Source organism: Marmota marmota, unplaced genomic scaffold (assembly GCF_001458135.2).
Source record: "Marmota marmota marmota unplaced genomic scaffold, marMar, whole genome shotgun sequence".
Classification (NCBI taxonomy): domain Eukaryota; kingdom Metazoa; phylum Chordata; class Mammalia; order Rodentia; family Sciuridae; genus Marmota; species Marmota marmota.
The window spans coordinates 8,285,612-8,357,700 of NW_025999998.1; the positions used below are offsets into that span (position 1 = coordinate 8,285,612).

Consider the following 72,089-nt stretch of genomic DNA (forward strand, 5'->3'; position numbering starts at 1 on the left):
TTTCTCACTTTGCTGAAAGTGCGCCTGTCAGTAAAAGCAAATCCCACTGTTTATTCCACTAACACTGCCAGCCTGGCCTTATACTGAGGACTTATGTATAAGATCTCACTTTGAATTTTCATGATTACAATTAGAACTTGCACAGTATTCTGTACTTTAAAAAGCATTTCCTCATATGACCTTTGCCATATCTCTTTGAGAGAGTAGTTTATTTTCATTTTGTGGGTGGAGCAGTGACTTGCTTGATGGCCCCCTCGTATGTGCTATAGGCACTTTTTAGTAGGTTCACAGAAGTAGCTGGGTTTCCATGTGGGAGCCGCTCAAGGCCCTCCTCCAGAGAAGCTGTCTTATTCCCACCTGTTGTTGGGGATCTTTGGAACTTTCCTCCCTCTAAGGTGCATGTAGAAGGCAGAGGTGACCTAGGATCTCACCGCTCCTGAAATTCATGTACACACTCATCTCTGCAGAGACACATAAGCCTTGTGATCTCACTTTTGGAAAGAAACCATGAATATACTTTGATAAGCTCTTCTGAGGGTTCTACATCCTCTTTCTCAGTGTGTGTCACCCTCTGTCTCCCAAGGGAAAAGCCCAAGAAAAGCCTAGAAAACTCAAATGAAGCCCAATGCAGGCATAATTCCTAGCTGGAGATGCTACATAAGTCTTTGCTACCTATTCTTCCATTATCACATTACACATTACACAGAGTGATGATGGTCTATCTTTAGATATTAGCAATATATTGCTATACAACAAATTACCCCAAACTTAGCAGCTTAAAATAATGCACATGTGTTATCTCATAGTTCCTGTGAGGCAAGAATTCAGATCAGATTTAACTAGGTGGTTCTAGTTTCCCATGAGGCTGCTATCAGCTGGTCCCTGAGGTTCTCTGGGGTTGGAGGGTCTTCTTCCAGGCACACTCATGGCGTGGGGTAGTGGGTAGGGCTCAGTTCTTAACTGATTGTTGACTGGATACCTCAGGACATAGACCTCTCATAGCATTCTAGCTGACTTCCATGTGTGTAGTTTTTATTACCTAACCTCAGACCATGGCTTTTGCTATCTTCTATTGGTCACATAGACCACCCCTGGTCCAGGGTGGGAGGAGACCATACAAAGGCATTGTTTTAGTCAGCTTCTTTGCTTCTGTGAGTAAAAAGACCTGACAAGAACAATTTTAGAGGCAGAAAAGTTTATTTGGGGCTCACAGTTGCAGAGGTCTCAGTCCATAGGCAGATGGCTCCATTCCTTGGGGCTCAAAGTGAGGCAGAACAACATGTCTTAAGAGTGTAGTGGAGGGAAGCAGCTCACATGGTGATCCAGAAGCAGAGGGAGACTCCACTCGCCATATACAAAATATATACCCCAAAGGCACACTTCCAATGACCCGCCTCCTCCAGCCATACCCTACTTGCTTTCAGTTACTACTCAGTTAATCCCCATCAGGGGGATAATTTACTGATTGGGTTAAGGCTCTCATAACCCAATCATTTCACCTCTGAATGTTCTTGCATTGTCTCACATACAAGTTTTTGAGGGACACCTAATATCTAAACTATAACAGGTATAAATGTCAAAAGATGGGGTTCCTGGGGCCATCTAGTAGGCTGGCCACCATCATTTGACTATATAAATATTTTACCTTTTTTTGAGAACTTCTCAAACATTTTCTACTTAAAAATATATATGTACTTTTGGCACAGATTTATTTAATTTTCCCAATATCACGAGCCTCTCAAGGGAAGAGAACACCACATTTCTGGAATTCGTATACATACCCTGCAATCTTCCTAATCTATACTAGTAAACCAAAAAAAAAGAACATTCCACAAATAAACATAAAAACCAAGTTTTCATAGATTTGGAATGAGTATTCATTACACTGTGGATTTAAAAAATCTTAGGTAGGCTACTTTTACATTCTTGGCCTCCATGGTTTCTCTTTAAAATGGGATGCAGAGGAGAAAGGGTTGGGCTGGATGTTCTTGAAGAGAGAACATCTTTCCAACTGCAAGATTTTTCCCTAAACTGAATGGGACCATTCTCACTTGAAAATACAGAAACTAGGGCTGGGGATGTGGCTCAAGCTGTAGCGCGCTCGCCTGGCATGCGTGTGGCCCGGGTTTGATCCTCAGCACCACATACAAACAAAGATGTTGTGTCCGCCGAAAACTAAAAAATAAATATTAAAAAAAAAAGAAAGAAAGAAAATACAGAAACTAAGGCAGTGAGTTAGAGGACTAACCAACTCAATGTTGCCAGGGAAGTCTTTGCAAAACAACAGAACTGTGGTTTTGAGACTGTTGGGCCAATGTGCTTTCTCTTGTAGTTGTTCCTCCCAGGGTCTGATTGAAATTGGGCCAGCCTCTGGGCACACTCTCTGTTGTCTGGAGTATATTACCATTACTGCTGCTGGTTCTATCACAACTACCTTCTCCCTTTATTTGGCACCTACTAATTGTCACAACCATTTCAAGGGTTTAAATCATCTATATGAGTCACAAAAATCCCATGACCTTTAATAAAGGAAAGAAAATCCTGGCAAGTTTTAGCTTAATGATTGGCCTAAGCCACAAGAAGTGAGGGAAGAACAAGAGTTTGAAATTGGAGGCTGGGTTGAGGGTAAATGGAAGCAGAAGGTAACAGATGCAAGGTGACTTCAACCCAGCTACCAGCATAGTCTGGCAAGGCACACAACTGCAAGATGTTGCCACCACCTCATGCTGAAAAGGTAAGGTGACCTCCAGTGACAACTGTGTGTAGGGCAACCTCGACTCAAAAGTTATCTGACTGTATCTTGAACAGGTGGCCTGCTGCACTTAGAGCCAAAAATGAGATGAGAGGTTGAGGGGAATGGCACATGCTTGCTCTCCATATGACATGGTACTCTTGACTTCTAGATTGCAGAAACAGCCACAGTGTGATGGGGCTGGGAGAGAAGGAGCAGGTCTGCATACTCTCTAGTCCGTACAGGCCCCTGCTACTTCCTTGAAGATTATTGGCCTCTTTTCCTTCTATCTTATGGAATTTAACTCTCTTATCCTGGGCTTGGTTCATTCGCAGCTCCATGTCATTTCCAAACTCTAGTCTCCGTGGACTTCTGGTTTGGCAAGATTTCACCTTATCCTTTAATATTTTCTAGCCTCCCAAAGGCCTGAGTAGCAGCCCTGACAATTTCTCAAAGAAACACCTAATTTTTCCTGAAACATGGGAGCCCAAAGCATAGGGGCCAGATGGTTCACTTTAGAAATCAGTAGAAGTAGAGAGAAACAAATATATACTTATTATAAATTCGTTGCAGTTTCTCCAGCAAGAAGAAAGCAAAATTTAATAGCTCATTACATTAGTTACATTAGCCTTTCATCGATTACTTATGAAAGTCCTATGTACCTGGTATGGTTTTTCCAATCCTACTTAAAAGGGAAACAGAGGCATAAGTCCTATCTAGTTCATGCATGAAGAAGCAGATCTGGAATTTAAACTCGGAAATGTATAAGCTGTGGGGCTCACAGTAGGAAGTACCTACCACATACACTGACTAGATCATCTAGATATTTCCAAACATTTTCTAATCCTTGAAATAGATCTTACGGGGCCACATTAAAAATGATGGAACTGGCCCAGAAAGATTATAGAGCTTAGATGTGGCAGAATCAAGAGGACTTGGGAAAGCCCTTGGAAGACCTGTTTTCTTCCAGTATCCAAGGCTAAGAAGGAATGTCAAGTTCTGAGTAATGCAGAAATATTGCCCCTTGTCTTGACTTATTGCCTCCATCAGCAAGTGTGGTGAGTTGGAATCACAACAGCATTTCCCTCTCACCTTCTACACACACAGCTTTGTTACTGCCACTTGCCCTGAGGCCAGCAGAACCATCTCACTGCTTCTCCATTCTGTCAAGGGCAGTCACCAGACAAAGCCTAGGAGGACTGGGTGGTCACTTAGCTCCCAGACTTTCATGCTGACATCCTCTTTTCTGACTCCAACTTCTATTCTTCCCAAATTCTACTATTCTTCTATTGTGGTCCTTGGAACCCAGTGTCAATAATCAGTAATTCCCCCTATACTCTTAACCTTTCCTTTGAATGTTGAATGGTCTCACTTCCTAACTGTATTATGTTTTGCAATGAGGATTCTATTGGATGCACCAGTAACTTTGTTTTGTGGAACTATTCTATGCCACATAGCATATTTGACCCACCTGTCCAGAAAATACCAGTTTTGTTCCCTAGTGAAATGATGATAAACTTAACTTGTACCTGGCTCCCCAGGGTCCCTTCCATCCTTGCAGTTCCCTTAAATAATGGGAAATAATCCAAAGGCCCTTACTTTCTTGACCAGGAGTAAAGTACTTGTTCTTCTAGTTCCTAGTGCTTCTTCCAGACATTCTGCTTCCCTCTTCTAACTGCTCCAAGCCAATGTTGTTTGCAAGTCATCAGACTTTTTTGCTTACACTCCTCTACTGACCTCTAGGTTCTCCCTCTGATTCCTAGAAGGATAGGACTTGGCTTCTGTCATCCTCTCCAACAGCATTCTTCTCAAATTCTTGGGGATTTTAAAGTCTACTCAGCTATATTTCCAATACCCTTGATCTCCTCCCCTTCAGTTTTGTCTTCTACACTATTTCAGCCACTCCCAGTCTGTCTCCATATGGTGCCATTGAGAAAATGGAAACCCTTCCATGATGTCAGTGTCAAACATTCCACTTTTTGATCACCACTTTTTTTTTTTCCAGTTCATTTCCCATAATGTCTGAACTTCAACAAGTCTTTGCAGCACAGCTTACACTCTATTGATCCTCCAGTCTCTTTACTGTTCCACATAACCTGTAGCTACCTCATTGCTCCTGGTCATACTAAGCACTGGTCACTAGTGGATGGGACAATCTTCATTCTGTGGGATTGTTCGAATGCCTTGGTGTGCTCTCACAGAGCATCTGCGTTTTGTATTTGTGCCTCTCCAAGATGCGTGCAGAGTTAAAGCCTCACCCCCTCGGAAGTTTTGTCCCAACATTTGTTTCATTGTTCACAATAAGGTCCATCCTGACCTCTGTATTTGAAATTGTGACTCACCCCAATAATGTTATTTCTTATCCTCCTCCTGTGGTTTATATTTTCTCTGTTATGCTTATTGCTAAGATACTGCATATTTTCCTTTTATTTTATTCCTCTAAAATAGAAGTTTTAGGAAGGCCGAGGATTTTGCTCATTGTAACCCAGTGCCTAGAAGAGTGTTTGTCACATGGATCCATTATCCATTTTTTGAGTAAAAACAAAGGGCAAGGACTGCATTTTGAACATAGGTGAATTGAACTAGAAAGTGTCCCCTTGTCAGTGCTCCATGTCATTTAAGATGAACCACAGACATAAATCCAGATGTGTGGGAATCATGGAATTCCAGGCTTTTCTGGGGATACTAGTGGAAGCACAAGGAAGAGACTCCCTAAAATACTTTGGCAATACATTGGTACTATCCTTTCAATATAGTATTATTGATGACTTTCAATATAGTATTAATTAAAATTTTAGAAAAAGATAAAAATTCGGATAAACTGCTGCTGCAGTGAAGGCACAGAACCAGCTTCATTGGTTTTCTACTTTTGCTCTCTTTTCTTCCTTCTCCATCTAAATCTGTCTTTCCATTTTCTAGGTATCTTTCCATTTTCCCACCTTTTCTCTTTTTTCTTTTTTGCCTTTCATTTTCTTACCTCTCACTCTGTTGACCTCTTTTCTCCTCTCAGCTTTCTCAAAGAACAAAGCAAATTATTTTTTGGAAAGAATTTTAATTTCCGAGACATAGGAAAAATGAAATTGTCCCCTTTCCCAAGGTTCCCTTGAGCATCCTGTGCTTTAATGAAATAAATGGCCTGGAGGAAGTTGAGGGTGTGGAGGTCGGGTGGAAGGTCTGTCTGCGTCTGGGCTATCTCTCTTCCTCCCTGTTTGGGCTCTGCAGCTTTAGGGGGATGAACAGAGCAGGGAAAGCTTGTCACTGGCCCCTTGTCCCATGCTACTTATGAAATAGAAATAAATGACAGATAAGCCTAGAGATTTTGAAGAAAATGAAGGAGGCGGGAGAAACCCCTCTTGGTAGTGAATCTGGAAGCTGGTAGAAAAAACAATCTTCCTCCTGAATACCAAATTTTAATTTCCATGGATGAGTTGACCTGGGGGAGCCCAGTTTCTTTCCCTTCTCAACAAATTAGTCTACACCAGCTGTGAGTGGTGGAAGCAGAGGGACCATTTTGATGTTGAGGCACCTGCCCCACCAGTGGGAGACAGAGCTATCTCATGAAAGTGTACTGCACAGAGTTTAGTGGTCCTCATTGCCCAGTGGGGAAAAGATAAGACTTTGGTTTCTTGCTGCATTATTTCCTGCCTCTGAAATCTTGAGCATATTACATAACTGCTTTGTGCCTTAGTTTCCTCTTGTGTCAAATGGGAACATTAGCAGTCTCTACCTCCCTGAGTTTTCGTAAGAACTGTGTAATTATGATGACAACCATGAGGATGAGCCTGAATTGTATGCCATACATGTTGCTAAGTGTACACATTAACTTGCCTAAAGTCTCCAGCAAAATTCTTGGCATGCAGTAGGTCCGAGATACATTTTAGAAAGCATTATTATCCAGCACTATATAGGAGATGTAGACAATTACTTTGGGGACCATGAACATTTAAGACATACAAATCTTTCAGGTCACTTTTTTGTGATGAGACAGAGAAGTTTCAGTTTTCCTTGAATCTTGATGCAGAGAGAGGTATTTATCAAAATGGATTAGATTATGGCTGCAAAAAGAAATAATTCCAACATCTCAATGCTTTATGCAACAAAGTTGTATTCTTATTTACATTTAATGTCCAATGAGGGTCAGCCTGAGCTTCTGCTCATCATTGCTATTCAGAGCTGTTAGCTTATGTTTATTCTATCTTGACATCTGTTTCCACAATCACAAAAACCAGGAGGGCTATGGTAGAGAAACATCAATTAAATGCCTCTACTCAGAAGTAATACATTGCTCTTTTACTTATATTTGTTTGGTTAAAGCAAGACACTTGGCCACAAATCCCTTGAATATGGTGAGGAAAAGCTGTTGGTCATGGATACATTCCAGGAAAACTAAAGTATTTTTGAATGGCCTAATGACCGTGGACCTTGATGACCACCAAAGAAGGAAACACTCTGGATGGTCGACAGTATCCACATTCTCTTTATAAAAAAACAAATAATAAGAGGTATCATGGACTGGGCACCTAATAGAGGATAGATATTGTAGTACTTTGCATTTTTCTCTCAGATAATCCTCCCAACAAGAGGTCAATAATCTCCACATTATAATGTAGAAACTGAGGTTCACTTATTAAAACTTACTAGGTATTTATTAAGGATAGCATGACAATAGTCCACACAGTGAGCACATGCCAGAATGGAAAGTAGATCTTGAATGTCAATTCTGACAGATTTATGTTGTTTGCTAGAGAACTATGGCAAAAATGGGAAAGAGTGATGTGATTGCTGTTGCACACATGGAAAGGGGAGGGCAGCATGGCAAACAGGTACATCTGAGCATTTTTAAATTCTCTGGGTTTCAGTTATATCACCCACAAAATAAATTTGAGTACACTTTACCTGTATGAAGGTAGGAGCCTGACCAAAATGGCTTCTTGATGTCCTTTGAGGGCATGCAAACTTCTGTTTCTATTTATATCTATTCCGATTAATTTTATGTACACAATGCCCTCATATGCTCAGCTCCTAAAGAGGGCAGAGCCTGAGGCCTTTGACAGGAAGGAAAAATCACTTATTAGCACTTACAGGTGCCAATTATCACTGTCCTGCCAATCATCTGTGAGCTGGATATGCTTCTTGGCCTCTAAATTTGAGGACTGTGTTTCTGAGTCTGGGGCTATGTGTTGGAGAAGTATGATTATCAAATGAACATATGCCATCTTTTTGGTGGCAAAACAACGTATTTTTTCTTACAATGCACAATGTGTATTAATCAGGGTCACAGCAAGAAATAGGTGGAACACACAAGGAGTTTAGTTGAAGAGAATTTAATAAAGATTGTATATACAGAGGTGTGATCAGGATAAAGGAAACCATCAAGGAGTGGTAAGATACTCAGGGACTAGCAAGAGTGGGAGGCCATTACCACTCCCAAGCCTGAAGGGACAAGAGGGAGGACATGTTATGTTTTCTTCCTCCTGTTTTTTTTTTTTGTTTGTTTGTTTGTTTGTTTTTTTGCATTTTATTTCACCTAAAAATATAAGAACCTCTCCTGGCCTCAGAAACAAATACTTCCATGAAGGCAGAAGAAAGGCCTATATGTACATATTGTCCAATATGGTAGCCTCTAGTCACATATGCCTGTTTAAATTTAAAAATGAAATTCAATAAAACAAAAATGTAAAAATTTATCTCTGGGTATATTATCTGCGGTTCAAGTGGTCAGCAGCCAAAGATGTCTGGCATTTACTGTATCAGGCAGTGCTAATATGTTTCCACTTGTGGAGAGTTCTTTTGGACACACTGACCTGGATCCTTAAGCAGAGTGTTCAACAGACAAGATTCAAAATCTGTCTTCATCCACAGACTCCTCAATGACACGGGGTTCTCTCTGGGCCTGTAGGATTTTCTTATGCAGCCAGCATATTAGTGATGATGATGATGATGATCTATATTTACTTAGTATATAACATGTGCCAAACAGCTAAAGATTTTAAATATATTTTATATCATTTAATTACCATCATAGTCCTGAGGAAGACACTATTATTATTTCCATTTTAACAATGGAGAAACAAGTTTCAAGAAATTGTTGTTACACTCTATCAGGCTATACCAGATGAAATTGCCAGTATTCGGTCATTTTTGATGAAAATGGCAATTGCACATGATTCAACCTCATGGTAAGTGGCAGAGCCAGGTTTAAAATCCAGACCACGTTCAATGTGTCAAATTCTCTGTAAGTGACTACCTTGAAACCTACTTCATAGGGCAGTTGAAGGAGTATACTAAATAATATTGGCTCTGTGCATGAATGTACAGCAAAGCTCATGAAATGTTCATTTTGTTTTAACTTCATCTGTCTGTCAGTCTTACTCCCTGGGGAGGAAGCACACAGCTGTCTGAGCAGATGTGGCCAGTGAGATTGGGAGGAGGTGGCCTATTGTCATTTACTAGACTGTACCCTGGGGGCCTGAAAAATTCCATCATTGCCATTAGGACGTCTCCTAACCCTTCCTGCTACCAATCCCTACTTTTTTCGCTCCCAGATTTTCTTCTGTTGGGTAGGTATGAGTCATTCTTCCTGGGCCTCCAGCAGAGGGAGATGTGATGAAAATTGGCCCTTCCTATTCACTGTGCCCCTCAGACCCAGAAGACACACTTCATCAATAAATCCTTCCCCTCAGGACCACAGAAGGAGCAGGAAGTGGGAGGTGGAGAGGAGGGGCAGCTGCCATGTTGAATATGACAGACATTTGTATAAGCCGTCCTCTGGATCTCCCACACATTGTAACTGCATAATTTGTTTCTGGCAAGAAAACTGATTTGAAATTCCTCCTTCTTTTATTTGGCAAGAGTGAAGAGAAGCCTCCCTTGGCTGAGAGGCTCATGTTTGGGTGGGGTTTAGGACCTGGGAATAATTTCCATCCATATGAGGAAACTGCCTATCAAAAGCAATAGTATAGAATTGCCAGGTCTAGAAAGGAAAATATCGGGGACCCAGTTAAATTTGAATTTCAGATAAATAATTTTTTAGGAGAAGTATATATAATATGCAATATTTGGACATGTTTCTACTAAAAAATATTTTTGGTTTATACAGAATTTAAATTTTTCTGGTGCCATGATTTGAAAGGAATTTCCTCTAAACTTCAGGTGTTGCTAATATGGCAGAATTAAGAGGTTGGACATTTAAGAGATAATTAGGCCACAAGGCTTCTCCCTCATGCCTTATAAAAGGCTTCATGCAGCATTTGATGGGTTTGCCTGTGACATGTCCATTGTAGTGTTCCTCTTCTGGAGGATGCAACTGTAAGGCACTGTCTTGGAAACCAAGAGCAGCCCTCTCCCAACAAGCAAACCTGCTCTTAACCTTGGTCTTGGACTCCCTGGCCTCTAGAACTGAGAGAAATATATTTGTTTTTTATACACTACTCTGCAGCATTCTGTTGTAGTAGCACAAAACAAAGATGCCTTGGCTACCTGTACTTTATTTAGCAACCTTGCAACAGTAGCCTTTCTGCCCACAGCTTCAGATGGGAGTTCATTTATGATGATCAGAACATGTGGACTAAGAGGAAGAGCTACAGGTAGTTTTGTCAGCTGCAGCCTATTTTCATAATCATGGTCTCATGGAAGGGGCAATGCAAAGTGGCTCTCAAAATGTGTACCAGTGGCATCACCTGGAACTTGTTAGAAATGCTAATCCAAATCCTCATGCCCCTGGGACACCTGTGCAGGGTGGGTTCAGCATTCTGCTCTAAGCAGCCCTGTGGGTGATGCTGATGCAATTTGAGAGCAAGTTTAGACAGAGCAAGTGCCTTGTGGACAAGATGGATCTAGGCTTGAAATCTACTTCTACCATTTACCAGTTGTATGAATGCAGCCAAATTGCTTCCTAAATAAAAAAGGAATAGAATATCTTATTTATGGTTATGTTAAGGGCTAATACTATACTATATACTATGCATACAATCGACAGTGCTTGTCATTGGAAGACAAGCAACTATTAATCTTATTTATATGACACAGGTATAGGCCCAGTCACACTCGGAGACAAATTTGACAGCAGGACAAGCTCTAGTTACAGGGGGAATCTCTGTGTGCTCAGTTCAGACAGGCCTTTAATTTTAAGACTTCAATTTCCAATAGACCTACGAAGGGAGAAAATTGCAGGGAGATAAATGACCATGGCCCACTGTGGGTCCTAGTTTCCCAACTGACACATAGCACAGAGTGAAGGCCCTTTGTTCAGTCCTTGACTCAGAGCAATTACTCAAAAGGTAGGTTTGATTTTTTCCCACTTTTGTGGAAAGGAGAATGGCCAGAGGCCTGAGATATGAGGACAATGAGGGGCTCCTTTTAAAAGAAGGGGGAATTAATACACTCAGACTTATTTCACAGGTCAAGTTGGGGCTCCCATATCATGTCTAGACCAGTTCCTTAAATTGGGCATTATTGACATTTGGGGTCAGATAATTTGCTGTTTGCGGGGGTGTCCTGTGCATTGTAGGATGTTCATCAGTACCCTAGGTCTCCACTTACTGGATGTCAGAAGCCTCCCTCTCCGTCCTTCACAGTATGGACAATTAAAAAAAAAAATCCCTAGACATTGTCACATGTCCTAGGGGCAAAACTGCCCTTAATTGAGAACCACTGTTCTAGAGAGTTTATTAGACAATACCCACTCCAACAACTTAAACATCTATCATTCACTGAGCATTTACAAGTGTCTCTAATCTACATACTCATACTCAAGATAGTTGTTATTACCTATATTTTATAACTGAAGAAACTGAGGCTCAGAGGGTTAAGGTAACTTGGCTCAAATCATATAGTTTGGTAGATCTGGGATTTTGACTGAGAGGTTGGTCTACCTCCAAAGCTCACATAGTTCCTGCTGTGACACTCCATCTCCCTGAACTGAATAAAAACATCTTCATTTTATTTAAGAAAATTATCTCAAGTGAACTCAATTCCAAAAATATGGATGCCATGAGAAGCTAAAAGACAAATCCAAGATAGTGCTCCTTTCAAACTATTTTCAACATCAGCATCATTGGAAAGGTTAGGTTTTTGCATGCAACTCAGTTGCATGAGCAAAATGAGGCATTCTGGCCAAAATGAATATTTCTAGAGATAGAATTTTATGAAGTGAATGCCTTTGTGTATGTCTGCCCCACATGTTCTTTCTGCCATTCATAATAATAAAGGAAGCAAATGAAGTCTTAAAATTCCTGGAATCTACCAGAGACAAAGCCTATGAAGTATTCTCTTGCCTTGGGGTGGGCTATGTGTTGCTTCTAGCCAGACACTCAGCCATCTTCTTTTTGGCTCTCTGTATGAAATCCACGTTTCCTCTCTCCCTACGTATGGCGGTATATTCATAAGCTTTGAGCTTGCTATAGTAGTCAGAGAACTTGTTGTAGAGGATGGAAATGGGCATCCCATTGAGAATGATTCCAAAAGCAATGCAGAGGAAGGCAAAGAGCCTGCCTAGGTGGGTCTCTGGGCACATGTCTCCATAGCCCACAGTGGAGAGGCTCACCTGTATGGAGGGAAAGCAGAATGGAACTGTTAGTATTATGAGGGAGGAGAAAGACAGAAACAGGCAGGAGGGCATCCGCTGTCTCCCTGCAGGCACCCAGGGGCATGTAACAGCTTCTTACGGAGCCAGCTTCAGAGGGTATCAGAAAGTCTGCCAATAGGACTTATGCCATGGAAAGAATACAGGCTAAGGAGCTCGAAGACTCTGGTTTGAAACCTGACTATTCCTCATAGTACTCACATATAACATGGGGGTAGAGATACTTACTTTAAAGGGTTATTGTAAAGAGAATTTAAGATAACATGTTGAATTCCTGGTGCAGAATGTGCTGAGTAAATGCTGGTTATTATCTCCTTACCCCTGTCCCCAGCTGGGGCCAGCATCAGAATAGGAGTTCCCTGGGTTGGCCTGGATCACGAATGTATTAGAAATGAGCTTGGACTTAAAGCCAGTTGCCGCAGTCTAGCTGGGCACAAATCAACGAGCCGCCACAAAGCACTTGTATCTACAAACAGGAAACTTTATTGCCTGAACTCCAACAGCATTCCATGCACACTCCCCAGGAACTCTCCTGAACACCACCCACGCGCGACTCCTTCAGGAACACACCACACACCAACCGGAAATCCCTCCTCCCCTCCGGCACTTCCCCAACCAACGTGAACTCTCCAGGAATCCCTGGGAGAACTTCAAAGTAGCCAGCGCCTGAGGCGGACAGCAAGGGTCTAATATACAATTGAATCAATCCAGCATCATCTTAATGGCTCACCTCTCAACCAATAGTATTGGCAAAATGCCAGGGGCCATTCCAACTGGCTGTGGCTCTCAGCAGCCAGTAAAAACCAGTGTTCAAATTCTGACCCTGACTCTTCCCAGCTGAGACCCCTTGGGCAAAACATTCAGTTACTTAGATGGTACCACCTAACTCCCATGATTCTTGTGAAGACTAAATTTAGAAAATAAATATATAGCACTCAACATACTATCATGCACACAAATGGCATTCAGCGCCTCCATTGTCTTCCTTTCATCTTTTAAAATGAAGACAATTATAGCACTTCTCAGAGTTGTCATATAGTTCAATGGAGATATTTTATATGAAGGCACCTTAATTGCAAGTGTCCAGAGAAACACTTCTTATTTTGTGAAGGTATTGTTGGAAGACCTCACAGACTCAAATTATGCACACTCCACATGAAATTCTTCTTACCACTCGTCACACTGCTTTAAATCCCACTAATGAGAGATTTATTTAGGTTAACAAGCTTCTGTTTTAAAATGCAGATACCCATGGGACTAGTTATCAGTTAGTATAGCCAGAGAAAACCTTGGGAAAATCCCTTGGGGACCCATTTTTTTTATGTCTCATGTGCTTCCTGTGGTCCCTGAACTGTTGGCCAAGTTACTAGAAGCCTCTTAAGCCACGCTGTTGCTCACAGTTGTAAATTCTGCCTTGCACAACTTCAGGTGGCACTTGTTGCTCCATTGATTTGTACAGTCATTGCCACAATATTCCAGGAGATAGCAGTAATCATACAAATTCACCTACTAACCATTCTGAAGTGGCCTTTAGCCTAGAAATGAAACCATTTTTGTTTTGAAGATGTAAGGGTCAGTTTGAACTTACAAGTGTGATTGATTGATCAATAAGAATGAAATGGAGAAATGAGTCAGCTGAAAAATCTGGTGAAGCTGATAAGAATCACAGCTCTGTCTAGCCCATCAAAAGGAGACAGTGTGCCAGGGGGCAGTGTCACATGCCTGTCACCTCAGCAAATCCTAACGTTGGGCCAGAAGGATCTCAAGTTCAAGGCCAGCCTCAGCAACTTAGCAAGACCTTGTCTCTAAAAATAAAAATAAAAGGGGCTGGGGATGTAGCTCAGTGGTAAAGTACCCCTGGGTTCAATCCTCAGTTTTAAAAAAAAGAATAAGGCAAAGTGTACCTCCCGGTGAGGTTTCAGGGCTCAGAGCTCCATCTCTGATGAGAGAACTGCTGAGTGATGTGCTGCCTTTCCCATAGGGGAAGAAAATAAGCAAGCATAGAAGAGGCAGGATGATGTAGATGAGGTTAAGAAAACAGGTACCACACTAGACTTCTTGGGTCTGAATCCACTTCCCAACCATGTGAGTTGGGTGAGTCATTTACGCTCTCTTGATCTCAGTTTCTACTTTTTAAAGGATTGTTACAGGAAATGAAGGAATGCCTGGTATAGAACATGTGAGCAATAATGTTAGTGCATGTAACATGTAGGCAAATCCAAGGGACCCCATATCTTAAAGCTCATCCCAGCCGAAGGGTGGCAAAGACCAACATTGACAGGTACGCTCTGTACCAGAAGCTTTATATTTGTTAAGCTCTTTGGACCCACAGGCTGTGGAAACAGGCTCCTCCCTGACTTCTGCTAATTGCTGGCTGAGGGAGATTAGGGGGAGGGGTGCCATCTGGCTCTTGTAGAGAATCTGCTTTTCCTAACTTCTGGGTGAAAGGGTAATGAGAGGCTGTGATGGATGCTTGTGTGTGTGTGTGTGTGTGTGTGTGTGTTTTCTTACCTGCCATATCAAAAGTTAAAAAACCCGATCAGATCTCCACTCAGGTGTGTGAGTTGAGCAGTAATTTTCATCTGACACTGACACCATTAACTCACACCCCCTGGAGGAGGGCTAAAGAGAGTTTGAGTGCAGAGGTGAGCGGTAGGATGGGGTAGCTTTAGGATATGAAACATCCAGGAAAATCCAACTGGGAGTCCTTGCAGTAAACCAACACTCAAGGATCCAGGATGTGTGTGCGGGGAGGTAGGGGTCAGGGGCAGAGGGAGGACACAGAGGAAGGAAAATAATTAAGACAGTGCTTATTTTAAGCTTTGATTAATCCCACACTGGCTTTGCTTTGCCCCAGCCCCAACTTCTTTGTGTTTTGTTTCTTCTTTGGCTGAACTTTGAGTGAAAAGTCAAAAGCAAAGAAAATTGGCTTAAAGATGAATAAATATTTGATGTGCCTATTGTGTCTTGGATCTCTAATTTTAGAGAAAAGACCTCTTCTGCTAGGAGGCTGTGTGCGACTGGTTCCCAAGAATTTTTTCAAAATGTACAGTTAATTTATGTGTTGTCTATTTTGTGGCTAATTTGATTCAATTACTGATCTGTTTCTTGCTCTGGGAGGAATTAAGATTCCTTGGCTGTAGGAACTTCTTTTAAAATCCAGGTTCCATATGCCAAACCATTTCTCCCTAGATGGACATTAAACCCTGAAGGCCCAGAACTGACCCAGGTGACCTCATTGAGTGATTTCTCACATTAGTAGGAGTTGGATTGGAAACATGACCAAAATGTCTGCAAGCCAACTTAATATCCAGAAAAATTGGTTGACCCTGCCATTCTGTAAACTGAAAACTATCATTCTGCTGAAAACATACATATTTTCCTTAACTTTGGATCCCCAAAGCCAGAATGTGACTTTCCCCCAGCTGCTTACTCATTAATCAGCAAACCCTGACCTGCCAAACATTATGAGGACAAATTTTCCTCCAAAACTTTACAACGACTGCATTTGGATTTCTACTTTGAAAAAGGAATGTGTTTCCTTCATAAAGAATTAGGTGGTGCCGGCACACCCATGTTTATAACAATGCAACTGACAATAGCCAAATTATGGAATCAGCCTAGATGTCCATCAATGGATGAATGGAGAAAGAAAATGTGCTATATATACATAAATGGAGTTTTACTTAGCCACAAAGAAGAACAAAATTATGTTATGTGCAGGAAAATAGAACTGGAGAACATGGTAAGTGAAATAAGCCAGACTTAGAAAGTCAAGAGTTGTATATTTTCCCATATTAGAAGCTAGAGAAAAAAAAATGAGGTGGGGTGGGTGATAATATAAGGGAAACCAGCAGAGTAGAAAAGGGGGATCAGGGGGAGAAAGGAGGGAAAGAAGTGAAAGGGGGAGCAATGAAGAATAATTGACTAAATTATAATGCATGTATGAATATATTACAAAGAATCCATCCATCTCTCCCTCCCTCTCTTGCTTCCTTCTTTCCTTCCCTCCTTCCTTCCTTTTATTCTTTCTCCACCCCCCCCAGGACTAAGAATTGAATCCAGGGCTCTTTACCATTGAATTACATCCCCAATTTTTATTTTTTATTTTGAGACAGGTTCTTGTTAAGTTGTTGAGGATATTGCTAAATTGCCCGAGCTGGCCTCGAACTTGCAGTCCTCCAATGCCAGCACCCAGGGTCAATGGTCAATGGGATTACGGGACTATGCTACCATGTCTGTCTCTGAATCCCACTGTTATGTATAATTATAATGCACCAGTAAAAAGTTTTTTAAAAACAGGCATAGAGAAAGTCTTGATACCCATGAATCTAGGAATTGTGACCTCAGGGAATAAAACTAATTTTTGAAAATAATATCCTTCCTAGTTTTCTCAAAGAATTGAAGGTGGTAAAAACTGGCCTTTTCTGCCTAAGATTATTATATATTTCGGCGTATGTTGACCTTCAAAGCAGTTGGTTTCAAAGACGATATTTACCCATGCTACTGTTGTAACAAATATTTTTGGAATCCTGTTTTGATTATAATTTGCACAAAAGACTTGTGGCAAGACTTTGATATAAGGTTGTATCCACTTTGATAGTTAATTCTAGGTACTAATCTTAAACTCAAGATGACTTTTGACTATTTTAAAATACTGAACACAGGGGCTGTGGTTGTGGCTCAGTGGTAGAGCGCTCACCTAGCATGTGCAAGGCCCTGGGTTCGATCCTCAGCACCAAATAAAAATAAAATAAAGATATTGTGTCCAACTATGACTAAAAAAAAGTTAATAAATAAATAACATACTGAATGCAGCCTCAAGAAAGGTAAATAGGTAGTACCATCACAAAAAAGTAAATGTACATGTCACAATCTCTGAAGGTAATTCCTCATTGGAATTCAAAGAATGTTTCGATTAGTGGAAACACTGTTAGAATGAGCTCATGGACAATCACCTTGAAGAGAACAACACTCATCTGTATATTAAAACTCCAACATGTACATAAGTGGCACAATAAGGAGGCATGTGTGCATGAAAGTAAAACCATTTCAAGTCTGGGCTCTATTAATCCACCCACAAGAAGGTACCCAGTATGCTGTCCTCTGTATCCTGAGCTTATTCAGAACCTCTCATTGCCCTCTAAAACTCCATCAGGCTCCACATAAGTTCTACTGGACAATGAGAAGAGCATATTTTGAAGATGTATAAGAGGACCATTTCTAAATCAGGGACCCATAAGATCAAAAGTCATTAAGTGTCTATGAGCCCTTGTCCCATTTATAGCTCCTGTGCTGTTTCTGAAGGAACTAGGAGAACTCTAACCCCTCTTGTGCCAGACATTCTCTGGTGTCTCTCAATTCCAGGCCTGACACTTTCCATACACTTCTGTAATTCTGTAACTGGGATTCCCTTACCTACTGTCTTCTGGTTATATTCTACCAAGTGGAGGCACATTGTGGAGCCTGGATGGTGGGATGAGGTCAGAAGGATCTTAACTGCTGCTGCTGGTTTCTATCATCCCTCCAGTAAAACAGATATCTATAGCATTTTTTTCATACCAACCTCCAGGACCATCTTAGAAATCTGTGCATCGGCTACACAGTGCCCCTCCTCTGTGCTCCAAAGCTCTGATTAAACTGCCTACTCATATTTGTTTTCCTAGCTCTAAGGCCAACAGCTATTCCCTGCAGTTGCTATTCTTGCTCTTCCTTTTAATACCTATGTATCTATTTCCCTATACCAAATACCCACCTTGGTTTCTGTCTTCCACACTGTAATCTGACTAGTTCACTTTTCCAAATGAATCTCCTCAAAGCAATCAATTAAATTAAACTTCATTGATCTTGCAGATGCCAACTTTTTGCAAGGAAAGGATAACATATTTGAGGAAACAGAAAGATCAGAGCAAGATCTCTGGGTGCAATTATTTGGTCCCTTGGCTTGAGATAAATTTTCTTTTCAGAAGTTTCTGAAGTAATGAGTTCACATCCTAAGTTTCTTGTTTGGTTTCTACAACTTTAACTTGCTCTGGAAGGCTCAGAATGAAATGGTTTGTTGATAGTCCAATGGATCTTTTCTACTTAAAAATATACCCACATAAGAGGCCAATAATTACAGCTTCATCATAGAGTTGATTGTCCTTGTTGATCTGTTCCATACATCTCTCACTCACAGACAACCTAGAGAACCCCCAAATTGCTGGAGCTGTTCCAGGCATGGCCTGTTTATCTGCACACTGGGAAGTTCTCTCTTGACAGAACAATTGACCCTTTTATATGTTTTACAGTCTTTTTTTTTCCCCAGTAGAAAAGGAATCACTTCTGTTTTGATTTCCCCCAAAATAAATTTGGCAGCAAAGGTTATTGCTTCTGTGTGATAAAGACTATCAACTAGCCAGATATGGTAGCTTCTATTTATTGCAGTCTTAGAACAGGCTAGTTTACATATGTTTCTTATTACATTAGTACTCACAAATAATCTCCATTTGACAGACGAGCAAGACGGGTCTATCTTATATCCTCATGCATTAGTTTTTGCAGATGAAAGGGCCCATGAGGGATTTGTTTTGCAGCTGTAGGAGAAGTCACGATAATGAAAATGATTGTATTCCTAAAACTCCAAGTAGAATTAAGGAGGAAGGTTTCAGGGTCCTTGGCATAGAGACAGGGAAGATTATTATAAGCAAGTCAGGTTTGGGGTTGTCCAGAAAACACTAAAAAACATAAGAGAATAGATTAGAAAATCTGTTTTGCATATGTGGCAAAGATTCTACAAGGGGTACAGTTCTGGAGTTGCATAACACAATATCAATCATAATTTTTTTAAACCTCATTTTGAAATTGTCATTTTGTGAGTGTATGTTTTCTGATGGGTGCAATATATTTGAGCAGTAATATACTGCTGAAGTAGAATAATGTTAATATTGGGCCTAATTGTTATATTGCCCCGTAGTCAAGCTCTTTGCCACATAACTTCCCAGAGCTTTCCTCTTCTGGTTGGGCCAACATGTCTGGCCTCTTGACTGAATACAGCCATATGATTTGCTTTGGGTTGAGCAAATATGAACAATTAAATAAATTAAGAAAATATGAACAGAAGCAATACAGCACTTTCATGATTGGGCTGGTACGCTTCCTTTTGCCCTTTGCCGCAGCCAAGCACATATTCCTATTCTATATATGAGGGATGTGCAGCCCAGACCTCCCCCCTCCCATCTATCATACAGTTGACCATCAGACATGAGAACAAGTGACACCAAATGAGAAGAACCTTCCAGTTAAAGTCAGACTAAACTGCTCAATTTTATACTGATGTGCTAAATGAATGCTTGATGTTTTAAGCTTCTGGACTGTGAGGTATTTTCTAAGACATTATTATTATGGCAATAAATCACTTATTTATAGATAACTAAATACACATTTATCTTATTTGTGCTCAAAATTTCTAAAATAATGAGATGGTTTGATCAATAAAATTCATGGAGACCACTGGATCCACAGTTGCTTTTGGGATTCCACTGGTCAGATTCTGACGTCTATTTAGTTATGTGTATTTAGGTGAGTTTCTCCTCATCGTTCAAGTTTTATCTCAATGTCACCTTCTCTAAGAGGCCTTCTCTGACTATACCATTAAAGGGAAATTCTACCACCCATATTGTTCTCTGGCCTATCCTGCCACACAAGACACACCAATATCTTATTTATTATGTCTTTGTCCACTAGAATGCAAGCTCTATGATGAAAATATTTTTTCATCCCCTCCCCAATCACTCTGTATCCCTAGTGCTTGGAATAGTACTTGGCACATTCGTGTTCAGTAACTTCTTGCACAGTGAGTGAATAAGATGGACTTTTGTGGGTTAAATGAGGAATTGGCCCATTATTTTGTATCTTTTCACTTTGCACCTATACACGAAAACCAAGCCATCTTTGTGTATATCATCTTGACAGCATTCCTTCCTCCTTGCTCTGTGAGGATAAGAATCCTTAGTACACAATGTACAAGGTAATCAGAAGTACAGGAAAGAACAAGATTAATAACATCAGCTCTGGGGAATGAATAGTCCTAAAATTCAAGGGGAATTACTTCTATTGTGTTCAGAGATTTACTTAATGAAGAGAAACAAGTTATCTATCATTTATCTAATACATAATTATTTATACTGGTATAAATCTCAAAAAGTGGATGAAGGCTGTTGGTAAACAGAAAGGTTAGAATGTGCAAAATTTAGTTCTTGAAAATAGTGTCTGATAAAGATAATGGCTACTAAAAAATAAAAGAAAAAAAAGGAAAAACCTCACATTGGTAAAAGCATAATTGGTAAAGTAATTATGGATAAAAACTGAATGGTAATTCAATTATTATTGTAAAAATTATAGAAAACATTTATCTCGAGTAAAATGATTTCAGTTTAACATAAAAGGGGATAACTAAAAGTTTTAAACTTCAGTGTACCTTAAACAGATCAGGAAATTAAGTGGATCAATGGTTATTCACTTCTGGAAATATTTTAAAAGTAAAAATTCAATATTAATGGCATAACTAATAAAAATGTTTACATTAATACATAAAAAGTTAAAGCAAACATTGTGGGTTAAATGTAGTATGAAAGAGTCCCCTAGGGCCAATGCCAACCTCTGTGAGCCTTTTAAGATATTTAGATAACTTAAAATTTGACTCTAAACCTTGTATTATATCATCATGAGGATTTACTCTGTTGCCTTCCTGCCTTAGTCACCTCCAAAGTAAATGTCATTTGCTCGGGACAAATCATTCTCCATGAGCTCCATCTGTACCCACGGTTTATCTACTATGGGGATGACCTTTTGTCACTTGGAATATGATCAGAGGAGTGGCATTTGGCTAAGCTCATTTAGAAGAGCCTAATGTCATCCTGTCATTGAAGAAAGCTTGTAAGTCCTGGTATACATATGAGCTCTCTGCTTTCAAGGGAAGAAAGACTCATTGAACTGCAAAGCTCTACAAGTCTCACTTCCTCTTTCAGAGATGTGGAAACTGAGCAGAGAGAATGATGGAGTGAAGTTCATTTAGTCACAGTTAATTATTGACAGATCTGAGACTAGAACCCAGTGCTCTAAATCTTCCATCATGTTATACTACACTGTTGGTAGCCCTGTGATGGTTCATCTCAGAATTTCACACCAGACTGTGGGTTCTAACATACACAAAGTGAATATTGAAAATATCTACTTCCTTTTTATGTTTGCTTACTATCTTTAAAGGCATTGCAAACTACTCTAATAAGGAAAGACTACATCTAGTTCTTTCTCATATATACTAGTTTATTCATTGGACTGAGAAGAACTAGTTAGCATTTATTTTCAGGGATACATCAAGAACACCAGAAACACAGATATTTGAGTAAATGGCATAAGAGGTATAAAAAGACAAATACAAAAGAAAACAACGAAAAAATAATTAATACATTAGCTGTACAAATAGGCAAGGTATGAAAAGTAACTAAAGTCTGGAAGCGATAGTGCTGGGGTGTGCAAAGGGCACAGGGTTTTGATCCTAGCTTTGCAGCCAGAGCTGTGTGTCTGCACCCAAACTCTCTGTACCTATTCCTCTAGCTGTACAATGGAACAAGTATAGGTAATACTGAAAGAACTTTTGTATACTTAGAAATAGTGTCATATTAGATGTTTCTTTTCACACAGATTTAACTAAAACCAAAAGCAGTAGAATTTTAGAGTCAGTACTATTTAGTCAAATCTTACTTCTCTGCATAAATCTACAGCTTCCCTTGAAAACTGAAGCAATTTCCTACTTTCCCCCCAACCTTGCCTTTTTTTTTTTTTAAAGAAAATGGTGATCATAACTGCCACCCAGGGATGTGATATTTACATGACATAAACTTTATAAACCATTTAGGATATTGGATGATCCATAGGTTGTAATTAATAATAATGAAGACAGTGAAACAACCCACACTCACAATGAATCTTTCTTAAAATCTGCCTGTCAAGAATTTTAAGACTAAATCAGGATTTAAAGATTCTTGAGACCAAGTCTAGTTACTTACTAGACTATAAATGTCTATGTCTTTCCAACTTGTTAACATCAATTCCCATTTTGTGATGGGATGAAAAGAGTAGAGAAACTCAGGGGTCATGGTACTCACCGCGGCCCACCACCAGGCTTGAAGGATGCTGGTGAAGTTGGTGCCAGGCACGTCATGCTCCACGGAGTAGACAGCTGCAGAGAAGGTAAAAATGCCCAAGGTGATAAAGAGCAGGAGGCAGCCCACCTGCTGGTAGCACTGGAGCAACGTGAAGCCAAAGGCACGCAGTCCCGTGGAGTGGCGAGCTAGCTTAAGGATGCGGAAGATACGCATGAGGCGCATGATGCGCAATACCTGGCCCACTTTGCCCACACGGCCCACCGTCTCTAGGTCTTGATCATGTGTTGAGCCCTTGCTGTACCCCTGAACCTCCTCAGTGAAGCCCTCGAGCAGCAGCTGCAGGTAAAGCGGCAGTATGGCCACCAGGTCCACGAGGTTGAGGGCGCTGCGCGCAAAGCGCCGCAGGTCTGGTGTGGAGATAAGACGCAGCAGGTACTCAAGAGTGAAGAACGCTACACACAGCATCTCCAGGTGCTCCAGGATGGGCCCCGGGTCGCCACCTGTGCCCTCCTCTGCCTGCTGCTGCATCTCCTCCACGGTGTTGAGTGTCAGTGTCACCACTGAGATGAGCACAAAGAGGTTGGAGGCCACCCCCATGACCTTCGCAGCCACAGATGAAAAGGGCTTCTCCATGAAGTTCCAGAGGCGGCGCCGCTGTGCTCCACAGAAGCGCATGTCCCGGAAGAGGTCTTCAGCCTCCTCTGCCTGCGCCTGTGCGCGCAGCTCGCGTTGGATCTTGAGCTGTTCACTCAGTTCCTCGCGTCGCTCCTCGAAGCAGATGCGGCAACAGCGTGGTGTGTACTTGAGCCTCACGCCCCAATAGCCCAGCTCCTCCAGGAAGTTTTGAGGGCACAGCTCATCTCGCACTAACAGAACCCCTGATGTGTAGAAATTGTAGACGAGCTGGAAGACATCTGGATCACGATCGAAGAAGTATTCTTCCGTCTTTGCCTCATAGTCATCACACAGGCCCAGCTGGCGGCTGCGGGTCGTGGAGGTGACAAGGCGGCCCAGGCGTGTTTTGGGGTAGCTGGCCAATTCGCAGTAATCTAACTGGTAGCTGTGGCCTCCAACATTCACGTTCAGCATGGACAACTGGGCTGGAGTGTCTGTATGGCCATCCAGCTGTGCAGTGGTGATCTCTCCTGGCTGCTGGTCCTCCTTGGCAAGGTTGTCCTTCCACTCTTCCTCCTCCTCCCCGCCACTATCGTCCTCCTCGATATAGTAGTTATATCTCACCTCGGTCCATGGCATGATGCTGCCGTGGGAGCCTGAACGAGCCCCTGTGGAGCAGATGCTCCTGCGGTGTTGGTTGGTACCTGTGCTTGGAGGGTCCTCACTCTCCAGAGTACTCCAGGGTTTGTAGCTCCAAGACCTTCTCCTCTTGTTAGTTTGTTTCAGCATGGCTGATGGAGTCAAATCTCTTGCTTGTTACCCTGATTGTTGTAGGGTCCTTAGCCTGGTCACTGCCACTGTCTCCGAGAGACCTGCCTGGACAAGTGCCCGTGAGGTCCCAGGCCCTGCTCTCAGAAATGCTGCTCCTCAGGCCCTGGAAAGCCCAGTTCGGCCCTGCCTGGCCTGCTAGGTCTGAACATAGTCAACAGTGCTGTGGACTAATCTTGCTGATAGGGAAGAAGCAAGTGTTAGGAGGGATTTGGGGCCTCTTAGCCTACTCCCTCCTCCTCCTGCCCTACTCTGACGTGGAGGATGATTATGTGGTCTTAAATCTCTAGATAATCAGAAGAAGGCAGAGATTATTGCTAATAAAAATGTCACTCAACCTTGCCCTTGTGAAGGATATGTGTGCCAGGAAGAAATCAACTGAATTAACTAGAATATGGATCCTATAAGAGTTTAAATAATCTCCTTCTCATCCATCCACACAATCACATTTTCCCACATGGGCTCTCCTTAGCAGCAGTGCGCAGGAGTCCAGATAGATCTTTAAGTCAGTTTCAGCTTTTACCTTTCTTTCATCCTCTTAAACAGTGAGGACATGTTTCAAGGCAGTATCCCCAGATTGGATGAAAGAGTATTTAACAGCCTTGTTTAAAGGTGGCCAGATTTATTCCAAGAAAAGGGTTTTCATCATCCTTCAAAACATCATTTTTAAAAAAATCCCTTTTCGTGACACTGTGATAATGCTGGAGATGGAATTGTAGCACTCAAGGAGCTAATGGTTTTGCCAATGATAAAAATATGCAAGGACAGCAAAAGAGCACAAAAAACAAACAGGTGTAAGAGAAGAAGATATTTATTCTGAGGGAATTGACTTTTTGATTGACTTTATTTTGAATAACTAGCATTCCTGGTAAATTCAAAAGATAAAAAGCTTCACTACAGTAAAAAGTTTCTCTCTCCCCTACCTCTAACCTCCAGCATCAGATACACCTCCAAGGAAACAACCATTTTTACTAGTTTCTGGCTGTCCTTCAGGTATTCTAAATAAATACAAGCAAAAATCTTAATATACATAAGCAAAAATCTACCTATGTCCATGTATAATCTGACTAGCTTTCTATTATGAACGCATATCAAGGAATGTTGTATACACTTTGCTTTTTCCAGTTAACCATATATCTTAAAGGTGTTTTCATATCTGATCATAAATATTTGTCTCATTTTGATAATAGCCACTTAGCAGTTTGACAATAAGAGACAATCAGGTGACTTTCTATCTTTGATCTTATAAACAATGAAGCAACAAATAACCTTATACATATGCTCAATATATATGAAGGATAAATTCTTAGAAATGGAATTACTAGGTCAAAGACTGCACATTTACAATTTTGATTGATAGTACCAAATTTCCCTCCATAAAAGTTTTACCAATGTACAACTCACCATCAATGAATAAGAATGTATGATCATATTTTTGAGGTCTCCAAGTTTTATAGGTGAGAATAATATGCAGTTTAATTTGAATTTGTATTTTTTGTGATTGAGCATTTTTATGTGATTATGATCTATTATATTTTTCTGCAAATTGTTCACGTATTTTGCTCATATTTTTTCATTGAATTGCTGGTATTCTTGTTGATTAGAAGGAGAGCTTAATATATTATGAAAAGAGGTTTTTCACCTGTGACATGAATTATAATTTTTTATAATCTTAGTCTTTGATGATATTTTCTCATATAAAATTTTTTATTACTTCCAGATGTTGTGTCATATTAGAAAACTCGTTACCACTTTGAAAGTCTTAAAATTTTCCTTTTTATAATTTTATTTTTCACTTAAAAATTTATCAGGAATTAAGTTTGATGTGAAGAGTAAAGGTCTCAAGTATTTATCTGGATGTCTTAACACATTAATTAATTTTTTCTCACTGATTTGTAGTGCTCTATCACATAGTTCAATTTTAGTTTTGCTTCAAATTTGCTAAGAGGTAAAGTGGCTGTGGGGTCTGCACCTGCTCATGTAATACTCACTGATACTGTTGAGCTTGAACTACCTTCAGCCTACAGGCTTACAATAAAGCTGCTTACCAGGCTCAGCCTTTAAGTTCCTAAATGTATTTCTAGTGTTCTCATATTGGCATACAATATTGATATTGCTACTCTAGTCACACACTTAACCATTTTTCTGTTCTGTCCTGTATATTGTGTTGAGTACCGTCATAATAATTTTGACATAATGTAGGATTTATTTTTCCCTCTAGGACCAATTATATTATAAAAAGTAAGAGTATCACCATTTTCATATTTTTAACTTCCTCCCTTTTTTCCAAAATAACATAGTGCTACTTGCCTAAATTTTCAATACTCTCAAGGCTTTTGCATTTAAAAATTTTGCAGTTGTTAATGTTTGTAAAGCATTGGAACCCTAATCACAAACACCACAACCTTGCAGTAGGTGAGGACTGTTGCCTTGATGGATTGCTCTTATACCCTGAATCATCTGCTCATGTGGGTATGTTGTTTGGATTTTGCTTTGAGGTGTATGCATGTAAATGTCAACAACAGCTAAGTATCTGGAATAGGTAGCTTCATCAAGTGGGGAGTACATTTAAAAATCCATGAACAGTTGCAAGGAAGAGCTGCAGGGGCCGAAAAGTAGGACTGGATGATCTTTGGGCCCCCTTCTGCCTCAAAATTACTAGGAATCTAATGTTTATTTAATGTTTCATTTCCCTTGAATTCTCTCCTGCCTTTTTTCCTCCCTAAATCGTTGATCTTCAAAATCAGCCTCTGTGGTTCATTGTCACTGCCCAGTATTGTAAGAATGGGGCATACTGTACATCACAAACCCATGAAAAAGTCAAAATTGAAAATTTGAGTGATAGTTTCCACTGAATTCATGTCATTTTCACACCAAGTCAAAGATACCAAAAGTCAAACTCTTATAGGTATAGCCAACTGTATGGAATTAAGGATAAAATAAACATAATGATTGTATTATAAAAAAATCCATATGGTAATTGACAAGAATTTGTGTAAATAATATATTGGTGGGCATTAAAAAGAAGATATAAAAATAGTCTACAGTATAATACATATAGGCAAAATATATACCTATATCAAAAATATGAAGCATGAACTAGAAGTAAAGGAAGGAAAGTGCCAGAAAAAAAATCAGCTCAGATCTCATCTTCTCTTTTAGTGATCCTTCTGAAATCTCTCTATGTTCTCCAAGGTGGATTAGCTGCCCCTTCTCAGTGTCCTTATCTAAGATAAGGCATACCACTAGCTCACAATGTGAGACACTTATTTTAACAAAAAGCAATTGAAATTTTTTCCATATAAAAGTTCCATAAGTGCATGATAGAGCAATTTTAGAATGGAGAACAGAATCCTAATGATGGATGCAATATTAATAGTAACTAAAATACCCAGATTCTGTACTCTGTGAATGTTCACACTGATCCTCTAGTACAGATGCTATGATTACTCCTACTTTACTGATGAAAAAACTGAGACAGAGCAGTTAGGTGTTTGTTTCATACCTGCTTAGCTAGAATGTCATTACTATTATTTGATAATTGAGAGATGACTATAGTGTTACATTTTGCTTTAATCATCTCTTATTAATGATAGCTTTATAAGCTTCCATTAGCTTTTAAAGTCCTTTAGGGTAAAGAAAATCTTGTTTCTATAGTCCCAGCACCAAGTAGAGGGTCTGGTATACAGATTTTTTAGAGAAGCTATCAAAGGAATATGCAAGATCTCTTTGTATTACTTCTTACAACTGTGTGTGAGACTATAATTATCTTAAAATAAAAAGCTAAAAAAGTATGTCTTGCTCTCTGCATTGGCATAGCCCCAAGCTTCACTTTGGTGGAAAGCTGATAAATTTTGAAGAACAGTGCCTAGGAGTCCTCCCTGCTTTTCCCTAGTGACAGAGGTTTATAGGCAGCATGGGACAGTAGACAGAATACTTCACTGTAGATAGACTCAATTTTGCACTAACTCTGGTTTTAAAGCTTTGGACAAATTGGTCCCTTTAGTCTCTTTTGTCATCTGAAAAGTGCGTTCCTAGTACATTTCCTTCTAATATAAAAAGAGAGTTCTCTTCTCCTGTATCTTCATTTGTTCCACCTATGCCCAAACCCTGGCATATAAAAGGTAATCCTAAAAAGACAGTCATATCTCCCTCATCTGGCTACCTCCTATCCCAAATTCTGGTTGTACATCTACCAGACATAAATAGCTTCATTTTATTTTTTTTAATTTGTTATATTTGACAACAGAATGCTTTACAATTCATATTACACATATAGAGCACAATGTTTTGTATCTCTTGTTGTACACAAAATAGTTATATCCTTCGTGTCTTTATACATGTACTTAGGGTAATGGTGACCATCACATGCCACCATCTTTCCTACCCCTACACCCACTCTCTTTCCCTCCCTCTCCTTTTCTCCTTTGCCCTATCTAGAGTTCAATTAATCCTCCCAACTCCCCCACCCCTCGCCCTCTGCATATTATGAATCAGCATCCTTAAATCAGAGAAATCGTTCTGTGTTTGGTCTTTGGGGGTTGGCTAATTTGACTTAGCATTATATTCTCCAGTTCCATCCATTTACCTGAAAATTCCATGATTTTATTCTCTTTAAATGCTGAATAATAATCCATTGTGTATATATACCACATCTTCCCTATCCATTTATCTACTGAAGGGCATCTAGGTTGGTTCCACAGTTTAGCTATTATGAATTGTGCTGCTATAAACATTGATGTGGCTTTGTCCCTGTAGTATGCTGTTTTTAAGTCTTTGGGGCATAGACCAAGGAGTGGGATAGCTGGGTCAAATGGTGGTTCAATTTACAGTTTTTCCAAAGATTCTCCATACTGCTTTCCATATTGGCTGCACCATTTTGCAGTCCCACCAGCAATGAATGAGTGTGCCTTATTCCTCAAATCCTCGCCAACGACACTGATGGTTGTTTGTGTTGTTAATAGCTGCCATTCTGACTGGAGTGAGATGAAATCCTAGAGTAGTTTTGATTTGCATTTCTCTAATTGCTAGAAATGTGAACATTTTTTCATATATTTTTTGATTGATGGTATGTCTTCTTCTGAGAAGTGTCTGTTCATGCCCTTGGCTCATTTATTGGTTGTTGTTTTTTTTTTCTTTTTGGTGTTAAGATTTTTGAATTCTTTATATATTCTAGAGTTTGGTGTTCTGACATGCATGTGGTAAGAATTTGTTCCCAATTAGTAGGCTCTCTATTCACCTCACTGATTGTTTCTTTTGCTGAGAAGAAGCTTTTCAGTTTGAATCCATTCCATTTATTGATTCTTGATATTAATTCTTGTGCTATGGGAGACTTGTTAAGGAAGTTGGGGCCTAATCTGACATGATGGAGATTTGGGCCACCTTTTTCTTTGAATAGGCACAGGGTCTCTGGTTTAACTCCTAGGTCCTTGATCCACTTTGAGTTGAGTTTTGTGCATGGTGACAGATTAGGGTTTAATTTCATTTTGTTGCATATAGATTTCCAGTTTTCCCAGCACCATTTGTTGAAGAGGCTATGTTTTCTCCAATGTACATTTTTGGCACCTTTGTCTAATATAAGGTAACTGTAATTTTTAGGTTAGTCTCTGTGTCCTCTATTCTGTACCACTGGTCTACAAGTCTTTTTGGTGCCAATACCATGCTGTTTTTGTTACTATAGCTCTGTAGTATAGTTTAAGTTCTGGTATAGCAATGCCACCTGCTTCACTCTTTCTGCTAAGGATTGCTTTAGCTATTCTGGGTCTCTTATTTCTCCAGATGAATTTCATGACTGATTTTTATATTTCTATGAGGAATGCTATTGTGATTTTGATTGGAATTGCATTAAATCTGTATAGTGCTTTTGGTAGTATGGTCATTTTGACAATATTAATTCTTCCTATCCAAGAACAAGGTAGATCTTTCCATCTTCTAAGGTCTTCTTTAATTTCTTTCTTTAGTTTTCATTGTAGAGGTCTTTCACCTCTTTCATTAAGTTGATTCCCAAGTATTTTATTTATTTATTTTTTTGATGCTATTGTAAATGAGGTAGTTTTCCTTTCTGAGGATTTGTCACTGGTATACAGAAATGCCTTTAGGTGTTAGTTTTGTATCCTACTACTTTGCTGAATTCATTTACTGGTTCTAGAAGTTTTCTGGTGGAATTTTTTGGGTCTTCTAGGTATAGAATCATATCATCAGCAACTAGTGCTAATTTGAGTTCTTCTTTACCTATCCATATCCCTTTAATTTCTTTTGTCCGTCTAATTGCTCTGGCCAGTGTTTCAAGAACTGTGTTAAATAGAAGTTGTGAAAGAAGGCATCCCTGCCTTGTTCCAGTTTTTTGAGGGAATGCCTTCAATTTTTCTCCATTTAGAATGATGTTGACCTGGGGCTTAGCATTGATTGCTTTTACGATTTGAGATATGTTCCTGTTATCCCTAGTTTTTCCAGTGTTTTGAACATGAAGTGGTGCTGTATTTTGCACTTGATCTTAGCCAAAAGGCCGAGAAGCGATGTGGTGCTGTATTTTGTCAAATGGTTTTTCTGCATCTATTGAGATGATCATATGGTCCTTATCTTTAAGTCTATTGATGTGGTGAATTATATTTATTGATTTCCGTATGTTGAACCAATCTTGCATCCCTGAAATGAATCCCACTTCATTGTGGTGTACTATATTTTTGATATGTTAATGTTTTTGATTTACCAGAATTATATTGAGAATGTTTGCATCTATGTTTATTAGAGATATTGGTCTGAAGTTTTCTTTTTCTTTTATGTGTCTTTGCCTGGTTTTGGAATCAGGGTGATATTGACCTCATAGAATTAGTTTGGAAGTGCTCCCTCTTTTTTTATTTCCTGAAATAAATTGAATAATATTGGCATCAGTTATTTTTTAATGGTCTTGTAGAACTTGGCTGTGTATCCATCCAGTTCTGGAATTTTCTTGGTTGGTATCTATTTTCTTTCAGAGCTTGGTATATGTTGTTCCATGATCTCCTGGCTTTGAGGGTCTGGGTTGAAAAATCTGCTGAGATATGAATTGGTCTCCCCCTATATGTGATCTGATTCCTCTCTATTGTGGCTTTTAAGATTCTACCCTTATTCTGTATGCTAGGCATTTTCATTATAATGTGCCTTGGTGTAGATAGGTTGTAATTTTGTACATTTGGTGTCCTGTAAGCCTCTTGTATTTGGTTTTCCAATTCATTCTTCATGCTTGGGAAATTTTCTGATATTATCTCATTGAAGTGATTGTGCATTCCTTTCGTTTCAAACTCTGTGCCTTCCTCTATCCCCAAATCTCTTAGGTTCGGTCTTTTGATGCTGTCCCATAATTCTTGGATGTTCTGTTCATGGTTTCTTATCTTCACTGTGTGATCAACTTTATTTACCAGATTGTATACTTTGTTTTCATTACCTGACGTTCTTTCTTCCAAGTGATCTACTCTGTTGGTTATGCTTTCTACTGAAATTTTTATTTGGTTTATTGTATCCTTCATTTGAAGGATTTTTTTTTTCAGATTCTCTATCTCTCTCTTGAAGTGATCTTTTGCTACTTGTATTTACTCTGTTATCTCTTTGTTGGAGTGATCGATTTTTTCCTGTATTTGCTCATTTAGGTCTTTTTAAATTCACAGATCATTTTAATTATGAACATTCTGAACTCCTTCTCTGACATTTCATCAACTTCGCTGTCCATGGATTCTATTATTATAGTGCCCTGGTTTATTTGGGGCACTTTCCTCCCTTGTTTTTTTTTTTTTATGTTGTCTGTGTCTTCCTTTCTTGCAGTGTGGATCTGAGATATTACAGTTTCTACCCTATATTCTTTTAGTACCCATGCAGATTGTCTGTACCTCATCTTGATGTTGGGCTTCCAGACCCTGCTGGTGTCCCTCAATGTATGCTACTGCAACTAAAGGTGGTGGTGGCAATAGCCAAAGTAACTCAAATAATAGTGCAGGTGCCCCAAGATGGATGCAATATCTTACAGAGATGGGGCTGAAAGGGTAGGCCTCACAGTGTCTTTGGGATGCCTGTTCTGAGATACAGTTGCTTCTAGGTCCTGTCTGTTGTCAAAAGGTAGGGGCTACTCTGTGGGGAAGGTTGTGCAGATGTCTGCAGTGTTCCAAGACGAAAGTGGGTTAGGCTTGGGCTCCCAGGTGGTGGTGGGGAGTTGGCGAACTGGGGCCTAACCTGGTCTTGGGTCCTGAGCAAGTCACTGTGGGTTGAATGGGGCTGGGCCTGAGCTCCCGGAAGAGACAGTCCTGTTCCAGAGCCTGAGCTCTGGCTGGTGTCTGCCAGTGGCCGACTGGACCCAGCCCTACTGTGAGCCTGGGTCCCGCACAGGTCAGTGTGGGCGGATCTGGGCCAGGCCTGAGCTCCAGCGGGGCTGTGCTTCATTTTTAGTAAATGTAGAGTTTCCCACAGAAATAATAGTCACATTCACAGTTTGCCACTAGAATAGATTTCTTTGTTAAGGCAACACTGTCTAATAGACCAATCTGTGTTCATAGAAATGTTTTTATGCTTAGTACATGAATAGTGCCACTAAAGAATGGAGTTTTAAATTTTATTTTGAAATGAACTTAAATAGCCACCAGTGACTTAGTGGCAACCTTATTTGCATTATGTGAGTGTGCAGGATGTTCTGGGTCTGGATCAGTCTTCTCTCAGGAGCACTGCCCATGAGCCTCTCACTAAGTGATTTTGCCACCATAAACTGGCCATTTCTAAGATAGAAGGCAATGTGACAGGGAGAAAGCAATTTCGATAGCTCAATGAATGGGTTGATGGAATGGGGTTGAGAAGCCTGAGTTGGTAAAGGACATTTCAGAATGGTTTCAGGATAGCTTGGGGCTCTAGTTTAGATCTTAAATGTCCCCTGAAAGCCTTTGTGTTAAAGTCTTAGTTTCCTGCTATGCTATTGGGAGATGGTGGAAACTTAAGGAGGTAGGTGGGGCCTAGGGAGAGGTCATCCAGTCACTATGTGTATGTGTATAGGTGGGGAGGTCTGCTGGCCTCTAAGGGGTTTCTTCCTTTCTCTATTTCATCCTGGCTGTGAGGTGAAGGGTTTTGCTCTGCTGTGTAATTTCCACCATGATAAATGGCCTCACTCACCTCAGGCCCAAAGCCCGACTATGGATTGAAAACTCCAAAATTGTGAGCCCAAATAAATCTTTCCTCTGTAAGTTTACTATAACAAAGTGTTTTGTTACAGTAACGGAAAGCTGACTAACACACCTGGGGAGAAAGTAATGTTAAAGGGGAAAACTAAGCCAAATAGAAGAAAAACAAGATTGCTCAGAAGAAATATTTTTGTAAAAATGAGGGGATAGAGAAAGAGAGAATTGACATTTACTTGGGAAGCTACATTTCTTTTGAGGCCTTTGAAGTCCCTTCACTAAATGACTAAGATTGTAATTGTAAAGTGGGAATTTGAGATGAACATCTGGATACTTAATAACCAAGCTAAAATAAGTTTTATATTAACAATCCTCCTAACTTTCAATAAAGGAAAAAAGAGTAAGTTTGTTTTGCTTTCTTTTTCATCCCCCAAAGCTTTAGTTAAATCTTGTAAACTTGTTCCAATAATTGAATTATTTGTTCACTGCTTTTTAAAATTTGCCCATTTGACCATAGGTGGAATGTGGAATGGATGAGAGCAGCAATTGATTGCAAAGTGTCTTGGTCAGTTGAAATTCTTGCTAACCAAATTAAAGTTGTCTGAGTCTGGAGAAGGGAAAGTAAATGATGGAGAGAAGGGAAGGCTGTAAGTAAACATGTTTCCTATCGATGTCTTGCCATCAGGCTTCAATCTGGAAGCTGCACCCACTTCCCCAGAGCTCATCCATCCACTTTATTTATTTATTTATTTATCAGTGTCAGGGATTGAGCCCAGGGGCATTGCGCAACATTCCAAGCTCATGTTTTTTTTGGCTTCTGTCTTTTTTTTAACTTTGAGACAGGGTCTTGCTAAGTTGCTGAGGCTGGCTTTGAACTAGTGAGCCTCCAGTGCCACTGGGATTACAGGCATGTGCCAGTGCACCCAACCTATCCATCTACTTTAATTCTCTCTTTTAAAGATGAAGAACCTGAGATTCTCAAATGTGAGTTTCCAGCCTGATGATGCTTGCGAGTGATGGGTAGAGCTGGTTCTAGATTATGGGACTTATTTTCCTGTCACTCTAGGAACTTCCCTCTCCTCTGATATGTTGTGGCCAAAAATGCAGCCCATAAAGCTGTGCCCCTGGCTTAGAAAACTCTCACTTTGATTTATCGTCTTCATTTACTGTTCCTCCTAAACATACATGGACCAGCTTTCAACATGTCCCTCTAACCCCAGTGGATGCAACAGAGCTCACCATTTGTTATGCTATTCTGGAAATGGATTCAAAATAATTCTATGCTACTTCCAAGCTGGAAGCCCCCCTGGAGATCATCCTGTCCCACTTCTCACTCTAAAGATGAGGAATTGAGGTGTCAGGTTATATAGGTAAGGTGCTTGCTCAAGTCCCCACAGACAGCTAGGTGAGCAACATCCAGCTCACCTGCTTCTACAACCCTGGTCTAACTCCAGCACAACACACTTTCCCTTTAACTTGAGAGTGTTTCTGCCTCTCTGCATCTAGTTTTCACTTTGAAGTTCTGTCCATGTGGAACAACTAAGTTGTAGACATGAAGGAAATATTTTAAAGCCATTTAAATATCAGATCCTAGCACTAAGAAAAAGAGCTGCACTTAGTTATCCACACTAATGGCCTTCATGAAAAATCTTTGTCTTCCAAATCATTCTGCATAAGTATCACAAATGTATGTCTCATATCTTCCCAAAACAAGACGTTGTCTTCTGCCAAATCAAGCCTTGCTTATTTTCTGTTGTGAAACAGTCTCTTTAAACAGTTGAGTCTTATAGAATTTGATGCTGTTTCACATCTAACTCCTGTGATTTTCCACTGTTCTCTCCTGGGTGCTCTCTGACCAAGCCTTTCGAAGAGTGGCAATGAGGCTACCAAGCATTGCATTTGATGCAGAGAGAGAGCACTTGCAGAAAATGCTTTCACCACACGATTTTTTTTCACCTCAAAATATGCATTAAAAATTTCTTCCAAGGAAGGGAAATATGCCAGAGAATAAGGAACATCTGCTCTGATGCTGGCATTACTGTGGTGACAAGGGGCTCCCTGGAGCAGAGTAACGGGAGCCAGATGATACTCCTGAGGAGATTGCTGATTTAAAAAGTGGCATCTGTGAAAACCTAGTAAGAATATAAGGAATGCACTTGAACAGATGGTACATGAAGAACATTGGAATAGAACCATTCTCTGAAAATCTTTTAAGGGTTAATAAATGCAGTGATGGGAAAGGACTATAAATGGTCAATGATGACTCAATTATATCATATAAATTTCCTATGTAGCTTTACTCCAGAACCGTTTTTTTTGTTTTTTGGTACAGATCAACAGTTATCAGTCATGGCAAAATTATATAACGTAGATAAATACTTTTCATGAAACTTTCTAAAGAACTTTTCTGAATTACAATGACTATTCATAAAATCAGAACAGAAGGACTGGACCTTATGTGATAAAGGTCTAAAATATAAATGGGATTTAAATGAATACAATTGTGGCTACAGTGTTCTTATGTTGATGCAGATTAAATTTTAAAGAAGGCAGCTGATTTCAGAGAAAACTATGAGGAAAGTCAGTACAGTATTCTGGATCAAAGATCAAACCGGAACCAGATTAGCACATTGTCATGAAAGGTTTATGAAATAGAAATTATTATAATTGACATAGCAACTATTTGTATGTCATCCTATATTGGGTGCTGCTAAGGGTTTGTGATTAGTAAGTAACATTTTTTTTTTCAAGAAAGGTATTGATTTTCCTTGCCCTCATAATTTCATACTTGATTTCTTCTAAAATTAATCTGGCAAAAGTCCATTGTAGCTCCTGCTTATGTAAGAACATCACAAAATATGAATAAGCAAAATCCTTTAAAGGAATTTTTATTGTGTGGATCCTTTAGGATTACATTCAGCTACACGTAACTGGAAGAGTGCTAACTGGGTGCTTCTACATGAAGCCATTATTTTCCTCCTATGACAACATATCCAAAGATGGGCAGTCCGGGGCTGGAAGAAGTGCTAAGGATGCTATCAAGAGTCCAGGCTCCTTCTAGCTTTCTGCTTCGCCATGTCATGTCCATAGCTGTGATTGCAACATTTTGTACCTCTAGGAAGTGAGTCTATAGTCTAGGCTGTTAGAAAAAGGAGGGACTAAGAAAAGGGACAAAGGGACATTTTACAAGGAAGCCCTGTCCAGCAATTTCCTTACTTTTCATCAGCTGGCTCTAAGACATGAGGGATTTCCACAAGGTGATTATTATTCTTTATAGTATTTTTAATACTGTTGAAGCTCTTGATGTTTGGGAATGGGACTGATGTGCTAACATAGCTTCTGTCATCCTTTGTTAATATAAACTTTGAATCTTTTTTATTATTATGGTGGACACTACATAGAGATAAAGCCTAGATTATTTAGTCCAATATATCTTTCCCTTGCTCCTTTTTCTGGGTGAGCAGGTCCTGCTGCCATCTGTGTCTCCAATGCCCATGTTCTGATGCAAGCATTGATTTCAACTCATTATTTGTGCTCCTGATATCTGGAGTTACTCAGGACATGATCTTTTCACTTCTTTGATAATATTATCTGATTAATCTTTAAAAATCATCAACAGAGAGATGTACAAAGAGGAAAATAAATTCTATCTCAAATCAATCTCTCCCCCCCTCTCTTTCTCCCTCTCTCCCTCCGTCCCTCCCCACCACCTTTAGTGCTGGGGATCAAACCCAGGAACTCACATGCAGTAGGCAAGTGCTATCACTGAGCTACAGCCTCAGCTCATTCACCTCAAATATCACAACCCCAAGTAACTACTGTTAGCATCATGGTGAATCTTCAACCAGAAATCGTTATATATCGCTCTGTGCATACATGTATATATGCACCCATGTACATATGCATATATAATTATGTATAATGTCACACGCGTTTGTTCATATACAATTTATATAAGTGGGATGATAACAAATATAATTTTCTATTCTATTCTCAGTGATATATAATAGTCATTTTTCCATGTGCAGATCCACATCTAGATTCAAACATACATACATACATATAATTTTTTTTTCAGTACTGGGGATTCAACCCAGGGCTTTGTGCATGCTAAGCAATCACTCTTCCACTGAGTTACACCCCCAACCTTTTATTTTATTTCAGTTTTGAGACAGGGTCTTGCTAAGTTGCTGAGGCTGGCCTCAAACTGTGGTCCCCCTGCCTCATTCTCCTGAGTAACTGGGATTACAGGTGTGCACTACTATGCCTGGCTTAGATTCACATATATTTTTTTTTAATTTTTATTGTTGGTTGTTCAAAACATTACATAGTTCTTGACATATCATATATTTCACACTTTGATTCAAGTGGGTTATGAACTCCCATTTTTACCCCGTATACAGATTGCAGAATCACATCGGTTACACATCCACTGATTTACATATTGCCATACTAGTGTCTGTTGTGTTCTGCTGCCTTTCCTAACCTCTACTATCACCCTCCCCTCCCCCTCCCTTCCCTCTTCTCTCTCTACCCCATCTACTGTAAATCATTTCTCCCCCTTGATTTTTTTTCCCTTTCCCCTCACTTCCTCTTGTATGTAATTTTGTATAACCATGAGGGTCTCCTTCCATTTCCATGCAATTTCCCTTCTCTCTCCCTTTCCTTCTCATCTCTCATCCCTGTTTAATATTAATCTTCTTCTCATGCTCTTCGACCCTACTCTGTTCTTAGTTACTCTCCTTATATCAAAGAAGACATTTGGCATTTGTTTTTTAGGGATTGGCTAGCTTCACTTAGCATAATCTGCTCTAATGCCATCCATTTCCCTGCAAATTCTATGATTTTGTCATTTTTTAATGCAGAGTAATACTCCATTGTGTATACATGCCACATTGTTTTTTTTATCCATTCATCTATTGAAGGGTATCTAGGTTGGTTCCACAGTCTTGCTATTGTGAATTGTGCTGCTATGAACATCGATGTAGCAGTGTCCCTGTAGTATGCTCTGTTTAGGTCTTTAGGGAATAGACTGAGAAGGGGAATAGCTGGGTCAAATGGTGGTTCCATTCCCAGCTTTCCAAGAAATCTCCATACTGCTTTCCAAATTGGCTGCACCAATTTGCAGTCCCACCAGCAATGTACAAGTGTACCCTTTTCCCCACATCCTCACCAGCACTTGTTGTTGTTTGACTTCATAATGGCTGCCAGTCTTACTGGAGTGAGATGGAATCTTAGGGTGGTTTTGATTTGCATTTCTCTGACAGCTAGAGATGGTGAGCATTTTTTCATGTACTTGTTGATTGATTGTATGTCCTCCTCTGAGAAGTGTCTGTTCAGGTCCTTGGCCCATTTGTTGATTGGGTTATTTGTTTTCTTATTGTTTAATTTTTTGAGCTCTTTGTATACTCTGGATATTAGGGCTCTATCTGAAGTGTGAGGAATAAATATTTGTTCCCAGGATGTAGGCTCTCTATTTACCTCGCTTATTGTTTCTTTTGCTGAGAAAAAACTTTTTAGTTTGAGTAAGTCCCATTTGTTGATTCTAGTTATTAACTTTTGTGCTATGGGTGTCCTATTGAGGAATTTGGAGCCCGACCCCACAGTATGTAGATCGTAGCCAACTTTTTCTTCTATCAGACGGCGTGTCTCTGATTTGATATCAAGCTCCTTGATCCATTTTGAATTAACTTTTGTGCATGGCGAGAGAAAGGGATTCAGTTTCATTTTGTTGCATATGGATTTCCAGTTTTCCCAGCACCATTTGTTGAAGATGCTATCCTTCCTCCATTGCATGCTTTTAGCCCCTTTATCAAATATAAGATAGTTGTAGTTTTGTGGATTGGTTTCTGTGTCCTCTATTCTGTACCATTGGTCCACCCGCCTGTTTTGGTACCAGTACCATGCTGTTTTTGTTACTATTGCTCTGTAGTATAGTTTGAAGTCTGGTATCGCTATACCGCCTGATTCACACTTCCTGCTTAGCATTGTTTTTGCTATTCTGGGTCTTTTATTTTTCCATATGAATTTCATGATTGCTTTCTCTATTTCTACAAGAAATGCCGTTGGGATTTTGATTGGCATTGCATTAAACCTATAGAGAACTTTTGGTAATATCGCCATTTTGATGATGTTAGTTCTGCCTATCCATGAACAGGGTATATTTTTCCATCTTCTAAGATCTTCTTCTATTTCTCTCTTTAGGGTTCTGTAGTTTTCATTGTATAAGTCTTTCACCTCTTTTGTTAGGTTGATTCCCAAGTATTTTATTTTTTTTGAAGATATTGTGAATGGAGTGGTTGTCCTCATTTCCATTTCAGAGGATTTGTCGCTGATATACAGGAATGCCTTTGATTTATGCGTGTTGATTTTATATCCTGCCACTTTGCTGAATTCATTTATTAGCTCTAATAGTTTCTTTGTAGAGCCTTTTGGGTCTGCTAGGTATAGAATCATATCATCTGCAAATAGTGATAATTTAAGTTCTTCTTTTCCTATTTTGATGCCTTTAATTTCTTTCGTCTGTCTAATTGCTCTGGCCAGTGTTTCGAGAACTATGTTGAACAGAAGTGGAGAGAGAGGGCATCCCTGTCTTGTTCCAGATTTTAGAGGGAATGCCTTCAGTTTTTCTCCATTCAGAATGATGCTAGCCTGAGGCTTAGCATAGATTGCTTTTACAATATTGAGGTATGTTCCTGTTATCCCTAGTTTTTCTAGAGTTTTGAACATAAAGGGATGCTGTACTTTGTCGAATGCTTTTTCCGCATCTATCGAGATGATCATATGGTTCTTATTTTTAAGTCTATTGATGTGGTGAATAACATTTATTGATTTCCGTATATTGAACCAGCCTTGCATCCCAGGGATGAATCCTACTTGATCATGGTGCACAATTTTTTTGATATGTTTTTGTATCCGATTCGCCAGAATTTTATTGAGGATTTTTGCATCTAGGTTCATTAGAGATATTGGTCTGTAGTTTTCTTTCTTTGAAGTGTCTTTGTCTGGTTTAGGTATCAGGGTGATGTTGGCCTCATAGAATGAATTTGGAAGTTCTCCCTCTTTTTCTATTTCCTGAAGTAGCTTGAAAAGTATTGGTATTAGTTCTTCTTTAAAGGTTTTGTAAAATTCTGCTGTATACCCATCCGGTCCTGGGCTTTTCTTAGTTGGTAGTCTTTTGATGGTTTCTTCTATTTCCTCAATTGATATTGGTCTGTTTAGGTTGTCTATATCCTCCTGACTCAATCTGGGCAGATCATATGACTTAAGAAATTTATCTATGCCTTCACTATCTTCTAATTTATTGGAGTATAAGGATTCAAAATAGTTTTTGATTATCTTCTGTATTTCTGAAGTGTCTGTTGTGATATTGCCTTTTTCATCCCGTATGCTAGTAATTTGAGTTCTCTCTCTTCTTCTCTTCGCTAGCATGGCTAAGGGTCTGTCGATTTTGTTTATTTTTTCAAAGAACCAACTTTTAGTTTTGTCAATTTTTTCAATTGTTTCTTTTGTTTCGATTTCATTAATTTCAGCTCTGATTTTAATTATTTCTTGCCTTCTACTTCTTTTGCTGTTGTTTTGCTCTTCTTTTTCTAGGATTTTGAGATGAAGTATGAGATCATTTATTTGTTGGTTTTTTCTTTTTTTAAGGAATGAACTCCAAGCAATGAATTTTCCTCTTAGAACTGCTTTCAATGTGTCCCATAGATTCCGATATGTTGTGTCTGTGTTTTCATTTATCTCTAAGAATTTTTTAATTTCCTCCTTGATGTCTTCTATAACCCATTGATCATTCAGTAACCTATTGTTCATTCTCCAAGTGATGTATGCTTTTTCCTTCCTTCTTTTATCGTTGATTTTCAGTTTCATTCCATTATGATCAGATAAGATGCATGGTATTATCTCTACTCCTTTATATTGTCTAAGAGTTGCCCTGTGACATAATATATGATCTATTTTTGAGAAGGATCCATGTGCTGCTGAGAAAAAAGTGTAACTGCTTGATGTTGGGTGGTATACTCTATATATGTCAATTAGGTCTAGGTTATTAATAGTGTTATTGAGTTCTATAGTTTCCTTATTCAACTTTTGTTTGGAAGATCTGTCCAGTGGCGAGAGAGGTGTGTTGAAGTCTCCCATGATTATGGTATGGTGGTCTATTAGACTCTTGAACTTGAGAAGAGTTTGTTTGACGAACATAGCTGCACCATTGTTTGGGGCATAAATATTTATGATTGTTATGTCTTGTTGGTGTATGGTTCCCTTAAGCAGTATGTAGTGTCCCTCTTTATCCCTTTTGATTAACTTTGGCTTGAAATCTATTTTATTTGATATGAGTATGGACACTCCTGCTTGTTTCCGAAGTCCATATGAGTGATATGATTTTTCCCAACCTTTCACCTTCAGCCTATGTATGTCTTTTCCTATCAAATGCGTCTCCTGTAGGCAGCATATTGTTGGGTCTTGTTTTGTGATCCATTCTACTAGCCTGTGTCTCTTAATTGGTGAGTTTAAGCCATTAACATTTAGGGTTATTATTGAGATATGGGTTGTTCTTCCAGCCATATTTGTTTATTTCTGTTACTAAACATGGTTTGTTTTCCTCTTTGATTATTTCCCCCCCCTTTACTGTCCTACCTCCCACTGTTGGTTTTCATTGTTATTTTCCATTTCCTCTTCCTGTAATGTTTTGCCGAGGATGTTTTGAAGAGATGGTTTTCTAGCTGCAAATTCTTTTAACTTTTGTTTATCGTGGAAGGTTTTAATTTCATCTTCCATCCTGAAGCTTAATTTCGCTGGATACACAATTCTTGGTTGGAACCCATTTTCTTTCAGCATTTGAAATATGTTGTTCCAGGATCTTCCAGCTTTCAGAGTCTATGTTGAAAGATCAGCTGTTATCCTGATTGGTTTACCCCTAAATGTAATCTGCTTCCTTTCTCTTGTAGCTTTTAAAATTCTCTTCTTATTCTGTATGTTGGGCATCTTCATTATAATGTGTCTAGATGTGGATCTCTTATGATTTTGCACATTCGGCGTCCTGTAGGCTTCTAGGATTTGGGATTCTGTCTCATTCTTCAAGTCTGGGAAGTTTTCTCGTATTATTTCATTGAATAGATTGCTCATTCCTTTGGTTTGGACCACTATTCCTTCCTGTATCCCAATGACTCTTAAGTTTGGTCTCTTAATGTTATCCCATATTTCTTGAATGTTCTGCTCATGGTTTCTTATCAGTCTCACTGAGCTGTCTATGTTCTTTTCAAGTTGAAATACTTTGTCTTCATTGTCTGATGTTCTATCTTCTAAGTGTTCTACTCTGCTGGTAGTATTCTCATTTGAGTTTTTAATTTGGTTTATTGCTTCCTGCATTTCCAGGATTTCTGTTAGTTTGTTTTTTATAACCTCTATCTCCCTGTATAGTTGATCTTTTGCTTCTTGGATTTGTTTATGTAATTCATTGTTGAAGTAGTCTTTCATTGTCTGATTTTGCTGTCTAATGTCTTCCTTGAGACTGCAGATCATCTGAAGCATGTAAATCCTGAATTCTTTATCTGACATTCCATCTGCTGCAGCTATTACCTCTTCTAAAGTTGAATTGACCTGCATTGCTTGTGGTCCTTTCTTTCCTTGTCTTTTCATACTGCTTGCGTTTCTTTCTGCTTGGTGAAACTGTTGTGTTATTGCATTTTCCCCCTATATATTTATATTGCCCTGGTATAGTTGCAAAGTCTCCCTTGCAGGGGCAGGCGGCAGCTGTGTTCCTCCTCCAATTGGGGTGACCTGTCTACCACACTGGCGGGCCGCTGGGCCTGTTCTCCAGGTTGCAAGTCTGCCTACCTTGCAGGCGCAGGCGGTGACTGTGCCCCTCCTCCAATTGGGGTGATCTTTCAACTAGGCCGGTGGGCCGCTGGGCCCCTTCTCCGGGACGCGCGGTCTGCCTAACTTGCGGGCGGCAGCTGGGCACTTCCTCCAATTGGGGTGATGTGTCTACCACGCCNTTTTAAGGTATATAGAAATTAATTTATTTTTTTGTCTTGGAGTTTGCTCATAGCTTGAAGATAGTATTAAATAGTAAAAAGATACAAATAGGCAATTTAAAAAGAATAGAAAATAATAAAATAAATAGCCAACAAACATACATTGTGCTGTAGCTGTATCAATTGCACCAGGAACTAGAAAAGGATGCCAATTCTCACTTTTATGTGATAAAACATACTGTAATGAAAACATGAAAAATATGGGTTTGCCGGGACACAGGACTAAGTAATTCAGGGTCATTCCAGGTGAATTTGGGTTGGCATAAAACAACCACACCAAGACAGAGAAAATACCTTTTTTCTTGGGATTCTTAAGTGATGGCTCCTTTGCTCCAGCTCCCATAAGGGAGGAAGAAAAAAGAGGAGGAGGAGGAGGAGGACGTTCTGAAGCCCCTTTTTTATTGAGGGGAAGACACTCGAGAAAGTTCCAGCCCTGTGAGGGGTGTCAGGTCTCAGGGGCTTGAATCTAGCTTCCTGATGTCTTGTGGTCAGCAGATTGATGGACATTTTGGAAGGCCACACCCATCTCAGGTACTGTGTGGGATCAAAAGGCAGAGGGAGTGAAAAGAACACATATGTGCACAGCCCAGACAGAGAGTCCACCCATGTGTCATGCTCATAGTTCACACACACAGCCCATGGCTGGCCCATGATATGGGTTCATTGTCAGCACATTTCAAAATGGCAAAAAAATATGAATCCTCTGAATTGCTAACAGTTTTCTCAAATACTCTGTATTAATACTTATTAAAATTAAGAGTTTACAGGCACACTGACCCAGAATCCCACTCTTCAGAGTTGAGCAATATCATTAGGATACTATACTTGCAGGTTATCTTAACAATATATTAACAATGGGTGGCTTGTCTTTTTTACTTTCTTTGTGTTTTTTAAAAATATTTTATTATTATAAATATAATCCGACTTCTCAGTAATTTTTATGGCTATCATTTTTTTATATCTGCTTTAAAAGCCCTTTCATATCATAAGTTCACAAAGACATATCCCTATAGTTTCTTTTGTTACTGTTAGAGTTTTACCTTTCACATTTAAGTTTAAATTTTTTGGAATCCACTAATTTGAAGATGTGGTTTGAGACAGGGTTATGATTTTACTTTTTACCTCCATGGATAACCAGTTGTCCCAGGCATATTTATTAAACAGTATATTCTTCAATCAAATCTATAGAAATATTGGTATATGTGGGGCGTGTTCTTCAATCTTGTCATTTTTCTCCTTCAAGAGTATGTATTCTGGCCAGGCGTGGTGGTGCACACCTGTAATCCCAGTGGCTCAGGAGGATCACGAGTTCAAAGCCAGCCTCAGCAATTGCAGGGCACTAAGCAACTCAGTGAGACCCTGTCTCTAAATAAAATACAAAATAGAGCTGGGGATGTGGCTCAGTAGTCAAGTGCCCCTGAGTTCAACCCCTTGTTACTTGCCCCCCACCCAAAAGAAATGCTTTCTGTTTTTGTCCCTTTGAATTATTTTCACATGAATATCAGAATCTACTTTTTGAGTTAAAAAAAAATGGTTTGGGGGATCTTAGATTAGAGTTAATACATGGATTGGAAAATTTATTAGACTGTCTTATATCTTTGCATTTACTTCAGTCTTCTTTACTGTTCTTTGTTAAAATTTATTTTTTTGGGTAGTTTTAAATATTGTTTATTAGATTTATTTGTAAAAATCTTAAGTTTTTCTGCTAATTTATATGACATCTCTTTCCTAATACTAGAGATTGACATATCTTTCCAAGAACTAGGGATTGAACCTCTCTCACTCTGTCACTGAGCTAGGTCCCCAGCCCCTTTTTATTTTTTTATTTTGAGACAGAGGCTTGCTAAATTGCAGAGGCTTTAACTTGTGATCCTTGTTCCTGAGCCCCCCAAGCCCCTGGGATTACAGGTGTTGCCACTGTGCCTGGATCTTTAAGGTTTTAAAATAAATCCACAGATGCTTTAAAACTCTTCCCTTTAAAAGGTGGAGTTGCTGGGCTCAGTGGTGCATGCCTGTAATCCTAGAGATTCAGGAGGCTGAAGCAGGAGGATCACAAGTTGCAGGCCAGCCTCAGCAACTTAGTGAGACCCTGTCTCTAGATAAAAAGGACTAAGAATGGAGCTCAGTGGTAAAGAGCTCCTGGGTTCAATCCCCAATACAAAAAAAGAAAAAGGGGGGAAAAAGGTGGAGGTTAATTTCCCTTCCATTATGTGTGAAATGGAATTAGTGACTCTGATGAAAGAATAAAATAAAGAAGTAATTCAGAGAAGAGGCCATCAAAGCTGCCATTACCGTGACTTCCTCATGTCACCCTCTGTAGCAAGGCCCTGCCAAGCTCAGAGGACAGTCCAGCAGCCCTGTGGGGAGGTCCATATGAGAAAATGGGACAGGCCTTTCCATTTTGAAGTAGATCTTCTAGCCCCAGCTGAGGATCAGATGACTACTGTCCCCGCCTGCAATGTGTGACCACAATTTCACAGAGACCCTGAGCCAGAACCATCGAGCTGACTCACTCGGTTCCCAGTTCTCAGAAACACTGTGAGATAATAAATATTTGCTTCTTTAAACTGCTAAGTTTGGGGGTAATTTGTTACAGAATAATACATAATAATACATCTTTTTAAATGATGTTTCCTGTTTTTTGCTGGCATATAGAAATGGATATTTTTCTTTCCTTCAGCTAGCTATTTTGCTAATCTCGTCTTAATTTCAATCATAAGACATTTTAATAGATCCAGTAGAATTTTGTGTAGATAATCACTTTATGAGCACTTAATGGCAGCTTTGTTTCTCTCCAGTCTTCATGTTTTCTTGTGTTAACGCAGAAGGCTTAGTCTTCAGAGTAATATTGACTGAGAGCAATGAGAATGGGCTTCCTTGGTTCTATTTCTGATTTAAAGGGAATGTTTGGATGCCATTCCACTTAAGAGTCTTATTTCTTAGGTTCTGATACACATCTTTTATTAGGTTAGGGGAGCTCTTTCTTACCTTTCACTGCTTTCTTCAACGCTCACAGGCAACCACAATCACAGTGTTGGTTATAGCTGGAGTTTATAGTCTTTGCAGGGAATTGATAAAGGTACATTTACAATGTTGCAGGCTACTGCCAAATTGCTGTGCAAAAAGTTACATCCACCATAAAACTCAACCAATAATACACATAAATGCCTGCTTTTCCACACTTCACCAATCCTTTTTTCCTCAATGAGGGCCCTATTTTCTTTCTTTCTTTCTTTTTTTTTTTTTTGGAGTGGGTACTGGGGATTGAATTTAGGGGCACTCTACCACTGAGTCACATCCTCAGCCCTATTTTGTATTTTACTTAGAGACAGAGTCTCACTGAGTTGCTTAGTGTAGTGCTATTGCTGAGGCTGGCTTTGAGCTAGCAATCCTCCTGTCTCAGCTTCCGGAGACGCTGGGATTACAGGCATGTGCCATCACACCCAGCCCATTTTCTTAATAAGAAAAAACATGATAGAGCTTGGTGTATTGGCGCATGCCTATAATCCCATCAACTCAAAAGACTGAGGCAGGAAGATCACAAGTTCAAAGCGAGCCTCAGCAACTTAACGAGATCCTGTCTAAAAAATAAAAAAGGGCTGGGGATGTGACTCAGTGGTAAAGTGCCCTTGGGTTAAATCCTCAGTACCGCCACCCCCCCCCACCCCAAGAAAAAAATCCTTACTGATATAGCAGGAATTGTGTTCCAGTCACTGTTCAAATATCAGCTTATTTAATCCTCATAAGAAGCCCAGAGGTAGGTTTTGTGGCGATCCCAGGTTCCAGGTGAGCAACTGTGACACAGAAAGATGAAATAGCTTGCCTAAACTGTTATGACTGCCAAGTGACACAGTCAGGATCAGATCATAGGCAATCTGGCTCCCAACTTCATGCTCTTAAACATTATACTGAGTTGCCTTTTAGAGCTGATAGCTACCAGGTGCTTGCCACTGGGCAGAGCTGTCGTAACACAATCATCCCAACTACCTTCTCAACTACTGTTATCATCCGGATATTTTGCACACCGTGACACGTGACATAATTTCCTTGCTGAGTGAAAGCATTGGCTTGATGGTGGCTTGACACAGTGGTTCATTCTCCTATGCCCTTCAGTTTCCCACAAAGTGGTTCATCAGGCTTCACCCTGGGGCTTTAGCTAGATGGTGACATATTACATGATGTGTGTAAGGCAAGGAAAGTAGTTATAATTTGACTTTGTAAGGATTATATTCATGTCCACATTAAACAAGAGACCATTTGAAAGCAAGAGCTCAAGAATGGGAAATGCTTGGGTTTAATTACTTACTGTTAGGGTTCTGAATCTGAGATTTTTCTTATCTGTAATATGGGGACAATAATAGCTTCTTGGAGGTAGTATTGTGAGAATCAAGTAAGATGGCATAAATAAAGTGTGGCCTAGAACTTGGCATGTGGTACTCACTCTGTAAATATAAGGTCCCTTCTCCTTACCCAAGGACAATTGAATATCCAGGGAACAGGCCTGTTTGTGTGCAAGGTACAAAGCCAACCTCAACTAAAACCTAAAACCTATTGAATAATATACACATTGGCAATTGAAAGTTGATTCCATGTGAGCAGATATTTTTATAAACATAAAAGAAATGTATGGTTACTGTGTGCCAGATACAATTTAGAATACGTAATATGCATTTAATATTTTAGTGCCTCAACCAATTTGATACGCCATGCACAACTATTATTATTCTCATTCTGTGGACAAATAAAATGAGGCACAAATAAGTAGCTTCTACTTGATTGCAAAACTAGTAAGTAGCAGATGTGGGATTCAAATGCAGACTATCTGGTTCCAGAATCTTAGTAGCCAAGTTGTGCTTCCTTTGTGACACTTCACAAAACAAATTCCTGGAAAATATCTTACTGTGAAAAGACCAACTAGCAAATTTACATATTGGGTGTCTTTATGGCACTCTATTTGGAATAAATTTTTATGTAGGTATGGACATCTTCCTTGGTTATATCCAGGAGTGCATATTAAAGTTAATTTGAATTTTTTTCAATCTTTGTTTCATAAAGACTATCCATCCATCTATTCATTCATTCAACAATATTTACTCAGTTTTTATAAAGGTAGAACAATTTTATAAGAGGATTTCAAGGTAGAAGATCTGCTTCTGAATCATATCTCTTCGATCTTTAAAGATAACTTTTGTGAACTTGGGTAGGTCATTTAACTTGTCACCCTCTTTAGGTAACATGAGGAAAACAATTCCTACATTTCTAGGTTATTTTTGATGGTTAGACCAGATCGTAATGCAAAGGAAAGTGATTTGGAAAGTAAAGTGCTATGCAAATGTTACTTGGTATAACCATTTGATGAAAAGGACCCAGCTAGAAGACTCTGCTTACTTTAGCAACAGCTTAGCTTTGGGAACAGGAAGTGAATTAAATTGCTCCTTGTCCTTCTTTTATTGCACGGTTTATGCTTCAGCTGTGGCCCCCGCAAGCAGATAGAGAGGGAAGCTTGCTTTCCCTTTGTGTCAGTATCTCCATGGGGATGTGATAGGTTTGTCTGTCAGCAGAGTGCTGCTCCTTTGTGGTCCAGAATACAAATTGAAATATTACGTGACAAAATTATTAGCATTTGCTTCCACAGAAAAGATGTCAAAAATAAACAAGAGGTTCGTGGGACTTAGTGGAAGAGAAGTGTTCTGAGAAGCTATGCTGTCATGCTATCTCAGACCTCCCAGAAGCATTTTGGAAAGCAAGGAACTCATTTAAATTGCAGACGACTTTTCTTTTTTCTTCCAGAAAATTGTCTTATGTGCCAATGTCCTTAAAGATAGCTGGATCCTGGAGTGACCAGCTGCATTAGAATCAATTAATGATGAGTGAAAGCTCGAATTTCAATTCCTAGTCCTATTCGTGGAGGATTTTATTCCTGAGGTCCAACCAACTTTTGAGAATCTGCATTTTGTAAAGCCCTCTGGCTTATTCACGGTCAAAGTTGGTGATGGAGTAAGAATAAGGTGGCTGGACTGACTAGATAGAGAAGGAAGTGAGTTTTTGAATGCCTGTGTCCCAGGTCTTGTTCTCTTTATCCATTGCCTACTCTTTTTTTCATGAAAATGAAAAAGATTGTACCATAAATTTTCAGAATAATTTATGGGACAATCTCTGTGTGGCAGTTGTAAATCATTTTCATCTCTGCTGTTCTTTGTCAGCCATTTCACAAGAACAGAGGTGAATGATTTTAGAGGCTATTTGCATTATCTTTTCCACTCATGTCCTGAGACAAAGTTATGTGATTGATGTTTGATAACACTATTTTTATGACAAAATCTCAATGCTTAGATCTCTACTCTGCTTCCTTTATGGTATGGGTGGCTAGAACTGTTGAGTTGAGCTGTGTCTGAGGAAGAAGGACTCTGCCCAATGTCAAGGAAGAGAATGGGCCACAAAACCTTTGACATGTCCTAATCTCAAGGCCTTTGGAGGTCATGAGATATAAGAAAATTGGGATGAAGGTTTGGAAATTACCTTTTCCTAAGAAACTGAAGAGAAAGGGGAACATGGGCATACCTCTGATATAGGGATGTAGATGGATTTGGGGGGATGTTTTGTCCTAGTTAAACATAAAACAAAGGATACTTTTGTATTTCTGTTTTCATCATTTGCAATCCACCCAGCTTGACCATTTGAATTCTGGTTTCTAACTGTGTGACCAAGTATAGGTTGCTTAGCCTGTTTGTCTCTGATTTACTCTTATGATAAAATGATTTACAAGCCCAAACCCAGTGAGTGTCTTGAAGTTATGAGAAGACCAGACCTGTGAGTATATGCACACTTTAGAAGTGAGTTCCTGTGCAAGCTGAAGTTTGCTCTACCCTTCTCGCTTTGTATTGAATGGAAAGTGGAAACTACTACAAGATAGTGAGTCCTAAAGGAAAATGTATTTAGTTGAGCTGGTGTGGGTCAGCATTGCTCTGTAAAAAAGGTTCTGAGGTATATATCAATGCATATGACATCATACAGGATCTTATGACGACATGGAAAATGGCAGCTTGTTGATCTGCAGAAAGCAATGGAGGAAGTTGAAATGTGCTTGTCCAGATAGCAATGAACCCAGGAGTCAACGGCATCCCCTCTGGTCCACAGCAGCCTATGCTTAATGCTGAGTCAGCTGTAAGAAGTCTCAATAGACAGTTGGTAACACGAGGTCATCCTGGTGGACCCACACTAGCCATGAAAGACTCTGGAAGGCAGGGATCCTTGGTTAATATATTTTGGGCTGAGAAATTACAGAGCAGTCTGACATATTTTACTTTTGTGGTTAAACCTACAACAAACGGGTAATAGTGCTATAGGGAGAAAAACGATCTGAGCAGGGGCTTCCAGAATCCATGTTTTTGCCTGAGAAGAGGGGCATTGGGGAAAAGAGTAGGTACTTGACCAAGAAGGAGTGCTCAGATGGTGAGTTTAGTGTTTTGAGTACTGGGCCTCAGTGCTGCTTGACACAAATAAAAGCTTATCAGAGATATTTTTTTTTATGCCTTTTCTGTTTCTACTCAACTTCATCTTCTTAATTCACCAAAGTATGAAATGAAATTACTGCATATATCTAGAAGGTGTATATTTGTGGTATAAAGTTTTATGCTTCTTGTTCTGAATTTAAAAGCAGGAAAACTTAAATTACATGATTATAATGATCTTTCTTAAATGGACTCAATGCAACCTTTAAAATGAAAGGTGGATCTAATTAATGCCTATTTTCATTTTCTAAGTTTCATTGCACACCTCCTCAACTGGGGATTAAGTAACTTGGCCCCGTTAATCTGCTCCTTGTACCTATTATTGCCATTTCCTTTATTAGAGGTGGTCCCCCAAACACTAATTTCTCATTGGCTCCAGTTGCTCAGGATAGTAAAACTGCACATTAAAAAGGCAGCTTTAAGGAAAAAATGGGCTAAATCTGAAATGAAATCAAGTGAACCACATACATAGTTTCCTCATCAACAATAAATCTTGTTTATATCCTTATGAATTCAGAGTATCTGATAACATACATCAATAACTGTCTCTAGCCTGGCATGGCAGCCGTGTGAGGCAAGAGGATCACACATTCAAAGCCAACCTCAGCAACTTAGTGAGGCCCTAAGCAATTTAGTGACACCCTGTCTCAATAAATAAAAATGGGATGTGGATGTGCCTCAATGGTTAAGTGCCCCTGGGTTCAATCACTATTACAATAAACAAACAAACCATCTCTGAATACCACCATCCTTCTATTTTTCCCTTGTGGCTTATCTATTAAGTGCAGTTTGGTTCAAAAAACGTTCATTGTTCACAAACATTATTAAGTGCTAGGAATTTGCAAACAATGTGCTACTACTTTTATGTAGCAGACAAGCTTCCCAATTAGCCCACCCACACATTCCCCAGCTTCTCTAGCTGAGCCCAAGCAGTATGAATGAATGGATGATTCATAAAGGAGAGGCAATGAACACAGGCAGAGTCCCATGATGGGCCTGACATCAGCTGCTTTGTGGGTGTTCAAAATTTAACTATCACAACACTATTTTACTATTTTATACTAGGTGATATTATTTCCATCTGACCTATAGGGAGACTGAAGCTTGAAAATGTTATATGAATTGAAACATGAGTATTCCTTATTTGAAATGGGTAAGACCAGAAGTGTTCAGATATTTTTTTTTCAAATTTTGGAATACTTCTGTACACATAATAAGATATTTTGGTTATAGAATTTAAATCTAAACACAAAATAGTTGCAGACATAAAATAATTTGTTTCATCTACATCTTATATAGCCTGAAGGTAATTTTATACAATATTTTAAATAATTTTGTGTATGAAACAAAGTTTTAAGGTGTGCAATTTTCTACTTGTGATCTCATGGGGGCATGCAAATATTTCAAATTTCATAGCAATTCAGATTTTAGATTTTAAAATTAGGGATACTCACTATTTTTTTTATTTGGCATCCTTTTTTGTTGTGATACATATAATATAAAATGTATTAATTTAAATGTGCAATCTAATGGCAATATATTATTGTACAACTATCAATACTATGCACCTCCAGAACTATATAATGATTCAAAGAGTAACTCTGTACTTAGTAGACAATAATTTCCCATTCCCCTTCACTCTAGCCCTGATAATCGCTATTTTTTTTTTTTTGAGAAAAAGTAAATAAGGTTTATTGCTTTGTTAGCAAATAAGAAACACAGAGGACTCTTGTCCCAGAGGCTCTGATTCTGCTCATCAGTTGGAACAGGGGGGTTTTAAAGGGGTGATTCAAAAGCTATATTCCACATGTTCACTGTTGGAGTTGTAATTCAATTGTTAATTTGGGAGATAATAATTTCTGAAATCTATGGTATTGTCCCCAAGTCTAAATTACTCCCTTCCTATGGTGGGTGTGTACACAGGGTCAGATAACTCTGTCTAGGATGGGGAAGAAAGGTAATCCTGTTTCCCCTGAGATTAGGGATGGGGAGAGATTAGGGAGGAGCAGGGAGAGAGGAAGAGAAAGAAACATGCCCATTTTAAAAATAAGTCACAGTGGCAGAGCAGCAAGGGCTATATTCAAAGCATAAAGTGGACCACGGTGACATTTCCACACTGTCAATTTCTACATTCCATTTCTATAGAAAAATGGGCAACAACATCTCTAAGATGCTTCCAGCTGAAAGAGCATGAACTTGGGGGAAGTAACCCAAAGTCCTTGTTCTCTATTAGGTAGGGTGTGGACAGTTAAGGGTATTCAGCATCAGAGCAGTCCAGAGGTCTGTTCTGTCCAGAGGTCCACAGTGGCAGATGGCAGTACAAGGCATACATAGGGCAGACATGATGCTAAAACAACAATAAACAAGACAGCAAAGCATTACTTTTTGTAAAGAATTAGTACAAAAGCCATTAGTATTTCAGCCAATCTCTGAAACCATGAATACAGTAACTCATAATTATATCCATGAAAAATTGATCAAATTTATCAATGTAGGGGGTTAGGAAGATTTGTAGGTCTATGAGATCAGGTTCAAATTAGCTCAGGACAAATTTGTGACTCCAGAGTCCTTTGTGATTATTATTATAATTAGGCACTCCTACACAAGAACGCTTCCTTTATAGCCTCCAGCTTTACTTACTTTTGGTAGGGCTGACACAAGTGTACATCTTCAGTTACATTTAAAAAAAACCCAAAAAACAGTTTTGTTTTGTTTTGTTTTTCCCCTTTTAAATGTCCAGGTAGGACTGCATTTAGGCCGTACTCTCCTGCCAAGTGTTTAAGACCAGGTTGGTCAAAACTGACCTTTTTCCTATCTACTCTTAAGAGTTGGCTGAGATTCCTCAGAGATCACTCTTAGGGACTTGTGTGAAGCCTCTTGGCTCCTTTAGCTTTCCTTTCCTCTATCAGTGGTGCCATCTGCCAGGATGGGTCAGAGTCTTGTTGACATATGTGGCTTCTCTTGGAAGCACCAGGGACATTTCCCTCCTCCATGACCCTCATCTTTGCGGAATGTGCAGTGCTTGACTTCCTATTCTCTAGGGTCATCTTGTCTCCCTGATCATCAGATCAGGTGACTCACCTGATTTCAGGGCCCAAAGAGGGGTCCTGTCCTTCTCTGGGTGGCTGACTTTAGAGCACAAGGGTCAAAATGTTGGCTGCTTTTTTCCTTGATCCTTTTATTTCCTTGACTTTGATTTCCAAATTCTTGGTTTTAAACATCCAACAGGCCAGTTTTACCAGTCTTAAAGTGGAAGTAGCAGGTTATGAATTTAATATCTATAATTTTACAGTTACCCCTTTCATTTAATTGGGGTTAGTATTAGTATCGAAAGTCAGCATTATATTCTATCTGTCCTATAGGTGATGGCTTATTGTCTCAAATTAATTTAGATTGTTTTATTAGATGCAGTACCTCTGCAAAACACTGAGAGTCAACAGTAATGAAATTTACAAGGAAATACAAGATGAAATTAACTGAGCAAAAAATATTCAATTTTTGTAATAGCTATGAACCAAGAAAAATTATTTTTATAATCTTAAAATGTAGTTATATATTATATCCCCTGTTTATTTTGGGATCATAGTAATTTTTACAGCAAAAATTGATCTTTTGAACACAAACTTTAAATGAGCTGAAGTCTAACCTATTTTGGAGCCATTCTAACATGGAGTAAGGTGAGAGGCAGAGCTTATCTCAGGTAAGTGGTGCTCTTGATAAATAGTATGATACAACATTACCTCTGAATCATGAATCAAACAAAGGCCTTAGCCTTAGAGATTTTAACTTTCTTTTTGTGGAAAAAAATGGCAAAATGCTTTCATATTTTGTAATGTTAACTCTAAACAGATCAGGCTGTCTTACAACCTTTCAAAAATGCATTTAAATTCTAATTCCAGTGTGAAGAGTAACACAGAATTGTATATATAACTTATTGAAAATAGGTTAATTTATACAGCTATAAAACATCCAATGACATAAATACCAACCAAATATGTCATTTCTATACAAATCCAAGATTATTGCTATAGGCAATTTTAGTTTAGAGAATACCAACTTGGCAAAGTGCTCTCCTAAGCTTTGTATATTACTAAGTTTAATTTTTAAAGTACAATTTAGAATCCATAGTGCATGATAACAATAATCACATGTCTGCATGGGTTAGCAAATAATCAAAGGACAGCCTTGAATTTCTTATACATTTAGGAAACAGTGTTGATAATCAGAAATTGACTTGGTCAAAGCAAACAGATATAAGACAAGTCTTCAAAGAACAGTGTGGCCCTTCTATGTCAGATACAATGTATAAAAGAGAGCACTTATTGGTTACCTTGCTGGTAAACTTACATTAATTTTCATTTTATAAACTTTTACATAACATTTAGACAAGGCTTAGAGAGAGTCTTTAGAAGCATACATATACCTAATCACATATATTTAGGGTATCAGTTTTATTGTTATAAGCTAAATAACAGATGTTTGTTTAACCATTTACAAAATAATCTTTGAAGCCTTTAAAACAGGTACAAATTCTAATTCCTTTAAGACTTAGTTTCCCCATGTAATAAAACCTAACAAAAATAAGAAAATTATCTTAATAGATAAGAACAGATCAATGTTTCAGACTTTTCTTTATTTTTTTTTTCCTTTTTAAAAATTTGTTCTTTTTAGTTATTCCTTTCAGTAGAATATATTTTGGTATACATACCTGGAGTACAACTTGCCATTTTTGTAGTTGTACATGATGTGGAGTTACACTGGTCATGTATTCATATATAAACATAGGAAAGTTACTCTGATTCATTGTACTGTCTGTCCCATTCCCATTCCTCTTCTCTTCCCCCATTCCCTCTGTCCAATTCAGTGGACCTCCACCCCTCCAATGTGAGTCAGCATCTGCATATCAAAGCGAACTTGAGGCCTTTGGTTTGGGGGGATTGGCTTATTTCACTTAGTATGATAATCTCCAATGCCATCCATTTACCTGCAAATGTCATAATTTCATTCTTCTTTATGGCTGACTAATATTCTATTGGGTATATGTACTACATTTTCTTTATCCATTCATCCATTGAAGGGCACCTAGGTTGGTTTCATAGCTTCACTATTGTGAATTGAGCTGCTCTGAACATTGTTGTGGCCACATCACTACAGTATGCTGATTTTAAGTCTTTTGGGTATATGCTAAGGAGTGGGATAACTGGGTCAAATGGTGGTTCCATTCCAAATTTTCTGAGGAATCTCCATACTGCTTTTCATAGTGGTCGCACCAATTTACAGTCCCACCAGTAATGTATGAGTGTACCCTTTTCCCCAAATCATGGCCAACATTTATTGTTGCTTGTATTCTTGATAATTGCCATTCTGACTGGAGTGAGATGAAATCTTAGAGTAGTTTTTATTTGCATTTCTATAATTGCTAAAGATGTTGAACTTTTTTCATATATATATATATCATTTTTTTTTTTTTGGTACCAAGAATTGAACTCATGGGCACTCAACTACTGGGCCACATCCCCATCCCTTTTTTGTATTTTATTTAGATACAGGGTCTCACTGAGTTGCTTAGTGCCTCGCCATTGCTAAGGCTGGCTTTGAATTCACAATCCTCCTGCTTCAGCCTCCCAAAACACTGGGATTACAGGCGTGTGCTACCATGTCTAGCTTTTTTCACATATTTTTTTGACCATTCATATTTCTTCTTTTGTGAATTATCTGTTTAGTTCCTTAGCCCACTTATTGATTGGGTTATTTGCTTTTTTGGTGTTAAGTTTTTTGAGTTCTTTATATGTCCTAGAGATTAATGCTTTATTTATGTGGTAAAGATTTTCTCCCAATCTGTAGGCTCTCTCTGCACATTACTGATTGTTTCTTTTGCTGAGAAGAAGTCTTTAGTTTGAATCCATCCCATTTATTGATCCTTGGTTTTACTTCTTGTGCTTTAGAGGTCTTGTTAAGGAAGTCAGATCCTAGGCTGACATGGTGAAGATTTGAGCCTACTTTTTCTTCTAGTAGGCGCAAAGTCTCTGTTCTACTGCCTAAGTCTTTGATCCACTTTGAGTTGAGTTTCATACAGGGTGAAAAATAGACATTTAATTTCATTTTGTTACATGTGGCTCTCCATTTTTCCCAGCACCATTTGTTGAAGAAGCTATCTTTTTTCCAGTGAATGTTTTTGGCACCTTTGTCTAGTATGAGATAACTGTATTTGTGTGGGTCTGTCTCTGTGACTTCTAAAGTTATTAAAAAGCCAGATCATTACATTAAAACATTATCTTAGGCTTATACCTATTGAGGGCCCTTTCTAACTTACTTTACCTCTGACAGATTGTCTCTAATTGTAAGACTGGACAAACAGAAAGAAACAAACAGAGTGGATCCCCAAAACTATGGCCAACAGACAGGAACTTTTAAAACAGACCAACTAAGATCTTTCCCAAGAGATTACTGATAGGATCAGTGCAGTATGTCCTAAATCTTAAAGGGGACAGATTCAAACAAAAATACAGACATTCCCTCTAGTTAGAAGGAATTCCCAAATCCAAGGCTAACAAACAGATGAGACCCTAGCAGTGACCAGAAGAGAGTTGTAAGGTCAGGCAGCGGTGACCAAAAGGAGGCAGATTTTTAAAGGCTGCTGAAGGAGGCTTTATTGAGATGTCGCTCCTGGGCAGAACCCTTAGACCCACACAGTGGGTAAGAAGAGGGTCTGAGGAGAATGGCGGTGGGGCTGGACCAGACTGGAATTTTTACTGGGCTTAGGGCAGGAAGGGAGGGCTTGGGACAGGAAGAGGGGTTTTTAGAGTCCCTTGTCCTACTGGGGTTGGTCGGTGGAGCTGGCTAAGATCCAGGATTGGTCAGGAGACCCTGCTGATTGGCAGGTAGTTGTATCAGTGCCTGATTGGTGGTTCTTTCACACGGGTGGCTTAATCACCTCAGACAGACCTAACAGGACTAGATATCCATAGGTTCTCATATCCCACTTTACCATGACTCCTACACCAGTAGTGGCTACAGATGTCTCCATAAAAAGGGATCAAATGTGTGGAATCAAGGGTCGTGGCGTGCACACCTGGGGTCTTACCAGATGGCCAAAGCTGTGATTTTCCTGAGTTCAGTTTCCTTATTCTCAAAGTGGACCATAATGGAGCAACCTGTACTGTTCAGGAGAGAAGATGGGAATTTCCCAAAGCAAAAGGAGTTTTGACAGCTGCTGGGATAATCCTTCAATCCCTTCCTTTACTCACAGAAGCAGCTCCTCTGATTTGACCCTAGTCAAACTCACCATCTCCTAACTCTCTTGCAGTTGAGAGCCACCCACCTTGCGCCAACAGCATGGAAGTGGGGTTCCTTGGACAGCCAGGCCTGGCCAAGAAAGCTGGAGAAGGGGCTGCTCTCAGGTCCCAGATTTGTTACCAAAATTCGGTCTTTGTCTCTGATGCCAAGCCAATAATGAGGATTTTTTTATATATATAATTTTCTTATACCTTTTTAATTTTTTTTATTATTATTTTTTAATGTGGTACTAGGGATCGAACCCAGTGCCTCATGCGTGCTAGGCAAGTGCTACCACTGAGCCACAATCTCAGCCCGAGGACATGGTTTTCAGAAAAAAGAAAAAGAAATTTTATTGCTTTGCTAGCAAAGGAGAAACATAGAGGACTCCTGTACCAGAGGCTGTGATTTTATTTTACTTTCAAATCATTATAATTTCTAATGATATTCACCTTTACATTGGTGAGAGGCAGCAAAATATAGGAGTTATGATATAGGAACTTGATTGCCAGTAGACTGGTTCAAAATTTGGCTTCTTTGGAGTTATTATTTATTTTTTAAATTCTAGTATCCTAACTGTAAAAAATTTTGTGTTTATATTGTGTATGTGTTTTCATTTTAAGTGAAGGAGGCAAAATTGCAGCTAGATTTTGAAGGTAAAGGAAACTAGGTAACTTAATATGTAGGAAATGAATGATCGCCCATAGAATATGAAAGAAAACAGGAAGATATTACCAATGGAAATTACAAGGACATGTATTAATTATGCAAAAATAATTAAGGCCCAGGAGTCTTCTCACCTTGGGAAGGGATCTTAAGGTATATGATATGAATTTGGTGCTAAAAAGGAAAAAATGTAGGTAGAAAACACACATACACACACACACACAGGTACAGACATACACAGGGTCCTTGTGATTATACATTCATCTATATATATGTGTGTGTGTGTGTGTGTGTATGTATATATATTCTCCGTATCTTTACTTGTGTCTATGTCTGTATCTATTCTTCTGGTTCATTTTATTTATCAATTTGACTATGCTGCATGGTGTCCAAATTATACATTATTTCTGGGTGTGTCTGTGAGGATGTTTCCAAATGAGATTAGTCTTTGAATTGATGGGTTCAGTAAAGTAAATTGCCCTCTTCATATGAGTGGGCATCATCCAATCCATTGTGGGTCTGAATAGAACAAAAAGGCAGAGAGGAAGGAGAAATTGGTCCTTTTTTCTTTCTGCCTGCCTACTTGAGCTGCAGCAGAGGTCTTCTCCTGGCCTTGGACTAGGATTTATATTAACTTTCCCCTTGTTTTCAACCCTTCACATTCAATTGGAATTACACCATTAACTTTCCTGAGTCTCTGGCTTGCAGATTGCAGATCATGGGACTTAGTCTCCTTGATCACGTAAGCCAGTTCCTCATAATAAATGTGTGTCCGTCTATCCTATTGCTTTTGTTTCTCTGTAGAACATAAATTTCTATATCCATCACTCTACCTACCTACCTACCTACCTATCTGTTGGAGGAAAAATGCATAGCTTAGAATATTGGTACCCATTCTGCTCTGATCCAAGGGCCAAGAACTTGTAGAGTTCTCAATGAAACATCCTGAAAGTAGGATTTTGTTTTTCACAATATAAGAGCTAAACTAAATGTAAATGCATCTCTAATTCCCTGTGAGAGGCAGCTGAAAATATGCAATGACCTAGACTGTTTTCAAAGTAACAACTCCATAGGACGAGCCAGTTAACAGCAAGGTCATAAAAGTCTAGGGAAATAACAATATTCCTTGAAAAATGCCCTGGCCTGGGCCATTGATACATGGTTAAAACTGCCATCTGCTAGAAACTATGGAGTAAAACAGACCTGGGGGATGACAGCTGAAGCCAGCCCTCAATAGATAAGCAACCTTGGTATAATAGTTGCACCTGTCTGAGCCAGGTTAATAATATCTGTTTCATAAAACAGATATGGGGATTCAATGAGGTGATTCATGTCAAGTGTGTTTGGCCATTCCTGGCACAAACGCTTGGTCAATATTCAATATTCTTTGGCAGTATTGCACATTTTGAAATATTACTTCTTTTAATGTCAATAATGGCTGCTGTTTTTAAAGCATTTTTTTAATATTGTCAGATTCATTGCACATTTTTTTCTTTATGACCTGCAAAAGAATCTTTATTATTCTGGCTCTTTGCAGATGAGAAAACAATCCCAAGGAATCTAAATAGTAGTCAAAGTCTTAGCCAGAAAGTGTCAGGCCTGGAATTTGAATGCAGGTGTTGTGTTCTTCCTCAATCTTCCTGCAGTGAGGGGAGCTTCCTTCACCTTCCCTCTCTCTTAGCACCAAATCTGACCTTCCATGGTGGGCCCTAAAACACAAGACCTCCCCAGAAGCAAGATGTTTATTTCTTAGTGAGGGATGAAGAAAAAATGTGATGGGAGATAGTTTAGTATATATCCTGTCTTTTCCTGCCCTTCTCTGGATAGGGAGGTTATTGACTTTTCTTTCTTATTTCAGACAGTTGGCAGTTGTTCGTTCCCATCAACAAGTGCAATATCACTAAATCAGAGCCACCATGTCAGTGGAGGGAGCCAGGTGGTGATGCTGAGCAGTTGCAATGACAGTGTAAATCATGGTTGTTCACCCCATCAGTATCAAAACGGGGCCAGGCTGGAAAGCTAATTGGGTTAGAGAACAGTTCACAGAAAGATGTTTGGAGGCAAAATTGCTTCCAAATGGAACTTCATATCTTCCACAACCTCGCCAGGGTATGCTGATGTGCCTTCTAGCACTGGGTGCAGAGTTTGGAACCAAAGACTCTGACATCAGGTTTTTCTCTGAAGTCTGAATTCTCATCAAAAATTAAAGCAATTTGGGTTATAAGATCTTAAACGTTTTCTAGCTCAAAATGTTGGTTATATATCATCTTTTCTCAATGGCCCCATCTTGTCCTTTTAGCTGACCTATTTTTTTTTTATTCTTCTTAACTGTGGTCATTTTCTAAGGTTCCTTGTTCCTATGGTCCTTTATTTTCTCTTAGGTCTGGGAAGGCCAAGAACTTGAACTACCATGTCAGGTTGTCCTAGAGGCCACCTAAACCACCCCCCCTCTCAGCCCTTTCCCACACTCTGCTGCCCTGAATGCTACAACCAGCATTTCTTTACAAGCTTTTTCTTAATAGCTTTCAGTTATTCTCTATTCCTCAAGTATAAGCCTTCTCAAGTTGGATATGGTATGTACTTTTATCTATTAATGTTATTGTCTTAGGAGAGAATGTCCCTTTAAAAGAATAAGGAAGGAAACCTCACTCAACTAAATTTATAATGGGTGTAATTTTTAGGAATAGCCCTGAGCTCATGCAATGATGCATAGATGGAGTGTTACAGAATGACAAATATCTACATGAAAGGATTACAATGAAAGCAAGAAGAGAACTTTACTTGCTAATCTAGTAAACCCAATGTTGAAATGACTGAACTATAACATCAGATATTATTTTTGTAAAGAGGGTATTTAATAGGTAGCACAGAAAATGTCATGGTCTCTCTGTTCCTTCCTAATGAAGGATTCGTCTTTTATTTGGCTCCTTAATAGGAAGTAATTCATCCTGTTGAGAAGGTAACATTTCCCATACTCATAGAAGGCTGGAGTTTGAGGATTTTGCCAGAAATGATATTTTCATGGAGAGAATGCTACTTCTAGGAAGCCCTCACAGCAGCCAAAACACCAGCCTGATGCTCAGGTTAAAGAGGAAGAGGGGCCCAACCCCACAGAGGCTAGTGCAAGGTTAATTGGGATCATGTAAAAAGCAGCCAACATTTTTTTATGGAGAAAATTGAAAATAAGAAAAGCCATACTTTCACAGAAATCAGTTTGGTGCATTGTCAATTAAAGACATTGAGATGATATATTAGCAAAATTTATGAAATTCTCTGAAAACTAGTCAGAGAATTAGAAAAGAGAGAATGGGAACTGGGAGGGTAGCTCACTATTAGAGTGCATGCTTTGCACGCATGAGGCTTTGAGTTTGATCCCCAGCACTGCCCTCCTGCAAAAGAGGGAGAATCGAGCATCTCAGCCAGACAGGTATCCATGGAAGACAGTGTAGATAAAACTAGAGGGTGATCATTCCAGGTGAAACTGATTGTGTTCTCACCACCAGATTAGAGGTGAGATACAACATATTATCATGAGTCGCTACTTATCATTTGTCATTCATTGTATTTGGGAATAAATCATAAATTGCATGCAGTTTTCTTCATAGCCATTGTCAATAAAATTCTTTTGTCATGTTCATTAGCCCAAATTTTACCCTTTCCTCTTGTTATGGTTTAGATCTGGAATATCTCCCAATGTCTCATGTGCTCAGAGGTGGAGCTTTTAGGAAATGATTAGATCGTGAGAGCTCTGACCCCATCAGTAGATTAATCCACTGATTAGATCGTGAGAGCTCTGACCCCATCAGTGGATTAATCCACTGAATGAACTACTGGGAGGGGGCACCTAGCTGGAGGAAGTAGGTCACTGAGGGTATTCCCTGGAAGGATTTATCTTCTCTCTGACTCTTTCTTTCCTTCTCTGTTTGTGGCGGCCATGAGCTGGCAGCTTTTCTCAGTCATGCCCTTCTGCCATGATGTTACTGCCTTGGAGCCAGCTAACCATTAACTGAATCCTCCGAAACCATGAACCAAATAATTTTTTTCCAATAACAATAAATTTTTCTTATCAAGTATTTTGTGATAGCAATGATCAGCTAACACACCTTTTCTTTTTCTTTTTTTTTTATTGGTTGTTCAAAACATTACAAAGCTCTTGACATATCATATTTCATACATTAGATTCAAGTGGGTTATGAACTCCCAATTTTACCCCAAATACAGATTGCAGAATCACATCGGTTACACATCCACATTTTTACATAATGCCCTATTAGTAACTGTTGTATTCTGCTACCTTTCCTATCCTCTACTATCCCCCCTCCCCTCCCCTCCCATCTTCTCTTTCTACCCCATCTACTGTAATTCATTTCTCTCTTTGTTTTTTTTTTACCCATTCCCCTCACAACCTCTTATACGTAATTTTGTATAACAATGAGGGTCTCCTTCCATTTCCTTGCAGTTTCCCTTTTCTCTCCCTTTCCCTCCCACCTCATGTCTCTGTTTAATGTTAATCTACACCTTTTCAATATTGATTCAAGTTATTTGGAAATGATGAGACCTTCTTGATTTTTCAGGGGTCAGGGTGAGTGGCCAGTGCTTTTTCAAAATGCTCACTTACCCCAGCTTCCTTCCAACAGTGAGTGCCACATCTCACAGAGGTAAGTTGCATTTTTCATCTGAACCCTGCCTTAGCTACTATCTGCTTTGTGCCCTCTCCAGAAGCTTCTATAACTGCCTGCTATAAGTTCATGTGCTGAAGTCCTAACCCCCAAAACTTCACACCGTGGCTACATTTGGAGGCAGTGGCTACTGTAAACAGGTTTGGGCCATAATCCTGAGAGATACAATTCCAAATATTGACATTCCCCAAAGTCATAGTTCCTCAAGTTTAAAAACCCCCAAGATCAAAATCAGAAAAATATTATTCTGGACAAAGCTATTGTAAAAAATGCTTTAAAAGATGCTTATTTAACTTTTTAGAGGGGATTTGTTTGAGAAATGTATAAGATTATTATAGAACATATCATAGACTATTTTACAGACTAAAAGGGAAAATAACATTTTTGCAAGAATAAACACTCAAGTTTACTAATGACAGTCACATGAGCATAATAGTTTTGAGAAGATACACTTATTTATTAGAAAATAGTTCAAAAAACAAAATGTATAAGTGATTATCACTGTGTTCCTTAATTGTATGCGCCAAGATTTGTAACTGCAATTATCTGAAATACTATGATGGGTAACCTAAGCTTTTCAAGAGACTGTCCAAATACCACTATAGGTCACTTTCCATGTGCAGTTGTCCAAAGAGCTGAGATCTCAAGAATTTTTTTATTTTTCACAAATGCATCTGTACAAAAAGGACCTCTCTTCATTCACAGAGGAAGTTTTCAGTGTTTGTACATACATGTGTGAAGCTTGTACACAAAGTCAACATTGTGGTGATGCACTTTTGCAGAGTAAAAAAACTTTTTCAGTACATAAAATAAATTGGAATTCCTCAAAATTCTTAGTCAATTTGTACAAGTCCTGAAAATGGTGGGAAAATGAAATACATAGTATAAAAAATTGAAAAAAAAAAAAGCTAACAATTTAAAATAGCAAGGGAAAAGGGAAAAACTTTATAGAAAGGAAAAAAAGACACCCCGCCCCCGGCAAAGAAACACTGAAAAAGAAAATTCAACATATGAGTGTATCACAGGTCTAGATTCCAGACCATTGCATAATAGAGGTGGTCTGAGGCTGGATAAACTTCACCATTGGTAACTATATTTTGAAGGCTTGTATCATGACAAAAGATGCTCTTTTCTTTTAGGGTATGTTTGTCCTCAGAGATTATTTTCACATTCATTTCTTACATGGCACTGCTGTTTTTGAAATTCTTCTATGATTCTGTATACACCGACATGAGCAATCCCTTTTAAGTTCCTCCATCTTCTGTGCCATGATTCTAGGTTGTTTGGGGTACGTGGAAAACCACTCTGTGTGTATTTCTATACAGACTGCAGATTTGGCAGAAACAGTGCTGGTGATCAAACAGCAACACTGTCACATAAATAACTCTATCTCATCTTGCACACAGTATTTTCAAAGCAGTCAGTTGCTTTCCTCTTTTCTTCCGGTCAATGCAGCTGTAATTCATTAAAGCTCGGGGAATTTCAACAGCTGGAAGGAACGCCAACGCAGAAAAGTGACACAGGTTTAAACTGAAATTCTCATTGTTGGCATATTGTGTGGTCAATCTCTTCCCTAGAATTCATGTCTCTACCCCTCTTCTGAATTGTTTTTAACCTCTATGGAAATTGTGGTTTTGGTGATTTGGTTTTTAATATTTCAATGTTTAGGATTTTATTTATTCGGGATTGTGATTTTTCTGGATATTAGACTTTAGGATTTTGAGGTTTGGGGACTTTCAACATTTGGGATTATGTTTTTTTGCGGGGGGAAGGATTGTTTCTTGGGATTTTGAAATGAGATCATGAAACCAATAGTCCTTATAAGTAGAGGATATTAGGAAACACACACATACACACACACACACACACACACACGAAAGACTGTGTAAAGATAGAAGGAGAAGATGGCTAGCTACAAACCACAGAGAGAGGCCTCAGAAGAAATCAGGCACCGGAAATTGAGCTCAGGGACACTTTACCACTATTATCCCCATCTTTTTTTTTTTTTTTTTATTTTGAGACAGCATTTTGCTAAATTGCTTAGGGCCTTGCTAAATTGATGAAGTTGGCTTTGAACTTTCCATTCTCCCACCTCAGCCTCCAGAGTCACTGGGATTGCAGGCATGTGTCACAGTGCCTGGCTTAAGAAATGCAATTCAGTGGCATTTGTGACAGCCTTAGCAGACAGATACAGTTACTCTTTCTGCCATCTCCATTGCTGATTTCTGAGTGGGGGATGAGAGCAATAATGTATGTTAGACACCCATAAAGGCTAGAGGTAACTGACATCAAGCCTAAACTCTTGCTTCTTGTATTCAGCCTCCTCTTCCATCTCCCCCTCCTGTTCTTTATCCTGCAGCTTATCTCAGGATAAGGCAGCCAGCCACAGATCTTTATTGTTCTGCTTTCTGCACATTCCATTGCTCCTCCAACTTGGGATGTACTTCCTGGATCCTCCACCTGTCCAGGCCCCAGTTTTTGACTGTTCTTCCAGTGCTTGCACCTTCTTCTAAATGCCCACCCTGATTTATAATTTGTGCCACAGTTTTTCAGTCTTGATTTCTCTTTCTTTCTTTGTAGTCTACCCAATTTCAACAAACAAACAAACTTTCAGGCAGTTTACAGAGGTACATAAAATGCAGCAATATAGCATAATTTCAGCACACAGGGAAAGGAAAATAATGGCAGAGATATAAAAGGGAGCCAAGAATGAGACAAATAATTATCCGAAAGTGGACTAGTCTTGCTACAAATTTGACTCACTTTTCAAGAAACCAACCTGAAAGTGCAAGCTTTACAGTTATACAGTTCACACTGTGTGTACAATGAAAAGAAACTAAGTGTTCCTGGTATCATCAAAAGAAACTTCTCCCAAGAGTTCTAAAACTTCTGTAAAGAGTGGTATTGTCAACATCTTGACAGTGCTGAGATGTCAGGAAAGTTCTTAGGGCATTTTGCAAAAGCTCAATTTAGTAGTGGCAGCTCCTCACATGCCACAGCAGGGTTCAGGTACAGAGGTCTTTGCTGGTCTTCTTGAATTGTATTGTGGGATAGGTTTTTGATGTCTTAAAGAAAGAGAGAGATTACATATATTTTAGTTCATCATCTTGTTTTAGCTCTGCCTTAATTTTTTAAAATTTGTACATCTTTTGGGATATATTATGGTAATTTGATTGATACATGTATACAACGTATATTAATCAAATCAGGGTGAGAAGCATTTGCATCTTTTCAATCTTTAACCATTTTCATGTGCTGGGAATTCTGTACTCTTCTAGACATTTTGAAATGTATTGTAGGGTGTTTTGCCATGCTAAACCTAAAGTGGTTTCTCTACTCTGTTTTTGGTGCCACTTAAAAAATATATTTCTATCCCCCTTTCATGTTCTCTTCTCAATCTCCTGTGACCACTATTCTGTTCTGTTCTTTTCTAATATTGGGTTGTTGGTTTCCACAATGAGTGAGAACATATGGCATTTGTCTGGATCTGGCTTGTTTTGCTGGACATAATGATATCTAGTTCAATCTATGTTGCTGCAAATGACACGATTTCATTCTTTTTATGGAATAATATTCCATTGTCTATACCACATTTTCTTTGTCCACTCATCCACTGAGGAACATCTGGGTTTATTCCATATTTTGGTTATTGTGAGTACTGTGATAACAAACATAGGAGTGTAAGTATTGTTTTGGTATAAAGACTTTATCTCCTTTGAATATATATTTAGTAATGTTATTTCTGGATCATATGGTCATCCTATTTTTAGATTCTTTGAGGAATCTCCACATTGTTTTCCATAAAGGATATACTAATTTAAACTCCATTTCCTCACATCCTCACCAGCATTTAGTCTTGTCTTTGTGATGGCAGCATTTAGTCTTGTCTTTGTGATGGCAGCCATTCTCTGTCCACCATGACTGTTAAGAAGCTGCAGTCTCTCTTATGAGCCAGTGAGATAGAGAGATTCAGAAATAGATGTTATTTCTTTGTGGTTTTGATTTGCATTTCTTTGATGATTAGTGGAACTGAGCCTTTTTTTTTTCATGTATTTGTTAGCCTTTTTCAACTGGGCTTTGATAAATACTGAATAAGTGGTGGATTTGATAGTTACTGGATAACAATGAGTGGTGGATTCCTTAATGTCAGGAAACCACAAGCTCTTCTGGGTTGCCAGCTCAATTTTGACTATTTACCCTAAGGGTGACCAAAGTCAGTAACAAAGGTGCCATTTATTTGTCATAGCTCTAAAACTAGGGGCCACCAGGAACAAACCTAGAGTCAAAGTGAGTTGGGGTCTTTGTCTTGTTACCTTGAGAGTTATAAACATGTGGGAAGAGTAGGAAGAAGGTGCAAGAGGCTGATATTATCAGATTTAAGCTTGTGTTAGGTGATTGGAGAAAGAATTCAAGGAAGCAGGACCTTGCTCTGGATTAATTGCTTTTGGGCAGTTTGGCTTTTGTATTTGAATTTTTATCCAGAAGGCAGGAGGAATCCGCACGGATAAAACCATGACTGTTAAGAAGCTGTAGTCTCCCTTATGAGCCAGGAGAGAGAGAGATTCAGTGGTGTTCACAATGACCTTATTTTTGTCTATGCTCAGATATGATTTGGAGTGGACTCACTTTGTCTCACTTTATCACAGTAATAGATTGACCTTTGTCACAATAGTAGAGTGACCTTGTCTGACATTACCTTCTAGCAACCCCAGGACCTGCCTGGCAGGCCAGCTTCCTACTGTCAGGGACTCTTTTTCTTTTTCTGAGAAGCCTAAACAGGACAGGCACCCGACTGGGTGAGGAGGGGAAGGAAATACCTTCAAAGGAAGACATGATTTTGCCCTAAAACTTGGGTTTGGATTTGCTGAAGCACACAGACAAATAAGGGCACTGGGGCATCTTTTTATTTCATGTAATGTGAAAATAATTTAACACCCTCCCCCTCCCGAAAGACCTTTAGGACAAAACCTCGTCCCAGGGAGTATCAGTCCTAAAACTGGTCCTGGCACATCTGTCTGGAGTCCTGAATCATCTGGTCCAGCTGCAGGGCATGTGCTGTTTGTGACCTTCCCTTGGCATCTATAGGTTAGGACATGGCTTTTTCATGTTACTTATCTTTTAAAATTTCCTTTTAAAAATTTGAATTTTACACAAACTATTACTTAAATATCATCACTATAATATTACATTACAGAAAGTTTATGAAGCAGAGGGGAAAATAATCCTATCACTTCCTTTAACCTTTTATTTCATTTATTTTTTACACGTCCATTTTAAAAGTTTTAATCATTACTGCAGAGTTTCATAATGTGCTTTTCACTTTATAATTGCTGTCTTACCTTATAACTGTGCTTTTCCATGCAACTACAGAATAACTTTAGTGATTTTTTTAGTGGCTACCTAAAATTTAACATAAATTTGCCATTTTCATAGTTACATTTCTGATAGCAATGTATGACTTTTTTCCTTCCCTGTTTGAAATAGTACTAAGATGAAAAAATTTTAAAAGTCTATAAGATTTTTTTTAAAGACAATTGTTCTTTCAACTTAGAAGGTTTTAAGATTTTCCTTTTATGTTTGGAATTTGGGATTGTGCCAGAATATCATAAATATATTTCTTCTTTAAATAATATTGCTTAAAATTCATTAGACACTTGTGATCTAAAAACTCAGAGTTTTTTCAAGGAATATATATATATATTTTTAACTTCTGTTTCTTCTCTATCTCTTCCCTTTCCTCTTTTCGTTTTCTTCTAGACCTTTACTCTGCACGTTAGTTTCCTGGGTTTATTGTAGAAGCCTTTTATCTTTTTCTTTATGATTACTAGATTATATTTTTGCCTTGTGGTCTTCCTTACTTGATTCTTGCAATCTTCCAGGCCACTGAATTTGAGCACCAAGAGTGTTTTCTGCTTAAATCTATCTACTGACCTTTTCTATTCTTTTTTTTTTTTTTTTGCCATTATAAATGTACTTTTTGTTGTTGTCGTTGTTTTTGCATTACATTCTTAATACACATATATACACAATTTTTCTTATCTCTGTTTGTATATAAGGTATGTTGACAATTCATGTCTTCATACATGTACTTTAAAGGCAAGGGTTCGAGGAAGTCTTTTTTTTTCTTGTGCTGTACTTGAATTTTCTCAAGTACTCTTACTGTATTACATTTGTTACCCTGGGGCCAGTTTTACTTCTGTGATTTTAATTACCCAAGGTCAATCTTGGGCTGAAAACACTAAGTGGAAAACACCAAACATAATTCAAAATTTTAAAATAACTTTTGTTACAAAGTATTGTTGTAGTTGTTCTATTTTATTGTTAGTTATTATTTTCAATCTCTTACTATGCCTTATATGTAAATTAAACTTTATGATAAGTAGATAGTATAGGGAAAAAAACCATAGTCTACATAGTGTTTGGTACCACCCGTGGTTTGGTTTCAGGCATCTGCAGAATGTTGTTGTGGTTGTCACAGGTTGCCCTCTGTCCGCTCCAGTTAGCTTTGTGTCACTGGGGACCTGCCTAATCCATGTTTATTTTCCCCTCTGCGGCTGCTGCCCCTTAGGATCTGGTGATCTTTCTTTATTACTCACTGGAGTTTGGCTGCTGGGAATCCTTAACTGAGATTGAGGGTGGGGAGAGAGTGTGAGAGTGACAGCAGGAGAGCAGTTCTGACCCTGACAGGTCCCTGGGTTGCAGTGGGACTTATCAGGTTCCTATCAAGGCTTGGGAAAGAGGGAAGAAGTGTTCAGCTTTCCACAGCTTTCTCATCCTGTAGACTGAGGGAGACCTCAGTCCACCTTGTCAGCTACTCTCCAGCTCCTTTTACCCTAGTGAGACTGGTCAATGTTTGGGAAGCTTTGGCCCGAGTTAGCTTCTCCTTGGGAGTCCAGAGATCCCAATGGATCAGGATTTTTTTTTTTCCCCCAAAGCTGACTGTTTCAGATCCTTACCCGGGACTGTATTTTGCTGGCTGTACTAGCCAGGAGGGTGAAGGTACCACACTAGTGTGCAGTGGGCCTATACAGTGCCTGAACCGATGCTGGCTCAGGGGAGAGAGCTAAACTTGGGGTGCAGCTGTACATGCAGGGAAAGGCAGGGTGCACCAGAGCACTATCTTTCTAAATTCCTCTCCTGCCATAATTTCTACAATTGTCCTTGATATATTAGCACAGCTATTCTTTTCTATATTTTTAGAGTGACTTAATCAAATTTTCAAAATTCCTTAAGTTTTTTGGAGGGTGGAAGTGGGGAGGGGAGAAATTCTCATTCTTCAAATATTTAGTCATAGAAGACACTGTTCCATATTCATTCAAGACTAATTTAAGTTTCATTATTTTCTTTGTATAAGGCCACTTTTTTTATTAGGGCTATTTTCTGTACTTGGTTATGATCATAAATTGTATTTCTTTTCTTTTTCTCATCACATTTTCTTTCAAATTATGCTGATATGAATTTTCAAGATGCTTTCTTATAGTAAGGGTTCTGAACCTTGGATGTAGTTGGGAATCTCCAGGGAGCCTCAACCCCAGTGAAATTCTCATTCAGATTTAAGTCATTTTTTTAAAAAACTATTCTTTTCTAAAAACAGGTGCACCTGAAATACAATATAGGACATCTAATAACCATCACCCTCTTTTTTTTTTTAAATAAAAGTCAATATTCTCTTAAGTTGAGGGACATCCTATGATGTGCCAGCTTATAGCTGACTTAGGGCCAGAACTACCCAGGTGCCTTCTTTCCAAGTTCCAGATGTCTTCCCTTTCTCCCCCACAGGGGGCTTCCCTCTGTGCCTGCAAAGCCTGGGTCAATAAGTCATAGGGAGGATTTTTACTTTTCCAGTGTAGCTACAGAGAATCCCTTGACACTGTCTGAAACACAAAAAACAGCTATGTATTTTTGTTTCTCCATCAAAAGGAAGAAGTACCTTTAGCACCCTATTTTTTTTCTGTTACTTCAGAGCAGAGATGACCATTTAAAACTTAATGTTAATATAATACAGGACACACACTGACCTAGCTACCTCATCTCCTGACACTCCCGAGGACCATTTTGGAAATCTGTGCCAATGACAGAATGCCCTATAAGGTCATTTCTTCTCCTGAGCAAACAGAGATTTAATGCATTATTCATTAAATCATTTAAGAAAAATTATTAATAACAAATTAATAATTCATGTTCTTAAATTAGGTAATGCCCAGTATAAAAATTCAAAAATGCATCAGAGAATTGTGAGTAAAACATACATTTTCTTTCAGCCCTTGTCTTATATTCCAGTCCCCTGCCTCCAAGGCACCCATAGTTATTAATTGGAATACATCTTCTGGAGCAGGGGTGAGCAAACTTGTCCTACGGAGGATCAGATGATAAATATTTTACCCTTTACAGGTCATAAAGTCCCTATCAGAACTCTTCAGCTCTACTGTAGTGACCTGGGAGCAAGCAAGCAATATGAAATGTTCTCTGTGTTCCAATGAATCTGTAACTATGGATATTGAAAGTTGAATTTCATATACTTTTAATAAAATCATATAATTCTCTTAAGTTTATTTTTCTGTTAATTTTTTTCAACCTTTAAAAAATATGGTAGTGTGCATGGATGGGGAAAGGGGAGATTTTTGGTGGACAGCACAGAGTTGCAGCTGTATGGAAGGAAGAAATCCGGGTGCTGTAGTGGTCAGCTAGTAAATGTACTGAATAGAATAGTGTATAGTTCAAAATTGTGAAAAGAGGAACTTAAGTGTCCACACAATAAAGGAATGAGGAATATTTGAGATGATGGATATGCTACAATTGCCCTGATTACATCATTCCACAATGTATACAGGTATTGAGCAAAAAATACCTGTTGTACCCCATAAATATGTATGATTATTTGTCAA

At 39.0% G+C, this 72,089-nt stretch overlaps 1 protein-coding gene across 1 annotated transcript; it reads right to left on the reverse strand.

The window, feature by feature from the left end:
• Nucleotides 1-12,017: 12,017 nt before the first annotated feature.
• On the reverse strand, nt 12,018-23,866 carry Kcnv2 (potassium voltage-gated channel modifier subfamily V member 2). The gene is made up of 2 exons (XM_015492962.1): nt 22,463-23,866; nt 12,018-12,275 (listed from the first exon to the last, which is right to left on the reverse strand). The coding sequence occupies exons 1-2, from the start codon at nt 23,864-23,866 to the stop codon at nt 12,018-12,020; spliced, it is 1,662 nt and encodes a 553-aa protein (XP_015348448.1).
• Nucleotides 23,867-72,089: the final 48,223 nt, after the last annotated feature.

Coding starts and splice junctions, on each gene's coding strand:
- Kcnv2 (XM_015492962.1), bottom strand. CDS start 23,866: ATGCTGAAACAAACTAACAAGAGGAGAAGGTCTTGGAGCTACAAACCC. Junction 12,276..22,462: donor AAGCCTGGTGGTGGGCCGCG/GTGAGTACCATG, acceptor CCCTCCATACAG/GTGAGCCTCTCCACTGTGGG.